General features: G+C 46.9%; 5 protein-coding genes and 1 pseudogene across 10 annotated transcripts in view; 3 read left to right on the forward strand and 3 right to left on the reverse strand.

Moving 5' to 3' along the window:
• The first annotated feature begins 13,446 nt into the window (after positions 1-13,446).
• On the forward strand, positions 13,447-23,348 carry Capns1 (calpain small subunit 1). The gene is made up of 11 exons (XM_032893960.1): positions 13,447-13,557; positions 14,465-14,694; positions 15,778-15,811; positions 16,093-16,182; positions 16,314-16,371; positions 16,476-16,540; positions 19,222-19,290; positions 19,403-19,481; positions 19,598-19,714; positions 22,622-22,680; positions 22,813-23,348. The coding sequence occupies exons 2-11, from the start codon at positions 14,480-14,482 to the stop codon at positions 22,837-22,839; spliced, it is 813 nt and encodes a 270-aa protein (XP_032749851.1). The 5' UTR covers positions 13,447-13,557; positions 14,465-14,479; the 3' UTR covers positions 22,840-23,348.
• Positions 23,349-24,607: 1,259 nt separating this feature from the next.
• Positions 24,608-44,868, reverse strand: LOC116892333 (cytochrome c oxidase subunit 7A1, mitochondrial). Of its 4 annotated transcripts, none has more exons than XM_032893962.1 (5): positions 44,778-44,868; positions 41,840-41,907; positions 25,300-25,386; positions 25,118-25,202; positions 24,608-24,726 (listed from the first exon to the last, which is right to left on the reverse strand). In XM_032893962.1, exons 1-5 carry the CDS (start codon positions 44,851-44,853, stop codon positions 24,671-24,673), a joined length of 372 nt encoding a protein of 123 aa, XP_032749853.1. In that variant the 5' UTR covers positions 44,854-44,868; the 3' UTR covers positions 24,608-24,670. The 4 variants fall into 4 exon arrangements, with proteins under 4 accessions (XP_032749853.1, XP_032749854.1, XP_032749855.1 ...); XM_032893963.1 differs by lacking the exon at positions 44,778-44,868 and adding an exon at positions 44,632-44,717; XM_032893964.1 differs by lacking the exon at positions 44,778-44,868 and adding an exon at positions 44,554-44,626.
• Positions 32,055-32,670, forward strand: LOC116894754 (annotated as a pseudogene).
• A 4,889-nt stretch (positions 44,869-49,757) lies between the features above and the next one.
• On the forward strand, positions 49,758-56,667 carry Znf146 (zinc finger protein 146). Its single transcript, XM_032893987.1, has 3 exons — positions 49,758-49,767; positions 53,012-53,014; positions 54,189-56,667. The coding sequence occupies exon 3, from the start codon at positions 54,564-54,566 to the stop codon at positions 55,440-55,442; it is 879 nt and encodes a 292-aa protein (XP_032749878.1). The 5' UTR covers positions 49,758-49,767; positions 53,012-53,014; positions 54,189-54,563; the 3' UTR covers positions 55,443-56,667.
• On the reverse strand, positions 51,588-51,854 carry LOC116892346 (prothymosin alpha-like). Its single transcript, XM_032893988.1, has one exon. The coding sequence runs from the start codon at positions 51,852-51,854 to the stop codon at positions 51,588-51,590; it is 267 nt and encodes an 88-aa protein (XP_032749879.1).
• Positions 56,668-64,867: 8,200 nt separating the features above from the next.
• Positions 64,868-69,861, reverse strand: part of LOC116892338 (zinc finger protein 382) — a 16,296-nt gene continuing 11,302 nt past the window's right edge. For all 3 annotated transcript variants that reach the window (XM_032893975.1, XM_032893978.1, XM_032893974.1), the window contains exon 4: positions 64,868-65,112. In XM_032893975.1, the coding sequence (XP_032749866.1) occupies positions 65,031-65,112 (82 nt within the window). In that variant the 3' untranslated portion in view covers positions 64,868-65,030. The remainder of the gene's footprint in view (positions 65,113-69,861) is intronic.

The raw sequence follows: 69,861 nt of genomic DNA on the forward strand, positions 1-69,861 counted from the left end.
CAGGCTAGCCTGAACTTCAACCAGTGTAGAATATTGTGACTACAGGCCTGCACCATCAAGCCACGCCTGATTCGGTTTCATTAATCATCATCATATGGCCATCTTGCTTTCTTTATTACACATCTCCTGTTGTCTTGGTTAATGAAGTCGTTTGTTTGGTGTCTTGGAAACGGTCTTGCTGTGTAGCTGTGGCTGGGATTACAGGCATGCGCGACCACGCCTGCCTCTCTTGGTGTAACTTCTCATTCAGAGATGAGATTCTTCAAAAGATAGAGGTTTCTATTAAATCTTTAAAGAAGATGCATTAATTTTAAGGTATGATTTAATATTCGGTCAGTATTCAAAAATTTCTGGTTGTTTATTTTATTTTTTTTTAAAGATTTATTTATTTACTTAATGTATATAAGCACACTGTAGCTGTCTTCAGACACACTCAACCCCATTACAGATGGTTGTAAGCCACCATGTGGTTGCTGGGATTTAAACTCAGGACCTCGGGAAGAGCAGTCGGTGCTCTTAACCACTGAGCCATCTCTCCAGCCCCCTGTTTTATTTTTTTTTTTAACCACTGATTTATACAAATCAAAATCTAGGACCCCACCTTTGAACGCTGCGTCTGGATAGCTTTCGTATTCTACAAGTCTGCCTCCCGCTCATTCTGGGATTTCCCAGTCTTATTTAGCCAGTTGCATCTTTTGATGCTGCCTTTCAATATGTCTTTTTTTTTTTTTCCGGAGCTGGGGACAGAACCCAGGGCCTTGCACTTGCTAGGCAAGCGCTCTACCACTGAGCCAAATCCCCAACCCTCAATATGTCTTTTTAAAAAACGTTTCTTTAACATTTATTTTGTGTGTGTGTGTGTGTGTGTGTGTGTGTGTGTGTTCCTGGGTGAGTCTATAGAGGTCAAAGGGCAACTAGCAGGAGGCAGTTCTCTCTTCCAGGCAGTGGGTGCCACCAATTATAGTCACCGGGGATGGAGCTCAGGTGATCAAGCCTTGGCCCCTGAGCGATCACACCGGCCCTGAGATGTTCTTCAATTTCCAGTTAGTCTTCTGTAAATAGATAGATTGAAAGGCTGTAACAGTATCCAATTTGGGAGTGAATAATACTATTCTGGAGTAATGGTATTTTAGAGTAAATACTATTTTATGGGTAGTGTTGAATTCTTCCAGAATTAGATTCCGGCCTTGCCTCCTTGTCCCTTCTTGGGAGGCAGGTTCTCCTGTAGGTTCTCCTTGGCCTTGCTGTAAGCACTGAAGTTAGAGATTTTGTAACTTCAGGCTTTGGAACTTTGTTTCTTTAAGGACAGAGGTACCACCCCTGGCTTTGGTGTCTTTGTGATGTTAAAATCCAGTACTGGCTGGGCCTTGAGAGATACCAGAATGGCAAAGTCTGCTCTTCCAGAGGACTGGGGTTCCCATGGCGGCTCACAATATCTCTAGTTACAGAGCGTCTAATGTCCTCTTCTGGCCTCAAGGCACCATGCACAAACATACAAAGGCACACATGTGGGCAAAACAACCATACACATAAAATAAAATAAAATTTAAAACAGTTTATTAAAAAGATCTGACCTCGGTGGCCGATGCCTGCAATCTCAGCTCTAGGGAGGCCGAGGCAGGAGAGTTGTAAGTTCGCAGTCCATCTGGGGTACATGTGGAGACTTGTCTTTAAAAGGAGGGTGAATTCCGCATGAGGTCCCTAGGTTTGATCTTCAGCAGAAAAGGAGACAGGGACAGACAGATGGAGAGAAAATACAAACCTGGCTGGTGAGAACACTTGGTAGTTAACAGAGCTTGCCGCTAAGCAGAAGGACCTAAGTTCGATCCCTGTGACCCACATAAAAGTAGAAGAAACTGATTCCACAGCCTTCTGACTTCCATATGTATATGCCCCAGTAATAACAACATTTATTTATATATTTAAGATGCATGTGAGTACACTGTCACTGTCTTCATTTGGCTCAGAAGAGGGCATCAGATCCCATTACAGATGGTTGTGGGCCACCATGTGGTTGCTGGGATTTGAACACAGGACCTCTGGAAGAGCAGTCAGTGCTCTTAACCACCGAGCCATCTCTCCCGCCCATAAATAGTTTTTAAAGAGAAGAAATGCAGGCCAAGCACTCAGAGGCTGTCCACAGTCCTGTGAACAACCTTACCTAACTACTTGCTCAGAGGAGTTAGACTTGAGTGGAATTGTTACTTTAATGTGCTGGCAACGCCCTATTTGGAGTGAACAGTCATTGTTTGTTTACCCCGGGTAAAAATGCCCACAGCTCAGGTTTGCACCACCACACCCAGCATCTTGTTTGGTTTTTGTCCTTTTTGAGACACGGTCTCACTATGTAACCTTGCCTTGACCTCAAACCCACAGAGATCCACTCTCCCTGTCTGTCTGGTGGGTTTTTTGTTTTTTGTTTTTTTTTTGGAGCTGGGGACCGAACCCAGGGCCTTGCGCTTGCTAGGCAAGTGCTCTACCACTGAGAGCTAAATCTCCAGCCCCTGTCTGGTGTTTTGTTTGTTTGTTTGTTTGTTTGTTTGTTTGAGACAGGATCTAGGTAGCCCTGTAGTCTGGACTAGAACTAATGTCACAACCCTTCTGCCTCAGCTTCCTGAGTGCCACACAAAGCCCCAATCCTGATACATATTCCATATCTGAGTATTTCAGAGTTAGAATTTGGATCTGTTTGTAAGACTTGTGTGTGTGTGTGTGTGTGTGTGTGTGTGTGTGTGTGTGTGTGTGTGTATGAATGCACGTAGGCGAGTGCGCACATGTATTTAAATTACATTCAAGGAAGGCTGGAGTGTAGCCCAGTTGGTGAAAGGCTTGACTGGCATACACAAGCTCTGTGTTTCATCCCTAGCACCCAGGGAACAGTATTTGGAAGCAGTCATAGGAGAATCTGGAGGTCACCACCACCCTCAGCTACAGAGAGAGTTCAGGGCCAGTGTGGGACACAGAAGACCCTGTATCAAAAAGAACAAAAGGCAAGTGAAGTCATTGAGCAAAGATGCTTGTTCTAAGGACCCACATCTTAGCGAGCAATGACTCTTGCAAGCCGCTCTATGACCTCCAACTTCCACACATGCATTTGGCACTCTAGCCCCAAACACACACACACACACACACACACACACACACACACACACACACACACACACGCAAAATAAATATAATTAAAGATGAAATGTCCAAAGGCTGGGGCAGTAGAAAACATTCATTTAGCATGTCCAAGGCCCTGGGCCCCAACCCCGTCACAGCAATGGAAATGTCCGACTATTCCACCAGTGCTTTGGTTCTTCCTTCTCTCAGAGCCTTCTCTCTGACTGTCATCATGACAAGGTTGGATGTCCAAGTGACTCACCAACTTGGCTGAGGTTATGCTGGCTCTTGGCCTGACCCTGGGGACGGAGACCTCACATGGCCTTTCCAGAGAGGCAGCCTCTGTGCAGATGGCCTTTTGATCTGAAATCCCCCTTCTCTGCAGCTGTGCTCTGAGCCAGAAACATGGCTTTTAATTATTTTGACCTAGCTCCAGAAGTCACACACTGTCACCTCCACCCACTGTCACCTCCACACTGTCACCTCCACACACTGTCACCTCCACCCTGTCACCTCCACACTGTCACCTCCACACTGTCACCTCCACACTGTCACCTCCGCACTGTCACCTCCACATAGAGTCACCTCCGCACTGTCACCTCCACACACAGTCACCTCCACACACTGTCACCTCCACACTGCCACCTTCATACTGTCACCTCCACACTGTCACCTTCATACTGTCACCTCCACACTGCCACCTTCATACTGTCACCTCCACACTGTCACCTCCACACACAGTCACCTTCCACACACACAGTCACCTTCCACACACACTGTCACCTCCACACTGTTATCTCCACACAGACACCTCCACACTGTCAACTACACACATTATCACCTTCACACACAGTCACCTCCACACTGTCACCTTCACACACTGTCACCTCCACACTGTCACCTCCACACACAGTCACCTCCATACACAGTCACCTCCACACTGTCACCTTCACACACAGTCACCTACATACAAAGTCACCTCCACACACAGTCACCTCTACATTTTGTCACCTATGTGCCATTGATTAAAGAGCTCATGTGAAAACTCAGATACAAGAGGGGACACAGAGACCCCCCCACTTTTTTCTTTCTTTTCTTTTTGTTTTTGCTTATTTTGCACAGATCTTTTTTTTTTTTTTTTCTTTTTTTCTTTTTTTCGGAGCTGGGGATCGAACCCAGGGCCTTGCAAGCAAGCGCTCTACCACTGAGCTAAATCCCCAACCCCTTGTTTTTGCTTATTTTGAGACAGGATCTTACTATGTAGCTCTGGCTGGCCTTGAACTCACAAAGACTCACCCCTCTGCCTCTAGAGTACTGGAAATAAAAGCATATACCACTACACCGGGCTCTTCTTTATTACTTGAAACAGTCCATACTGGAACTTGTGATCTTCCTGCTTCTGTCTCCCAGCTACTGGCATCTACTGTACCACCAAACCAGCTACGGTCAAGTTATTAAAACAGCCCCACTTCTACACCGAGAACATAGCTCCCCGCACACAGGAGCAGAGGCAACAGGGTGTTGGGGGTTGGCCTGGCGCTGCTATGTATTCAAATGCTAAATACTGGCCCCCAAGAGCTGGTTGCCCACAAAGAGCAAAATGTTGTTGTATAAACTTTGCTTGTCAATCTTCTCTGACTGATTAAATAAAAGTGGCTACAGCCAATTACTGGGGAGAACAGAGGTTAGATGGAGTTTTGGTTACTGGACTTGTGGTCACAAGTAGGGACCACAAGAGGAGAAGGAGAAGGGAGACAGAGAGGAGCAGGCTGCCATGAGACCAAGTGGATCATGAGCATGTGGCCAGAAGTGGACCCTAGAGACAGGCTGGTGGAAGGAAAGCAGCCCAAGGGGGACTCAAGCAGCAAGAAATGGGGGTGGGGTGGGTAGGAGGGGGGTGGGGGGGAGGGGGTGGGGCACACACACACACTGGGAGTAGAACATAGTTTAGGGCTGATCATCCAATAAGGTTGCTAAAGCTGACTAAATCAATAAAACTCTGACTCGATTATTAGGGGACTGGTTGGATAACATTAAGAATTAATAGAGTTAATAAATGTTAATAAATTTACAGCAACAATAGGGTGGTTCATGTTCTTAGCTACCCTGGGCTACAGAGAACAGTTTAGGTGAGCCAGGTCTAAAGTGAGACCCTGTCTCAAACCACACACACACACACACACACACACACACACACACACACACACACACACCGAGACAGAGAGAGAGAGACAGAGAGAGACACACAGAGAGACAGAGACAGAGACACACAGAGACAGAAAGACAGAGACAGAGAAAGAGGAAACAAAACCACAGTACAACCCAATATAAAACGACAAAAAGCAACCACTTTTTTTTCTTTTTTCCTCCTATTTTTCTTTATTTTCCTTTTTTTTTTTTTAAATAAATGGTGCTTGTCTCTAACCCAGACCCTCATACTTGCAAAAGAAGCAGTCTATCCTTGAACTATCTCCCCAGGACCAAGGGAGATAGTTCTTTCTTTCTTTTTGTCTTTCTTTCTTTCTTTCTTTTTTTAAAAGATTATAAGGGAGATAGTTCTTTCTTTCTTTCTTTCTTTCTTTTTTTTTCTTTAAAGATTATTTATTCTATGTATGTGAGTACACTGTAGCTGTCTTCAGACACACAGAAGGGGGTATCAGATCCCATTACAGATGGTTGTGAGACACCATGGTGTTGCTGGAAATTGAACTCAGGACCTCTGGAAGAGCAGTCAGTGCTCTTAACCACTGAGCCATCTCTCCAGCCCCCTCTTTCTGTCTTCCTTAATTTTTTTTTCTTTTTTTTTTTTTTTTTCGGAGCTGGGGACCGAACCCAGGGCCTTCCGCTTGCTAGGCAAGTGCTCTACCACTGAGCTAAATCCCCAACCCTGTCTTCCTTAATTTTAAGAAAAGTAACCCTCCCCCTTTTTTTTCAAATTAGGCTGGCTGAGTTGGTTGTTTCAATAATTATTCTTCAAAGAAGGCCTCCGGTGAGAAAAACCACAAAAGTTTAAAGCATCATTTTCTGTTGTTGTTCTTTTGGGGGCAGGGTCTCACTGCGTAGCTCCAGCTGTCACATAACTTTCTATGTAGACCAGACTGGCCTCAAACTCACAGAGATCTTCCTATCTTCTCTGCCTCCCAAGTGCTAGGATTAAAGGTGTACACTCAGCATTTTAAAACTTTTTAAAAAAAACATTTATTTTATTCATATGAGTACACTGTAGCTGCCTTCAGACACACCAGAAGAGGGCATCAGATCCCATGACAGATGGTTGTGAGCCACCATGTGGTTGCTGGGAATTGAACTCAGGACCTCTGGAAGAGCAGTCAGTGCTCTTAACTGCCGAGCCACCTCTCAGCATTTTAAAAGACTTATATTTTCATTTGCGTGTCATGTAAGTGCAGGAGCCCTTGGAGGCCAGAAGAGAGGGTCAGACCCGGAGGAGGTTCAGCCTTATGATGTGGTCGCTGTGAAAGAACTCAGAAGCACTATAAACGCTCTTAAGCCACCTTCAGACCTCAAATGTATTAAGGCGCAAATATGAGTCTTTTCTATGCTTCAGTTGTGTTCGCCCTCCTCTTATTTATCCTGGAAATCTCATTTATACCACATGTTGATCTTAGTATCTGTGGATCAACCCAGTAGATCAGAGTCGTAGGTTGGACACAAAGTATCTGCTCCTAAGAAACAGGTCATGGTTCCTAGGTTATACGCAGCTGCAAAGGAGGATGGGAAATGTAGTCTAACTCTGGAAACCCAAAGAGAATCAGTTCTAGTGAATCATTAGTGTAGGGAGCCAGAGACCCAAGACTTTCTCAGAGGCCCTGATGGAAAGATAAAAACAACTTTAGTTGCGTGTTCTTGTCCAGGAGGGGGCTTGGCGAGGCTGATCCAGGGCTGGGGCCAAGGCCTTCAGGACATTTTCCCCTGGGCTGTGGTTATCCACTTAGGCTGCTGTGTCTGAGGTACCCTGTGTTCTCTCTGCCAACATCATCTGACTTGGCTCTCTGCTGACCTTGGCTGTTTTCTCCTTGCAAATACTAGATACTCTACCTCTTAGTAAGCTTGCTTAATAAACAGCAGCTCATACAAGGCCTCCTGGTCCCAGCTACTGCTTTTGTCTTTTAGTTCTCATCCCCCGGCCTCCCACCCGACACCTCGCTGTTTGGAAATCCTGTTCCTACCGGTTCCGGTCACATTAGCCAATCTCTACTGTGCGTTTGGAACATACTAGCTCTGAAGATAGGGACGGTCTGCAACGCTAGTTGTCTTTTACATCTACTTACCCAGAGGGTGTAACCTCCAAGGGTGTGCTGGCTAGCTTTTCTTGTCACCTTGACACAAGCTAGGGACATCTGGGAAGAGGGACCCTCAATTGAGGACGTGCTTCCGTCAGATTGGCCTTTCCGCAGGTCTGTGGGGGTGGGTGCATCTAATTAATTAAAGAATGATTCCGGAGGGTCCAGTGCACTGTGATCGGTGCTCCCGGCCTGGGAGGTAGGTGGTTCTGAATTGTATAGAAAAGTCACGCTAAACTTGATCTTAGCCAAAAGGCCGAGAATCGATGAGAAAGCACGCTAGTAAGCAGTGTTCCACCAGGGCTCTGCTTCAGTTCTTGCCTCCAGGTTTCTGCCTTGGATTCCCAAAATGAGCTCTAACCTGTAGGCCAAACCAATGAGCTTCCCTTCCTACATAGCTTTGGTCACCGCCTTTACCGCAGCTGCAGAAAGCAAGCTAGAGCAATGGGCTCTGCTCATCCCTGCATCTCTGTTATCTATCCCTGTGTCTACTCCGGACTCAATACATACAAGTTCAAGGCATGAAGGAAGGAAAAAAACTTCTGCTAGTTTTTAGATGATGGAATATTATATACACCATGAAAATGATGCTTTTAGGACTGTGGGAAATTGTTCATGGTATACAATGAACAATATTATAATAATATATTATAGGGTAGATAAGATTTAAAATAAATCCTAGGGGCTGGAGAAAAGGCTTGGCAGTTAGGAGCACTGGCTGCTATTCCAAATGACCCAGGTTCAATTCCCAGCAAAACATGACAGATCACAACTGTCTGTAACTCCAGTTCCAGGGGATCTGACACCCTGGACATACATGCAGGCAAAACACGGAAGCATATTAATAATAATAATAATAATAATAATACCCTAAAACAGAACTCAGATTGATAGCCGAGTCACTACAATAGAATTCTACTCCTTCCTTCCACAGTAGTTGAAAGACCTCTGAAGTGGGGAGACCCTCACTCAAGTCTCGGGATGACGAGACCCCCCCAAGAACTCATGAGAGACCGATCTTGATGCAATCAACAAGAGGTTTATTGATAGGGACAACAGAAACCAGCGCGCTGGGGTTGAGACTCGTATCCCATGCAGGGGTAGAGGAGTTCGACCTCGAATGGCTGGGAGAAGGGGTATTTAAAGGAAAAACCATACCAAATCACAAGGAAGAACCTCTTGTTTCTCATGATTGTCAGCTGCTATTATGGTTAGCTAGTTCCTGGAACAAAGTGGCTGAACCAGCTGGTGCAATTACTCTTTCTGTGATCAGCTAGTTCCTGGAACAGGCAGTTCCAGGGCCCGACTATTTTTCTTTCTTTTGGCTTCAACTTTTGTCTAGGGGGCAATTTTAAACTTTTACCTTTCATAGTCAAAGCTTAAGCACTCCAGGATGATGTAAGCCACCAGGTACTCACGTAGATTCCACTTATGTTCCTGCTGCTCCTAAGGAAGGCAGCAGTTAGGAGGGGGAGAAAGAGGGCAGAGACCCTGCAAGCTGAGAGAGCTGAAGTCAGCCTTGCCGTCTGGTTTGTTACATGTGAAGGACTGTGAGAGTCATTGGAAACATTCTAGGAGAAAAGTGGGTGAGGAACGGCAGGCGAATGCAGCAGCTCCTTCCAGGTCAGTGCTACCTGCAGAAAATGGGCAGAATACAAACTTGCACTTGGAAGGGACCAGCCAGATGGCTCAGGGCTGCCAGGCTGACAAGGTGAGTGGAATCCCCAGATCTGCAAAGGAGGTGGCAGAGAACTGACTCCTGAGCTGTCCCCTGATCTCCACACAAGCAGTTGTGTCACATGCACACCTGTGCAAGCTCAATAAGTGATATTTTAATCTGCACATCCGAAATGGTCGGAAATGTGTGAAAATGAGGAAAAACTCCCAAGGGAAACGAAATAAGCAGAGGTTGGGGCTGGGGAGGGAGTTCTTTCAATGCCTGAATGCTAACATTTCCCAACTGCACCGAGGAGGCCAGAAGAGGGGGTTGGATGCCTTGGAACTAGGTTTAGAGGTTATGACCACCCAGCAGGGGTGCTGGGAATCGAACTCTGGGCCTCTGAAAGAGCAGAGTCCAGCCAGAGCTACACAATGAGACTTTGTGGTTTTTTTTTTATAATTTTTTTTAAGATTATTTATTATATATAAGTACACTGTAGCTGTCTTCAGATACACCAGAAGAGGGCATCGGATCTCTTTACAGATGGTTGTGAGCCACCATGTGGTTGCTGGGAATTGAACTCAGGACCTCTGGAAGGGCAGTCAGGTGCTCTTAACCGCTGAGCCATCTCTCCAGCCCGAGATTTTGTTTTATAAAAGAAAAAAAAAAGTGGTGTGTGACAGACGTTAATTAGAGATCTGAGAAGACCCTCCTCCTTCACTGCCAGGCAGCTCTAAGAACCAGAAGAGGCCTTGGAATGGAGCTTCAAGTCCCGACACAGCTCGCTGGCAGAACTTCCTGTGGAGTTTTGTCCACAAGGCTTCAGCCCGCAATATCCAGGTCCCGGAACTCACTATATATTTGTTGCTATACAGACCAGGCTGGCCTCGAGCTCAGAGATCCGCCTGCCTCTGCCTCCTGGGACAAAAGGAGTGCGCCATGATGCCTGGGTGCCTTGTGCTGACTTAGAGGGAAATGGAGGTGAAAGGACTGATCAGTAAGGACTTTGCGGCTTGAGTGAAAAACTTTTCTTTTTGTTTTTAAGTTTTGGGGCTTCACGCACGCTGGCTTGTGCTCTACCACTGAGCGGCCCTCCCTGGAGAGGGAGTTTTGACTCTTCTGGAATGAGGTGTAGCAGGAACAGAGCTCTGAGTCAGGGTACCTGGCCTGAGCCACCACCGGAACAGGTTTCCTGTTTGCTGGTGGTAGGGCGGAGCGAAGGCAGGAAGCTTTGGAGATGGCTGGAGGTGGGGCGGGATTAAGGCTGGCAGGGGGCGGGGCTGGAGTGGGAGTGGGGGATGTAAGGGGGGTAGGAGATGGGGGATGAGCCGGGAGGGAGGTAGCATTGAGAGTCCGCAGACGGAGACAGTTAGATTTGCTGATAAGATGGAGACAGACAGTTGGGACCAGTGAAGTGTGGTTGTAATGTGACGGGAGCATCAGGGAGGCTAAACAGAAATTGCCACGAGTTCAACGCCAGCCTGGGGCACACAGAAAGACCTTGCTTGTCTCAGACAAAAACAAACAGCAGGTACCTGGCGAGAGGGCTCAGTGCTTAGAGCACTTGCTGCTCCTGCAGAGGACCCAGGTTTGAATCCCAGAACACACATGGTAGGCACAGACATACACGCGTAAACATAGAATAGATTTAAAAAAAAAAAATCTAAAAAAACTAAACCAAAAGCAAAAACAAGTGAACGAAAAAGGAGCGGGTGGGGGCGAAAGCTCAAGAAGGGACTACTTGCAATGGCTCAGGGGCCTGTACCCCATCCCTAAAGAAAGTGTAAACAGGAAGCAAAAGCAAGACAGAGAAGCCTTGTGCCCTGGCCTTGCCCAGGTTGAAGACAGGGGTAGGGGGTTGGCGACCTGGAGATGAAATGTTAGTCGCGTGGGACCAGGCACACTCCTGTAACACCAAGGACTCAGCGGATGGAGGCAGGAAGATCAGTTCAAAACATTCTCTGTTAAACAATGAGATTGAGGCTAGCCTGGGCTATTTGATACCACCTCACAAAATATACACAGGGGCTCAAAAATCATTGAAAAGTACTTCAGGGAGTTACCGGATGGTAAGTTGGATTGACAGAGGAACGATAGGAGAGCTCACAGATGTCGGGAATTGGGAGTCAGGGAGACAGAATTAGAGGGCAATATGGGTAGTGAGTGCGGTGAAAAATGGGTTTTATTTTTGTTTGTGTGTGTGCTTTGCTTGCATGCATGTCTTTGTACCACATTTGTGGTGGTGCCTTTAGAGCCAGAAGAGGGTGCTAGAACTCCTAGAACTGGACTTCAGCTATGAGCTGCCTATGGGTGCTCAGAATTGAACCCAGGTCCTCTGGAAGAGCAATCCGTACTCTTAACTCCTGAGCCATCCCCTAGCAAAGCACCCATGAACCTTTCTTTGTTTGAGTCAAGGTCTCACTATGTAGCCCCATCTGTTCTCTGGAACTCACTGTGTAGACCAGGCTGGCCTCAGACTCAAGAGTTCAGCCTGCCTCAGCCCCCAGACTGCTGGTATCAAAGGCAGTCTGCCCCCACGATAGGCTCCCTGAAGCATTTTTAAATTGTTTTGAGATAGGGCCCTGTGGTGTAGCTCACCTGCCGTAGTCTTCTGAGCCCTGGGCAAGTGTCGTCCCGTTTACTGATGTTCTGAGGGCACCAAGCTGGTAGCCTCACCGAGTCCTGGGTGAAGGTGAGGACAAAGAGGACTTCCCAAGTGAGAGACGCCTGAGCTCCCATTCCAAAGCGGAGGACACAGACAGTCAGATCCAAACACAGGAGTATTTGTAGGCAGAGGGCAGGGCTTGTGCCAGTGAGTTGAGCCTGAGGTCAGCCTGCTCAGTGTGGCAGAGGGGTGTGGCAGAGGGGTGTGGCAGAGAGGGAATCCACATTAGTCATCACCAAATCATTTATCGCTCTGGCTTAGATCTGGGTCGCCACCCTCTGGGATCCCGCCTTTCAGAGCTTCCTGTTTCGCTCAGGTTAAGTCTTGCTTCCCACACACACACAGGCTTGAGCAACAATTAACCTGGCTTGCTCCCAGCGAGCCCTTAGGTGGTGTTAGTGCCATTGCAGTTTCGCCCGTTGAGATCTTGTTATTTGACTGATGATCACATTAAATTATTGGAGATTCTTTGAACAGGTAAGGCAGACTGGTTGTTTAACCTCAGTTTACCTATATATAGAATGGGGACAATAACAGTGTCTGTCCCACAGGCCTGCCGCGAGGGCACACAACCTGGTGAGCGCAGAGCACAGAGGAACTGGCAGTTACTTGTCGATATTGCTTAAGGATGGGCAAGAGTAAATGAGCTGAGGGATCGGGGTGAGCTCCTAGCTGAGGGAACAATATGGTGACCTGGGGACTAACAGGAGAGCTGCCATTTTCCATGTATTTATCACTTAATTCTGATAGGGGCTCACCCAGGGGAACCTGTGTCTAACGTCCTCGAGGGTCTCTTTTTTTTTTTTTTTTTTTTGGAGCTGGGGACCGAACCCAGGGCCTTGCGCTTCCCTAGGTAAGCGCTCTACCACTGAGCTAAATCCCCAGCCCCAAGATTTATTTATTATATATAAGTACACTGTAGCTGTCTTCAGATACACCAGAAGAGGGCATCAGATCTCTCTACAGATGGTTGTGAGCCACCATGTGGTTGCTGGGAACTGAACTCATGACCTCTGGAAGAGCAGTCAGGTGCTCTTAACCGCTGAGCCATCTCTCCAGCACGTCCTCGAGGGTCTCATGTAGCCGCCCCCACCTCCAAGGGCTGGTGTTACAGGTGTGCGTCATCACGCCTGGCTGTGTTCCTTCCTTACAGATGAGGAAATCACTACTCAGAGACACCAGGTCACTGTTTTAGGGATGAACAATACAGGCTCAAACCAAGGTTTACATAGTCCCAACGGAGCGGCCAGACAGCCAGACTAGAAGCCAAAAGGCGACCTGGGTGGGAGGCACAAACTGATGGTAAACTAAAGATTTAGAGTCCTAGCATTGGAGAAGCAGAAGCAGGAGGATTGCTTTGAGTTCGAGGTGAGCCAGGGCTTTAGATCAGCTTAGGGAGTTGAACAAAACTCTATCTCAAAGTGCACGATGAATGAATGAATGACAATAACTGAAGTCCTTTTTTGCAACTATATACTGCAAAGGTGACCAGGTAGCCTGGATCTAGTTCCTGGAGGCTCCAGTGCCTGGGCGTTAGAATGGTCTACTCGTACTCTTAGCTATTAAATCTGGAGAGCGTTGAATTACCAGCAGTGTGTGTACGGGGAGGGATGAGCTAGGTAGAGACACAATCATAGCCCGCTACGTAGGGCGGGGCCTCCTGCGCAGGCGCAGTCTGCAATGGCGGCTCTAGGACCGCGCGGACCGCGGCTGGGTGGCGAGCCGGCTTCAACCCGGAGCTGCCTGAGTCACCGGCCCCGCCCTCCCGAGCCGGACACAGCGGGAGGCCCAGCGGCAGGCGAGCAAGACCGCGGACCGCCGGATCCGTAAGTGAGACGGGGCGCTTCAGTCTAGCAGCCCTGCACCCCGCTGACCCGGGATCCGCTGTCCTCAGATCTGGCGAGACCCTAAAGTCGTGGCCTTCGGGGTCTTAGGACCCGTGTTCTCAGATTCGAACAACCGGGCCTGTCAGACGCTAGTCATTCCCTCCAGAGCACTCCTTGCCATCCCGGAACTCAGGATCAAAAATATAACCCCAAAGATCAGAGAGGCACCCATAAATTATCTGGGGCGTCTAGAACCACGATCCGAGATCCTGGTTCCAATTTGCGGTGGGTAGAACTCCGTTATCCGGGATCCTCTGGGCGCACAGCCATAATTTTAGGCCGGAGTCCCACAGATCCCTAATGACAGTGTAGTTCCTCTGTCGAAACTACCTGAATGTCCTAATCCACATTAGGGACTTCCTGGACTCAGCCCTGGGTCACCCCTACCCTGAGCTCAATTCTGGAAGGCCTGGATCTGAGACACGTCCGGTATACCTTACCCTACTGGGGTGGGGGGTGGGGGGGTCCTTACATGGGGAATCCCCTGTTTCCCGCTGCCTCAAGACAAGGGTAATCCAGGCTGGCGCTGTAGCCGGGGTAGGTTGGCCTTGAACTGATCCTCCAGCCTCAGCCTCCCAATTTCTGGGATTACAGTTGAGCGCCACCAGGCTCGTCCAGCTCTACCCCTGTCCTCATTGACCACATTTGCAGTCAAGCCTGGGCCAGGGTACCTGCTAGACCCTAGGTTTCACACCTTCCTGTCACCTGTCCAGATTCTGCCCCCATCCCGAGGCCTCTGTTCTGTCCCCAATCTAATTGCCGGAAATGCTTTCTTTTTTTTTCTTTTTGCGGGAAGGGCTGGGTTCTTGGCAAGACGACTACCTGACCCACCCCCTTTTCTTTACAGGACTCTGCTGCAATCATGTTCTTGGTGAATTCGTTCTTGAAGGGCGGCGGTGGCGGTGGGGGAGGCGGGGGTCTGGGCGGGGGTCTGGGCAATGTGCTCGGAGGCCTGATCAGCGGAGCTGCTGGAGGCGGCGGCGGTGGAGGCGGCGGTGGCGGCATGGGACTGGGAGGAGGTGGCGGAGGCGGTGGAACAGCCATGCGTATCCTGGGCGGAGTCATTAGCGCCATCAGGTAAGGCGGAGCCTAAAGGGGCGGGGTGGGACAAATAAAGAAGCTCACTTAGAGGTCCGACATGGGAATCCTAATTAGGTTGGGCTGGTCCAGACTGGAAAAGTGGCCCTAAGGGGATCCCAACGACACTGGTGTCACTTTTTAGAAACTGGGTTAGCGGGGTTGGGGATTTAGCTCAGTGGTAGAGCGCTTGCCTAGCAACCGCAAGGCCCTGGGTTCGGTCCCCAGCTCCGAAAAAAAGAAAAAGAAAAAAAAAAAAAAGAAATAGAAACTGGGTTAGTAAACCTGCTTCTGTGGGTCAATAAATAGGATGCAGTTTCTTGGGGGTGGGGAGGAGGTACTCTTCTGTGTTTGGGGAAGGTATGTATCCAGTCTTCACTGGGGGCGGAGCCAGTGGATCTGAGGTTGCTCCATGATTTAAGATTTGACCTAAGTGGAGCTTGCTGTTATAGGAGAGATCAGAACCCCCGAAAGAAGAAATGGTCCAGAGAAGGTTGTGTGGGGTCGGGAGCTGATTGGGTTGGTGGATAAAAATCCTAGCTGGGGTAAGAGCAGGTGACTGACACCTGATTATCTTTGGCGATCCAAGCAGTGATTCCTGGGAGGAGTAGGTGTTGATGGGAGAGAGGTTAGGAAGCTAGATAATCTGCAAAAGGAGCGATGGAGTCAGGCTCTGGACAAAGACCTGACCTGAGGAAGATGAGGCATAGGGGAAGCTGGTGCAGACCGACCCCTTAAGAAGTGAGTTCTTCAAGGGGCGGGCCCTGTTAAGTTTGGTGGGTTTTCGGGATTTTGATTGGGGCTAAGATGCTTCTGACCTTGTGATTGGTGGGTGTTCCTGGGGCAAGGTAAGGATTCTTCCGTGGGGTGGGCCCTTGGGAGGTGGGAGGGGTTGGCCTGATGGAGGAAAAGGAGGAGCCGCAGAAAGCTGTTGATTGGGCCAGGTGAGAACGACGAGATAGACGAGGGGAGGAGGGACCCATTAAGGAAGAGGAGGGCTGGAGTTTGAGGGGTTGACTGACCGTTCTGCCGCCCGTTGGAGGCTCTGCCCCCATGCGCTAACTCACCCTTGTCTCCCCTCAGCGAGGCTGCTGCGCAGTACAACCCGGAGCCCCCGGTAAGCGGCCCTAGAGACCCTTCCTCCCCAGGCCTGTTGCCCGCATTATCTTACCCATTCCTATGTATAAGGCTCCCCTAACTTCCTTGGGAAATTCCCCTGCCGGCAAGAATGTCCTTTTTGAGGGCCCCTAGGGTCTCAGCCACGCTACTTGCTACACTCACTTCAGGTTCCCTGATCCTCAAACTGCCCAGCCCTCTCTGACTTTTCCCTGGGATGCTTGAGTATGAGGAGAGAGACGTGTTTCTCCACGTCTTTTCTGAAATCGTTTCTCTCTGCAGCCCCCACGTAGCCATTTCTCTAATATTGAGGCCAACGAGAGTGAAGAGGAACGTCAGTTCAGGAAACTTTTTGTCCAGCTTGCTGGAGACGTAAGTATCCTGCGTGGCTGCTTCACGGTGTTACTTGACTGTGAAAAACCGGAAGTTCCCACCCCGTTTTGTTTTATGGTATCCAGACCTCTTTCCATCTCCCTTGAACCATACTTAACTTCTGCCATCAGGACATGGAGGTCAGCGCTACAGAACTCATGAATATCCTCAACAAGGTCGTGACCCGACGTAAGTGACCAGGGTCAGGGAGTGATGAAGGTGTAGAGGCGTATGGGCTGGGATGATCTTTGACCTCTGACCTTCAACCTGTCCACCCATCTAACCCCCCTCAGACCCAGATCTGAAAACTGATGGGTTCGGCATTGACACTTGTCGGAGCATGGTGGCTGTTATGGATGTATCCTTTTGGGGCCAGTCTGGAGGATGTCTTGGGTGAAGAGGGTGTTTTCTGGCAGTATGTTGAGGACAGACAAGGTGAAGCCTTCATACCTGAGGACACAGGCCTACCTACATGACACCACCAGAACTTTACCTGGATTAGGAGACCCAACCTTTACAGCTACCTTGTTAGATAAGGACGATGTAATAGGAAAGGAAACAGGGTCAGAGAGACACAGTGGTTTTGTCTCTGGCCAACCCACCCAGAACTCACTGGACTTGAATATCTGATCTTGGAAGCTAATCTTGGGGCTACTCGAGACTTGGATAACAGAACCAATCATTTGGAGAATACATGGCAGGTTAGGAATTTGGACTTGGGAGTTTCGATTTGAGAATCTAAGCTGCTTTTATTTCTCTATTTACTTTTAAATGATATTGATTGATTGATTGGTTTTTGAGACCGGGTTTCTCTGCCTTGGCCGGCCTGGAATTCACTCTGTAGACCTGGCTGGCCTCAAACTCCGAGATCTGCCCACCTTTGCCTCCCAAGTTACAGGATTAAAGGAGTGTGCCACCACCATGAGATTATCAGTTTTAGGTGTACTTATTTTTATTTTATGTGTCTGAGTGTTTTGTCTGAATGTAATTATGTGCACCTGATACATGTCTAGTGTTGGAAGAGGACAAAAGAGGGTATCAGACCTCTCAAGAGTGTGTTACAGGGGTTGGGGATTTGGCTCAGTGGTAGGCGCTTGCCTAGGAAGCGCAAGGTCCTGGGTTAGGTCCCCAGCCCCTAAAAAAAAAAAAAAAAAAAAAGAGTGTGTTACAGACAGTTGTGAGCTGCCATGTGGGTGCTAGGAATTGAACCCAGGTCCTTTCTTCAAGAGCAACCTATTCTGTTAATCTCTTCAGTCTATATATCTATATCCATATCCATATCTATATCTATCTCAAGGGGCATAACTACATGCATGGTACATATGTTCACATATATACATCCCAAGAACATACCTACATGTGTAGGATATGGAGGAATGTGTACAGAAACTCACATAAACATTTGCACACGGGCCAGGCAGTATTGAATCCTGAGTGTGTACACATACATCTAGCACACTTTACTCACTATCTCCTTAGCTCCTACGCCCCACCCCCCACCCCAAGGCTCTGTGGGATCAAAGATGAGTGCCACCACTGCCCAGCTAAAACTTCTTTTATTTTTAATTTATTTTTATTTTGTGTGTATTGGTGCTTTGCCTGTATGTATGTCTGTGTGAGGGTGTCAGATCTTGGAGTTATAGACAGTTGTAAGCTGCCATGTAGGTGCTGGGATTTGAACCCAGGTCCTCTGGAAGACCAGCAAGTACAATTAACCACTGGGCCAGCTCTCTAGCCCCCAAGCTGTCTTTCAAAGCACAAGAGTTCTGCCTGCTTTTACTTGCTATGGGCTGAAGGCCTGCACCACCAGACCCAGCCCAACCTTGTTTTGTCTTTTGGGGTAAGATCTTTCTGTATACTCTGTATATTCAAGTTACCATGAAACTCCCAATGCTTCTTTCTCTGTCTCCTCAGTGCTGGGATTACCACATAAGACCCTATCCAAGAAAGGGGGGGGTCTTATTGTGTAACTCTAGCTGGCCTGGAATTCACTGTGTGGGCCAAGCTGGTTTCAAACTCACAGGTATCTGCTTGCCTTTGCCTACTGGGTGTTGGGATGAAAGGTGTGTGACAACATATCCAGCCCAAACTTTGTGCTAAACAAATGAAAAACCCCAAATAATTAAAAGCATACCTCTGGTGACATGCTCTAGTGTTGAATGGGAGCTGTTAGGCCAGATCCCCGGGTTTATTGTCATGTACCCAGTCTGGGTTTAGTTATCGTGTGTGTGTGTGTGTGTGTGTGTGTGCCTGTGTGTGTGAATGTGTATGAGACTTGGTATTAAACCAGGCCTCGTATGTGGTAGGCAGGGACTGTACCTCAAGCTTGTTGCTTTACCTACATGTAGAGAGGCTCTTGCTATATAGCCCAGACTGACCTTGAACTGGGTCTAGCCTCCTGCCTCTCCGCTTTCTGAGTGCTAGGTCAGAGTACATCCTACCTCATCCAGTTTCTTTTATTTCGTGCTACTGTAATTTTTGGATCCTCTGAGGTGGGTCTCAGGAGGCCGAGGCTGGTCTTGGAGTCGGGGTGTAGCCAAACTCCTGATGGTGCTAGAGTTGTAGGCTTGTGCTGCCATGCCTGGCTTGGCTTGTTTTACTTTTTTCCGAGGGCATGTGTGTGTGTGTGCATGCATGCACATGCTCTCCGGGGCCCAAGGACATTGGTTCCCCTGGAGATGGAATTCCAGGTGGTTGTGGCTGCATGATTTGGGTTGTGGAAACCAAACCTGAGTCCCTTGGCAAGAACAGGAAATGCTCCTAACTGGAGAGTTGTGATAGTCAACCTTCCAAGGTTAGCATTAGGGTTAAACCCAGCACTCAGGAGGCAGAGGCAGGCAGATCTCTGAGTTGGAGGCCAGCTTGGTCTACAGAGCAAGTTCCAGGACAGCCAGAGCTGTGTAGAGAAACCTTGTCTTGAAATTCAAAAAAAAAAAAAAAAAAAAAAAGAAAAAAAAAGAAAGAAAGGTTAGCATTATGGCATTAACACATACACACACACTGCATTTTGTCACATTGTTCTTAACAACCTCTTGCTAGAGTGACACCACAGGCAAGCTGGGCTTTGAGGAGTTCAAGTACCTCTGGAACAACATTAAAAAGTGGCAGGTAAGTGGCAGCCTCTGAAACCCCCAGGATCTGGACACCCCGCCCCCTTCCAAACCACAGGGACCCCATGCTCCGTGATGTTTGGTCTGACTGTTGTTTTCTCTGTCCTTAGGGTATATACAAACGCTTTGATACTGACCGATCAGGGACCATTGGTAGCAATGAACTCCCAGGGGCCTTTGAGGCAGCAGGTGGGCTGGCCGGCGATGATGGGCAGGGGTTGGGGCAAGCAAATTCGCACCACGTTATTGGGGATCGAGAAGGCCTGTGTGCGGGTGCCGAGACTGAACCGGTTTGTGTTTTTCAGGATTCCACCTGAATCAGCATATCTACAGCATGATCATCCGCCGCTACTCGGACGAGACCGGGAACATGGATTTCGATAACTTCATCAGCTGCTTGGTCAGGCTGGATGCCATGTTCCGTGAGTGACACAGTCAATCTCCCGTGAGGGTGGGGATTTGTTAACCTTCATTGGCGAAGGCTCCTCTAAGTCAGAGCTTAACATGAGCAATGCTGGACTCCCCAGGCAGTAACAACGGACTTGAATGGCTCAAACACTTGTACAGTCATGTGGATACTGGGAATTGAACCCAGGATCCTCAGCTAGGGCAGTAGGTGCTCTTAACCTCCGATAGGGTAGTAAGAGCCACCTAGGCTTTGAAGGGAAGCCCAGGAGGAGGTGTAGACCAAGCAGGGATCTGAAGTAGCCCAGGGACTGAGGGAGGGCTGCTTGGAGGAAGGCACGTGTGAACTGGGACACGGTGGAGGAGGAATGAACAGAGAGAGATCGAGGAAGAGAGGAAAGAGATAGCGCTTCTGTTGCCGTTTTTAGGTTTATTTATTTATTAATGAAAGTTGTGGAGCTCAGAGGATAACTTGCAGGAGTAATTATTCTCTCTCTCTCTTATGCTAAAGGCATATACTATTACGCCTAGGCTAGCTTCCTATTTATTTATGATATATATTTTATGTATATGAAGTTTTGCCTGTGTGGCATGGATGCCCGTGCAACAGATGCTTGCCTGATGCCAACGAGTGTCAGAACCCCTGGAACTGGAGCTACAGACGGTTGTGAGCCGCCATGTGGAAACTGGGAATTGAACTCAGGACCTCTGCAAGAGCAGTAGGCGCTCTTAACCGCTGAGCCATCTCTCCAGCCCCATCTTATCTGTTTTGTTTTGTTTTGTTTAATTTATTATTTCAAGTATGTGAGTACACTGTCAGCTGTCTTCAGACACCAGAAGAGGGCATCGGATCCCATTACAGACGGTTGTGAGCCACCATGTGGTTGCTGGGATTTGAACTCAGGACCTCAGGAAGAGCAGTCAGTGCTCTTAACCACTGAGCCATCTCTCCAGCCCCCTGTTTTTTTGTTTTTGTTTTTGTTTTTGAGACTGGTTTTCACGTAGTTCAGGCTGCCTTGAGACTTGATTTGTAGCTGAGGGTAGCCTTAAACTTTTGACTCTGAGGTGAGAGCTTTTATTAGGATTGACGTAAGAGCCCTAAGACTACCTCCAAAATGGCAACTATCGTCCTGTCATGGTGGAACCCAGCACTCGGGAGAGCAAAGCACTTACTCCTAGCCACTACTCAGCCAGGAAGATGGAAAGTCAGAATTTTTGACTCTGTGTTTGCCTGAGAACTTAACTGAGCAATGAGAAGAAGCAGGAGTGATGTGTGCTGTGCAGCTGTGGATACCAAGGTCAGGGGTGCTCCGACAATCGTGGCATTGTGGAGCCACGGCAAGGGAGGGGCGGAGTCAGCCGTGGCTTACAAAGCTCCTTTCATCTGGCAGCTGAGGGAAGATGATGCATTAAGAGTGAAAACAGGGGCTGGAGAGATGGCTCAGTGGTTAAGAGCACCGATTGCTCTTCCAGAGGTCCTGAGTTCAATTCCCAGCAACCACGTGGTGGCTCACAACCATCTGCAATGGGATCCGATGCCCTCTTCTGGTGTCTGAAGACAGCTGACAGTGGACTCAAACTTTTGAAGGGGGAGGGGGGTAAGAGTGAAAACAGAAGTTGGATGTGATGGTGTGTGGACACAGGATGATCAGGACTTCAAGGTCATCCTTGACTACATGGCAAGTTTCAGTCAAGCCTGGGTTTTGTTAGACCCATCTCAAAGCAAGGTTAGTTCATCAGTTACTTAGTGAAAAGGGCTAGAATCCAGCTTAGTTGGGAGAGGGCTTGCCTCCCATACATGAAGCCCTGGGTTTGAGAGCAGGCACTCATTAACCTGAATACCCACACCCATAATCCAGCACCCAGGCGATGAAGCAGAAGGATAAGGAATGTAAGGAGAAATGTCCTCTCAGCTGTGGTAGCCAGGGCACCAGTGGCACCAAGGACACTGTATTTGGCCACCTGAAGGTGGAGACTCAGCCTTGGTATGGGAAGGAACAGACATAGTAGTGTGGGCAACTCTGGCTCGGTTTGGCTGTGGGCGGAAGGCATGGATTCAGGTTCCAGGACAGGAGTGGCCTAAATCTAAGGCCAAGATTGGCAGGTCACCTCCTTCAGGGCCGGTTTTGGTTACAGCTGGAGAGGGTGTAGCACGGGTGTCAGGAAGGATGCGCCTGGGCTCCAGTCAGTTTTCTGTCCTGTCTTGTCGAGTGACCTGCAACAAGACAGGACATATCACTCTGCCTGTTTACTTATTGAGGCGCCAGGGATTAAATCCCCTGCCTCAAGCTTAAAGAGTAAATACTTTATCATTGTGTTTTAATACCTGAATTCTGACATTTAAGTGATTTAACTTTCTTCCTCTTCTTCTTTTTTTCTTTCTTTTTTTTGGAGATGGGGACCGAACCCAGGGCCTTGTGCTTGCTAGGCAAGCGCTCTACCACTGAGCTAAATCCCCAACCCCTCTCTTCTTCTTTTCTATTACTACTATTCCTACTACTATTACTACTACTACCACCGCCGCCGCCACCACCACCACCACCACCACCAGAGTCTCATGACTAACCTTGAACTCCCACATGTAGCTAAGAGTAATATTGAACTCAAGAACGTCCTACCATAACCCACCTAGTGCTAAGATTTCAAGCGTGTATCACCACCACGTGCTTTCAACGTTCTGGAGAGCGCTGTCATCATCGACAACATCGTTATCCTATAGCCAGTCAGGGTGGCCCGTGCCTTTGATCCCAGAACTCTGGAGGCAGAAGCAGGGAGCTCTCCGTGAGTCTGAGGCCAACCAAAGGGTACTTAGTGAGACCCTGCCTAAAAACAGAGTGGAATAAAACAACAACAAAGGGTGTGTGTGTGTGAGAGAGAGATTATATTTCCGTTCTAGAAGTTTCCAACCTTCTTTTCTCCTCCAGGTGCTTTCAGATCTCTTGACAAAAATGGCACTGGACAGATCCAAGTGAACATCCAGGAGGTGAGACGGCTTCTCTTGGGGGTGGTGCTCAGCGGTGAGGTCTATCCCCTACCATCCGGTTTGCCCAGCAGGCCCTGGGTGAGGTGTCTGGTTCTCCAGGGTCCTTTGCTCACCTGTGCTCCCCTCCTTTAGTGGTTGCAGCTGACTATGTATTCCTGAGTGGGAGTCACAGACCTGCCGCCTCACTGCTCACTGTGGAGCCTTGAACCTGATCCTGTCTGCAGCCACGTTTTTACGGTCATGTCCTGCTACCCGGAGGCCTTCCTTTTCCCTATGCTGGTACCCAGCTTCCCAGTCGGCAGCCAGAGCTCAACGTGCCCCAGCTTGCTGCACCCTGAGTTCCCCTGGCTCTGAGACAAGCTAGCTTGCTCTGCCGAAGGGTCACCCCACCCCAGCACACCCAGTCCGCACCCTCTGTGACCTCCATCCTGTCTGTGTGCCAAGCCTAGCACTCCTATTGCTTCCATGTCCCAAGGGCCCTGTCTCAGTTCTGGGAGGATCACGCCTGTCCCTACACACCTCGTTACACACTCACACAGTTACCTCCCAGGCAGCCAAATAAACTCCAGGCCATCCAGTGCCGCACACCCTAGTGCCTATGCCTGCACTGTGTTCCCCCTGCACAGCTGTCGGGCCCAGGAGGAAATAAACTCTCCATTTGCTGCTTCCTTCAGACTCTGAGTGCGGAGAGGGGGCGCTGAGTGCAGGGAGGAGAGCTCTGTAGAGTGACTTGGTTATTTATTTAATGCGTATGTGTATAATGTGCATGTATATATGTGCAGTCTGTGTGTGCCACCCTCTGGAGGTAGAGCCACCACTGGGGTCCTGGGGTGAACCCGGTCCTCTGCACAGCACCCTCTCTCCAGCCCCACAGGTGGTCTGGGGCGTCAGTCACTGCGGCTGGATCCGTGTGTTTTCTGCTCTGCGTCTTTGCTCAACTTCCAAGTTGGGGCTTGGCCTGGTTTTGCTGCTTCACCTGGGTCCCACGCAGGCTGAGAATGGGACTCTGAACCCCCAGAGAAACTGTGATCTTCTCGCAGTTTCCCAAGCGGTTAGGAGAGCTCAGCGACCCTCTGTCTCTTGGGGTCATGTTTGTAGCTCTCCGAGCTTCGTTCTTTTAGGTCTTCCGACTGATTGATTGGTGCTGAGGATGGAACCCAGGGCTTTTACACATGTACGTGCTCTAACACCACCCCACACATATATACACCACACATTCTCCCTCTTACACATACACACACACCATACCCCCAATACTTATAACACACACGTATCATACATTCTCATACATACACACACCACACTTCCTCATACACACACACACACCATACCCCCCACACACAAACACTTAAGCTACATACCTCACACACTCACACAAACATACCACACACATTTACCACACTCACACATGACATACACACTCACACTCAGACATCACACATACCCTACACTCTCACAGATATATACACACACCACACCCACACATGCTCACACCCTCCCACACCCTTATTTGCTGGTGGATTCTGTGCCCTTGCACTCAGCCATATCACCATTGAGTTTCAGTTGGCACCAACCTTTGTCCTCCCTGGGTTCATAGATCACGGTCAGCCATCTCCTTTTTGCCACAGGCTCTGTCTGTAATATAGCCCTGACTTCCCTGGAACTGGCCCCTCGCCGTTCCTCCCCTTTGGCCTCTGCAGGGGAGGGGATTCCATTCCAGTTTATAACACCACTGCTGCTGCTCCATTCCCATCACCACTTGAGGTCCTCCGCCCCGCCGCCCAGCAGGCATCCACAAAGCACACTGTCCTAGGTACAGTGCTGGTCCGGCATCGGGACCGAGATCAGGGGTAACTTGCTTTCCACTGAGTAGACAGCCCAGATTGTGGGAAGGTGGGTTAGGACACACACACAGGCTGGAGTTGGGTTGGGTTCTCAAGAGGTTAGCATATTTATTGATGTTTGCCCAAGTCCTCTGAGCTTCTTGGAGTCACTTCTTGTGGGGGAAGGAGGCCCAGCCCAAGCAGTATAAACAGTAGGCAGTGCCTAGGAGGGAGGAGTTGGATATCAAATGAGACCCTACCTCCCCCTGGACATCTCGCGCGAGGCCTCTGAAAGCCCCCGGGTTCCCTCAGTCCCACGGATCACACAGCTCTGATTCAGCTGGCATCTTCCTCCCAAACCGGATTCCTCATGGGGAACCCCCACCTCCACCCATTTGGATTTGAACCATCCCAGGAGCTTGTTTTGGGCTGGGGTGGGCATTACCGATTGCTAGCCCAGCTTCCTCAGGGCTATAGGTAACCCATTGCTCCCTTCCTAAGCACTGTGGGTCCTCAGGCCTTGTCAACTCAGGACCAACCCCTTCTGAAGCACCAGCTGACCCAGACCCTGGCTATTCCTACAACGGGAGCAAGCCAGTGGGCCCCGCACTCACCCCCGAGCGTCAGCGTCATGGTCAGTCTGTACAGGATGTTGTCCATTCCCCAGCCCTTCAAGTGCACCGGGAGGTCGTTGTCTGCCTGAGTTTGAGGGACGAGAACAGGGTTGCTGGTCCCTGCACAGACCTGCCCAGCTACACCCACCCCTCATTGGGTCCAGAGACTTTGTCCCGCCTACCTGGAAGAGCTTCTGCTTCTGTGCCACTCGGTTTTCTAAGTGGCTCCTGGTAGATGAGGTAAAAGACCGGAGCAGAGCCTGGGAGACCTGGAGGGATAGGAGATGGGTAGATCAGCAGCACCTGGAGAACTGCCCTCACGGGGATCTGGCAGGAAGGGGCTGCTTTGCCACCAGGATATGGGAATTATGTTTCTGGGAAACAGCTAGGCAAGATATCTTAAGGCAAGATAGTCGCCAGTGAGAGCGGGGAAGGGACTCCTGTCAAGAACAGATTGGTAGGAAGCCTATTATCCCAGCATTCAAGAGGAAAGCAGGAGTTCGGGGTCAGCCTGAGTCACTTGATTTAATGCACTAGGGTAAGCATTTAGAAAATGAGGGGAGGTGTCACACATATGTTATTACAGCTGGGAGGTGGAGGCAGGAGGATCGGGAGGTCAAAGACATATTCAGCTGCACAATAAGTTAGAGGCCAGCCTAGGCTACATGAGACCCCGTGTCAAACAAACAAAAATGGGGAATCCGGGCCTAGATTCAGGGTCCCGGAGACTCCAGTGTTGGGAATGTGAAATAGGTGCTTCGGGATTGAGGGAGGGGGCTGGATTAACACGAGAAAATCAGGTTCCAGGGATGTCAAGACTGGCTTGGAAGTTCCATGAGAGTTGGTATTGGGACTCTGGGATGTTAAGAGGGACTCGGGTAAACGGAGGTTTAAACCCAGGGTCCTGGACCTTCTTAAGGATAGTGCTATCTGGAAGCTCAGGCTGTCAGGGAGGAAATCCCAGACTCTGAAGGGTGCACCTGATCCAAGACTCCGGATCCTGGATGTTTAGGGTAGGCATCTGGGTTGTGGGGTTCCCCTCCACCCCAACACAGCCCATGGGGGGCCTCACCCGTAAGGCCCTCATTTTGCGTCCTCAGCTGCTCGAGTCACCTCCCCTCTTTGCCCAAGGACGAGCAGCAAGTTACCCTAAGGGAATCCCAACCACGCCCACTGACTCCCAAGCCTGATGGGGGCGTGGCCAGATAAGATTTGTCCAATAGGGTTAGAGAGAAAGTGTTCCAATTTGTCAGTCATCATTTCCTCATTTGAGTTGACTCCAGCAGAATGTGTGTTGGCTGCGACGTTGACTCAGGAGACGTGCCACTCCCTGGTTTTTATCTAGGGTTACCCTGCTAGTTAGTATCTGGGAGCCAGTGAGGACAAAGATAAACTTGTTCTGTCTACAGAATGAGAGATCGTTGCACCTGGGAGTCTTGGTTTCCATATTTGTTTCCTGAGGGCCAAGTCAGGTTCTTCCCCAGTGTTCTCGAGGAAACAAGGAGGCACCCCGATACAGATAAAGATATTTACCAGGCCAGAACTGATTTAAGGAAAAAAAAAAAAAAAAAGCGAGCCGTGGTGACTCAGACCTTTAATTCCAGCGCTTCTGAGGCACACTGGTCTACACGTTAGTTCCAGCGTAGAGACCCTGTCCGGGGGCAAAAAAAAAGTTTAAGGACTAACCTTGAGGGCCTGGAGAGATAGCCTGACAGTTAAGAGCACTGACTGCTAGTCTAGAGGACCCTGGTTAAATTCCCAGCATCTACATGGATGCTCATCGCTGTCTGTAACTGCAGTTCCAGGGGATCCAACATCCTCACAGAGACATACACGCCGGCAAAGCACCAATGCATGCAACAAAATAAAAAAGAATAGACAGTGGACGGATGGAGGAGAGGAGGGAAGGAGGGAAGGAGGGAGGGGGGAAGAAGGGGGAGAGGGAGGAGGGAGGTGGAAAGAGCAGAGGAGAAAGAGGTGTTCTCTTAGAGAAAAAGTGTGGGGGTTTTGTTTTGCTTTTTGTTCGTTTGTTTTTAGCTGAAGTTAAGCTTCCTAGATCTTTTCTTTGCGATCAAGCCTGAACAGAGGTGAAGGTGCCAACCCACCATTTTTTTTTTCTCTGTGAAACCAGCCATTTGGGTGGGGCCTTAGGAGTTAGGAGTCAGACTTAATTGTAGATGGACCCCCATAAGTCACGAGGTCTGACTGCTAGTGAGTGGGTCATTTCGCTTTTAATTTGTCTCTATAATGAGAAGTTTATTGAGGCAATAAAGTGAGCTCACGACATAATTCAGTTAGCACAGTTGAGTCAAAACACAGGCTAGTGAGCCAGCTCTGTGGTCAAGCCTCTTGCCGCTCCATCCTGTGGCACAGGTGGACCCTCCCGCCATAAGCAAATAGTAAAATTAATAAAATACAGCAAAAAGAAAGACACTTGGCGGGGAGGAGTGGAGGTTCCAGGAGCAGGAGTTCAAGGCTAGCCTTGACTACAGAAAGTTCCAGGCTAGCTAAAGCTACCTGAGACCTTGTCTGTACAGGAAAGCCTGGGGGCGGAGGGGGGGGGGAGGAAGAAAAGAAAAAAGAAGAAATAAACTAGTGTGAATTTCGAGAAAAATCAAACAAAAGCCACTGTTTCTAGTGGGAACATCTGCATATCTATTTTTTGCGCAGGATCAAACCTAACCTCAACTTATGTTAGGCAAGCAGGCCGCCCTGAAGCCACGCCCCAGTCCGCAACGGGAAAGCTATGGCTTGAGAGTCACAGATTTTTGCATTAAGTTTACTTTCACTCGTATGAAGTGGAGACTTAAGGGTTCTTAGGAAAGTCAGTTGTGTTGTGTTTTGCTGGGGCAAACAGGCGAAGGAACATTTCGCTGAAGCAGACACAGGAGAGAGGATGTTTTACTAAAGCAAGCGGGTGAAAGGACACGCGGTGAAGGATTCTTTGCTAAGACGCACATGTATCGGTCCGCCTTACATTGCGTAGTTGAGCTCAATTTGTTGGGACTCCATAGAGAGAAACACACCAAACACTTCTGGTGGTGTGCCGCGGCTTCCTGCCACTCCTGTGGACTCTGGCTGATTGGTAGAGTGATGTCCGCTGAGACAGACACGCATACTGAGGGAAGACACACGCGGAGGACACCGATGTTTGGAGGGATATAAATAGGACTTGCCGGATAGTGATGGGAGCAAAGCTAGGCTTGGCTTACTTGCTTGTTGGTCTCTCATCTTCACTGATCTTCCCTTCACTGCTGACTTGTGTCTGCTATCCCATTCTACTGCACTGGACTGCTGGTGCATCTGTTTGCAAGGGGATGGAGCTGCTGCTGCTGACCTGTGAACGGAACTGCCGATTTCCTGACAACACAGAGGGGAGCTGCTCCAAAGAACCATTTCTAAACAGGTCCACTCCCCCCCCCACACACACCCTCCCCATCTCCTTTCTTTTCCACTACCTCTGGTGGGTGTTAGCTAAGAGGGAGGTTAAAGCGCTTGAGAACCATCATTAAAAAATAGGTTTTGAGGGGTTGGGGATTTAGCTCCGGTCCTCAGCTCCGGGGGGAGGGGGGGGAAGAAAGAAATACTCAAGTATTTTGGGCTGGAGAGATGGCTCAGTGGTTAAGAGCACTGACTGCTCTTTCAGAGGTCCTGAGTTCAAATCCCAGCAACCGCATGGTGGCTCACAACCATCTGTAATGGGATGCTCTCTTCTGAAGTGTCTGAAGAGAACTACAATGTACTAACATATAGATAAAATAAATAAATCTTAAAAAAATAGGTTTTGAAAAAATGAAGTTACATCTATGTGCAGTCACACATATTACACCATATGCACAACACAAATATGTGCCTACACACATACACACACACACACATACACTCATACACACACACACATACACACACACACCCATACACACACACTCATACACACACACACACACACACACACACACACACACACACACAGACACCCATCCTTGCGTACGTAAAACATTAAGTACTGAAGAACAAGGATGCAGCTTAGTGGCAGACAGTAGGCCCTGCTGCCTAGGGGACAAGCCCGGGGCTCAGGGGGTGTCGATCTCTTGCTTAGCTTATGCAAAGCCCTGGATACAGTCTCTAGTCCGAAGTGGGAACCATCAGAAAAGCAACCCGTGGCTTCTGCTTCTAATTCTGAACTCAGGCCTAGACAGGAGAATTTCACATTTGAGGCACCTGTGGGCTCCATAGGCCTGCAAGGTGTACTAAATGTGAAGTTCCTCCTTTCTCCCATGGCTGCCCTCAGCTCCTTGCAACAGGCATGCAAGAAAAAAAAAAAAGTCTGTACGAATAAAGCTAAAAACCGAAAAAGGTGAGAGAATGCCTATTAGCCATTCTCGATGATGATGTGTACAGTTTGGTGCTTTATGTGTAAGGGTGTTTTACCTACATGTAGGTGCACCATGCCTGCCTTGTGTCATAGAAGCCAGAAGAGGTGTCAGAGCTCTTCTGCAAGAGTAGCCAGTGTTCTTAACCTGAGTCATATCTTTAGTCCCAAGTGTAAAAAAAAAATTTTTTTTTTTTTTTGGGATACAGGGTTTCTCTGTACAGTCCTGGCTGTCCTGGAACTCATTCTGCAGAGATCTGCCTGCCTTTGCCTCCTGAGTGCTGGGATCATAGGTGTGCACCTCCACTGCCCTACAGCAGCTGCTGCTGCTGCTTCTTCTTCTTCTTCTTCTTCTTCTTCTTCTTCTTCTTCTTCTTCTTCTTCTTCTTCTTCTTCTTCTTCTTCTTCTTCCTCTTCCTCTTCCTCCTCCTCCTCCTCTTCCTCCTCCTCCTCCTCTTCCTCCTCCTCCTCCTCCTTCTTCTCCTTCTCCTTCTTCTTTTTCTTCACACATGGGTGTTTTGTCTGTAAGTGTTTTCATACCAGGAAGGGGCATTAAATCCTGTGGGACTACAGTTAGAGATGATTGTGAGCCACCATGTGGTTCTGGGAATTAAAGTCAGAACCTCTGAAAGAGCAGCCAGTACTCTTAACCATTGAGCTATCCCTCTAGCTCCTATGTGAAGGGTTTTCAAAAATTTACATTATTATTTATGGGTCACTGTGCGTGTGTATGTGCACATGTAATTGGGTGCCTATGGACACCAGAAGGGGTGACAGAACCCTTGGATCTGGAATTAATGTGATTATGAATGCCCAGTGTAGGTGCTGGGAACTGAACCCAGGTCCCTTGCAAGAGCAGCCAGTACTCTCAACCATGAAGCCATCTCCTTAGTCTCATTGCTTTTTGAGGCAAAGTCTTTCTCTTCTCTTCTCTTCTCTTCTCTCTCTCTTCTCTTCTCTCTTCTTTCTTTTCTTTCTCTTCTTTCTTTCTTTTTTTCTTTTTTTTCTTTTTTGAGACAGGGTTTCTCTGTAGAGATCTGGCTCTCCTGGAACTTGATCTGTAGATCAGGCTGGCCTCGAACTCAGGGAGATGCATGCCATCATGCACAACCTGAGACAGGCTTTCAAGTGGCCCAGGCCAGCCTCAAGCTTGCTATGTAACTAAGGAAGGCCTTGAGTTCCTTATCCAACTGCTTTAGCCACCTGAGCCCTCCCCTCAACCTCCCCTCACCCCCATGCTTCCACCACCATAATTTACTATAATTAACTAATTAATTAATTAGAGACAGAGCCTCATAATGTATCCATGCCTGGTCTGAAACTTGCTCTGTGGACCAGGCTGGCCTCAGACTCACAGCTACCTCTGCCTCCCAAGTGCTGGGATTAAAGCCACCACACTTAGCTTTCTATGCGGACCTTGAAATGAAATATTTTAAAAAAAATACTTTTAAAACAACTGTAAATTTGACCAGTGGTTGGCTTCTCAATATTTTATCATGAAAATTTTCAATAACAATAAAAAGTAAAGGTTTTCAGCAATCACCCGCTTCCCTACACATGATTTATCATCTCTGCTCTGCCCACCCACCAGTCCCTGTTATTTCTAGTTGTATTTCAAAGCAGATCACAGGCCAGCAGTCTTTCCTTTAAGTAATCCACCATGTGCCACTAACTAGGCTGCCTGGCCATTGGTTTATACCACATAATGGGACACTACAATCTTAACTGCTGTCCAGCTACACTCTCTGGAATCGAAGAGCCCTGCATTTAGAGAGCCTCACTAAATAAATAGTAACCAAGAAAGACCCTGTGCCCTGGCTGGTTTTGTGTGTCAACTTGACACAAGCTGGAGTTATCACAGAAAAAGGAGTCTCAGTTGAGGAAATGTCTTCATGAGACCCAGCTGTAAGGCATTTTCTCAATTAGTGATCAAGGAGGGAGGACCCATGGTGGGTGGTGCTGTCCCCAGGCTGGTAGTCTTGGGTTCTATAAGAAAGCAAACTGAAGGGGTTGGGGATTTAGCTCAGTGGTAGAGCGTTTGCCTAGCAAGCGCAAGGCCCTGGGTTCGGTCCCCAGCTCCGAAAAAAAGAGAAAAAAAAAGAGAAAAGAAAAAAGAAAGCAAACTGAGCAAGGCAGGGGAAGCAAGGCAGTAAGTAACATTCCTCTATGACCTCTGCATCAGCTCCTGCTTCCTGACCTGCTTGAGTTCCAGTCCTGACTTCCTTTGGTGATGAACAGCAATGTGGAAGTGTAAGCTGAATAAACCCTTTCCTCCCCAACTTGCTTCTTGGTCATGGTGTTTGTGCAGGAATCGAAACCCTGACTGAGACACCCTGTCATCAGCTTTTGGCCTCCACATACACGGAGCCCTGTGCACATTTGCATGCAACCCCCCTCCTACTTCCCCCCTCCCCACATGGCAGCCCATACCTATAATCCCAGGATTTAGGATATAGAGACAAGAAAAATTATGAGTACAAGGCTAACCTTGGTTACTGTGGAGTTCAAGGCCATTATGTGAGCTCTTTTATTAAAAAAGCAAGCAAGCCCCTGGAGTGGTAGTGCATGGCTCTCATTCCAGGACTCAGGACGCAGAGGCAGACAGATCTGTGAGTCTAAGGAGTCTACCTAGTCCACAGAGTGAGTTCCAGGGCAGCCAGGGCTGCATATTGATGCCCTGCCTCAAACAAAGCAAAACAAAACAGCAAGCAAAGGAACGGAAAGTTGCTTGTGGTGAAAGGCAGGCGTAGGACCTGGCTGGCGCCCTTTTCCTCCTCTACAGCTCTGGCACCGTAGCCATCACGAATGACACGGTAACCATCCGGACCAGGAAGTTCAGAGGAAACAGATGGTCACTGATGTCCTTCATCCTGGAAAGGTAATAGTACCAAAGATAGAAATTCGGGGGAAAGCTGGCCAAGATGCACACCAGATGTCGTCTTTGTATTTGGATTCAGAACCCACTTCGGTCGGTGGTGGCAAGACAACTGGCCTCAGCGTGATCTATGGTTCTTTAGATGATGCAAAGAAGAATGAGCCTCAACACAGACTTGCAAGACATGGCCTTTGTGAGAAGGAAAAGACCTCCCGCAAACAGCGAAAGGAACGCAAGAGCAGAATGAAGACGGTCAGGGGGACTGCGAAGGCCAATGCTGGTGCTGGCAAAAAGACAAAGGAGTAGCTCGGCGGTGACCTGATGTTCTGCTGTGACATGCAGATTTCTGACAGGATAAATAAAGGAACTGGCTGGCTAGAGTGTCCCCGATTGCGAAACCTGTTTGGTAGCACTGTGCTGCCATCTTGTGGCGAAAACGTTCAACTGCCTCTCCAACCTGACTCCTTCCATGTCTCTGACAATTTAGGACTTACTTTTTTTTTTCTCCTCTTTTTTTTTTTTTTTTTTCGGAGCTAAGGACCGAACCCAGGGCCTTGTGCTTGCTAGGCAAGTGCTCTACCACTGAGCTAAATCCCCAACCCCTAGGACTTACTTTTGAACCTCATTCTGCCACACACCCCTCTTTGTTCCCCAGGCAGGGTCTTGCCACATAATTCAGGTCTTTCTGGAACCTGGGATCCTCACACTTCACTCTGCTGGCTATTACAATCTGAGGCAAGTACCACAAAACCAGGCTTACAATCGTCATTTTAAAAGTCAACGTTGGAGGGGTTGGGGATTTAGCTCAGTGGTAGAGCGCTTACCTAGCAAGCACAAGGCCCTGTGTTCGGTCCCCAGCTCCGGAAAAAAAAAAAAAAAAAATCAATGTTGGAAAGCGAACGGCCCCAAAGTGCTTTAAGGTATGCCATAAGTTCACACCTATAAACCTTGTGGGAGGCTGAGGCTGGATAATTTTGAGTTCTAGGGTAGCCGAGGCTATATAGAGGAACTCTGCCACAAAACAAAACCCATTAGTATTTCTGTTTGAATGAAGGTACCAGTCGCATAACAGAAAATGCATCTCTGGTCTTGACTCCAGTTCTAGTTTGCAGCTCCTGAAATTCTTTGAAACATTCGAATGATTGACGGTGTCACTTATGTGCTAACATGGCGGCCTCCAAAACGGTAAGGATGAGGCTGGTCACCAGAAAGACCAAGGCAGAAAGGAAGAGTTGACATCCAGCTCTCAACATCCTTGGGTCTTTAGGGAAGGGGTGGGGGGCTATTTGGAGATGATGGAATCACTTATTGTCAATAATTAAACACCTCAATTTGTAGTTAAATTGCCCTTTGGCGGGCTCCAGGACTGTGACTTTATTAAAGGATTAGGAGGAAGGTGATGCCTGGGCAGTGGTTGCACATGACTTCAACCCTAGCACTCAGGAGGCAGAGGCAGGCAGATCCTTGAGTTCGAGGCCAGCCTGGTCTACAGAGTGAGTGCCAGGACAGACAGGGTTACATAGAGAACCTGCGGTGTTGAAAAACAAAAAGGGGCCTGGCAGACCTGAGAGCACAGAGCTCCAGTCCCCATCCCCCCTATGCATCCCTTCTCTCTCTCTCTCTGAGTCCCTGAGTTTTGGCCTTATAAGTAAATATTTAAAACTGTGGCACTTGGGAGCCGGAGTCAGGAGGACTAGTTCAACTTTATCCTTGGCTGTGGAGGAACTCTGACGCCAGCCTGGGCTGCAGGAGAATCTGACTAGTTCCATTTCCCAACTCCCACAGTAAGCAGAAAGTACCTTCCATATTCATTTTGGATTTAATTTTTTTGAAAAAGAAAACCCTATAAAATTTATGTGCACCATGTACATGCTGGTGCCTGCAGAGGCCAGAAGTGGGTCCTGGATCCCCTGAAACTGGAATTATGAATGGTTGTGAGCCACAAGGCTGGAAACCAAACTCGGGTCTTCTGTAAGAAGCAACAAGGGTTCTTAATGGGCGCCCCTCCCCTTCTGAGGCAGGGTCTCGCTTCGCAGCCTTGGCTGGTCTGGACCACTTGCTTCTGCCTCCAGAGTGCTAGGACTAAGGGACCTGTGCAACCACTAAATCTCTAACTCTTTACTACCGACTGCAGGAAATGCCACAGAGAGAGATGCATGCTAAATTATAACATGGAGGTTTTCTACAAGTTAGGACAGTTCCTTTAAACAAAGCCCCAACCCCCAAAACTAAAAGAAACAAAATGAAAAACCTAAGACGTTTGCTGGGTGTGGTCGTGCGAGCCTGTAATTCCAGAATTTGGGAGGCACAGGCAGGAGGATCAGAGTTCGAAGTCATCTTCAGCTACAATTTTGAGACCAGCTGAGGTTACATGAGATTGTCTCTTAAAAACAAAATAAATACCAACCAACAAGTAAAAAGAAGTAGAGGACGAAGAAGGACAAAATTGCACAATATATTCTGTGACATCAGTAACCAGAGTGGGGTTGAGAACGAAATCAGTTCTAAGCCACACCCACCCAAAGGCACACTCATCCCTCAAAACACACCGAACCAATGTTTTAACCAGGATCACCACCCATGCGGGATTCTCAGAAACTGAAAGTATTATGACAGATAATAAATGCCTTTCCTACATTCATATCAAGTTACTTTCAGCATAGGTTCGATGCTGCTTAGTAACCAGTGGGAGAAAAAAGGCGTTTCCGCAATAATGAGTCTTTCTCCTGGTATTGCATTTTCTGATAACAGACGAGACGAGGGGGCTGGAGAGATGGCTCCGTGGTTAAGAGCACTGACTGCTCTTCCAGAGGTCCTGAGTTCAATTCCCAGCAACCACATGGTGGCTCACAACCATCTGTAATGAGATCTGATGCCCTCTTCTGTTGTGTCTGAAGATAGCTACAGTGTACTTATATATAATAAATAAAATCTTAAAAAAAAAAAAAGATGTCTCAAATACTGAGCAATTTGTAGAAAGCACAAATTTGGTAGAAGTGCCCATGATGCTAGAATTGGCAAAAAAACAAACAAACAAAAAACAAACAAACAAACAAACAAAACAAAAGAATTAAGCCTGAGGTTCTCAATCTTGAAATTGATCAGTTACCCAGAAAATGAATTATTAATACAAATGTCCAAGTGTCCTCCTGGTGTGTGTATATGTGTGTGTATGTCTGTGTATGTGTGTGTGTGTGTGTGTGTGTGTGTGTGTGTGTGTGTGTGTGTGTGTTTAGAAGCAAAGCAGGAACAGCCGGAAATGAGGGTGATGAGAGGACAGACATACTAACTGTAAAATTGTGTAAGAGCTGGTTGGAGTACGACACCTTTAATCCCAGCACTCAAGAGCCAGAGGCAGGAGGATCTCTGAGTTCCTGGTCTACACAGCAAGTTCCAGGACAGCCAGGGCAACACAGAAAAACCCTGTCTCAAAAAATCAAAAACCAACCAAACAAACAAAAACCAAACTACAAAACCAAACAAATAAAGCTCTCTCTCTCTTTAGTATATGACTTCATTGTTGTCGCTGTCCTCAGTCACACCAGAAGAGGGCATCGGATCTCATTACAGATGGTTGTGAGCCACCATGTGGTTGGTGGGAATTGAACTCAGGACCTCTGAAAGAGCAGTTAGTGCTCTTAACCACTGAGCCATCTCTCCAGCCCCCAGTTTTTCTTATTCTCATGGCCTGTGTTCTTACATCCATATATAAGCAACCTTTGTGAATAAATGCATACATCCTGGAGGTGGGGGGTGGGAAAGAGGAGGGGTTGGAGAGGTGGCTCACTGGTTAGGAGCACTGGCTGCTCTTCCAAAGGACCCGGGTTCAGTTCCCGGTACCCACATGGAGGCTCAACCATCTGCAACTCCAGTTCCAAGGGATCAGATGCTCTCTTCTGGCCTCCTTGGGGAGCCACACATGTATATATGGTGCAGACACACATGTAGGCAAAACACCCACACACTTAAAGTAAAATAAAACAATAAATGTGCATGGAATATTTTCCAAAATTATAGCTGCCCGATTCAGAAGATAGAAGGCAGTGGAAGAAATACCATCTAATAGAGAATGTTTTGACTTATTTTTATTTTGTGTGCTTGGCCAGTGCTGACAGAGTCCTTGCTCTTCTCCGTAACTCCGGCCTTTATTCTGCAGCAGGCTTTGAGGGCGTCCTGACAAGCACTCAGGTTACAGCTGTGAGCTGTAGTTACCACACTATCCTGTTAGCCCCAACAAGACCAGGTCCTACTTACCAGAGTGCCAAGAACCTGTCATATAATTTGTAACCATCCATGGCTCTCTCCCTTGCTCCAGTAAGAAGATGACATCAGGCCTAGAAATGACAAGCCCTGTTTATGGGAAAAGAAATGAAGCATGAACAGACTGTTTAAATGCCAAACTCCGGGGACTACAGAGATGGCTCCTCCGTGATTTAAAGCACTGGCTGCTATTCCAGAGTACCCAGGTTCAATTCCCAGCACCCACATGGCAGCTCACAACAGTAACTCCAGCTGCAGGAGATCCAACAGCCTCATAAAGACACACCATACAGGCGAAACAACAACAAACATTAAATTTCAAACTCTGGCCAGTCATGGTGGCACATGTCTTTAATCACAGCACTCGGGAGGCAGAGGCAGGAAAATCTCTGTGAGTTCAATGCCAGCCTGGTCTACAGAGTGAGTTCCAGGACAGCCAGGGATATAGAGAGACCCTGTCTCAAAACAAACAAACAAGTCCAAAAAATAAGATTAAAATGAAATTCAAACTCTGGGGCTGGTAGGACAGCGGAGCAGGGTAAAGCACTGCCAAGCCTGACAACCCGTTTGATTCCCAGGATCCACATGGTGCAAAGAGAGAACCAAATCCTGACAGATGTCCCCTCACCTCAAGACGCATTCAGTAGGGCGCCTATGCCATCACCTCCAACACCAAGGAATCAAAACAATGCTTATTATTATTAATATTAATTGCATATGTCTGGCCAGGCGTGTGGTGGACCAGCCTGCCTTCATCTTACGATGGACAGATGGTTCAGCAAACTTTCATTTGCTTTGGCCCCAGGGCGTCCCGTTTCCTATGTGGCCCTGGGTGCTACAGGCCTTACCTAGTGAGACCAGGTGACTGAAATTCTCTAAAGTCATATTTCTGTACAAGTCCCTCTGGGCAGGCTCCATGAGCTTCCACTCTTTCTCAGAGAGCTCTACAGCCACATCCCCGAAGGCCACTGTTCCTTGAAACAATGCGCTTACACAGTATTAGTGAATCAATTGTTTCTTTTCTTTAGTTTTCGACACAGGGTCTCACTGTATAGCCATGGCTGTACTGGGGCTCACTCCTTAGGCCAGGCTGGACTTGAACTCACAGAGATCTGCCTGCCTCTCTCTTTGAGTTCTGGGATTGAAGATGTGTGCCACCATGTCTGATTCTCTTCCTCTCTTTCTTTCGTTCTTTTTTTTTTCTTTTCTTTTTTTCAGAGTGGGGACCGAACCCAGGGCCTTGCGTTTGCTAGGCAAGCGCCCTACCACTGAGCTAAATCCCCAACCCTTCATTCCTTTTTTTAACTGATAATTTCCTAAATATGTGAAAGTAGCAATATCTCCAGTAGCACTGGAGAGATGGTTCAGTGGTTAGTTAAGAGCACTTGCTGGTCTTCCAGAAGATCCAAGTTTGGTTCCCAGCACCCCTATTGGCAGTTCAGGACCACATGTAACTCCAGCTCCAGGGTATTGGATGCCCTCTTCTGACCTCCAAAAGCCACTGTATACATATACACATAAACATACAAATAAACAATCAATCTTGTAAAATGCTTGAATGTACATAGTGGCTGGGCACGGTGGCTCATGCCTTTGATCCCAGCACTAGGGAGGCAGAGGCAGTCAGATCTCTGTGATCAGCCTGGCCTACGGAGTGGGTTCTAGGATAGTCAGGGCTGCACAGAGAAACTATATCTTATAAAACAAAACAACAAAAAAAGAAAGGAGTGTAATAATGCCAGTGGCCTAGCACTCTGCTTGCATAATCATGAGATTAATCTCCTGTTTGGATCTGTTCTTTCCCATTCTCTTTCTTTTTGAGTGCTGGCGACCCAAGCCGGTACCTCACACATGCTAGGCGAGCCCCACTACACCAGCCCTCTCTTCCCTCTTTCATCTACAACCTAATTCCGCATCTACAGCACTCGACATCTTTAGTACCTAACGGGTTATATGCTTTTATTTTCCTTTTGTTGTTGCTTTTTGAGGGTTTTAGGAGCTCAGGGCTATTTCACACTCTACAGCTGAGAATGACCTTGTACTCCTGGTCCTCCTGCCTCTACCTTCCAAGAACTAAGAGTAAGGGATGATAAAAATGTGTCTCGGGCTGGAGCAATGGCTTAGCAGTTAGGAGTACTGACTGCTCTTCCAGAGGTCCTGAGTTCAATTCCTAGGAACACATGGTGGGGTCTGATGCCTTCTTCTGGTGTGTCTGATGACAGAGACAGTGTGCTCATAGAAATAAAATAAATAAATCTAAAAAAAACCCCAACAAAACAAACAATATGTGTCTCCTTCCTTTTCTTTCTTTTTTTTTTCTTGGAGCTGGGGACCGAACCCAGGGCCTTGCGCTCGCTAGGCAAGCGCTCTACCACTGAGCTAAATCCCCAACCCCATCTTTCTTTTTTCTTTGAGATAGTGTTACACTGTGTTACTCTGACCGAACCAGAACTCACTATGAAGACACAGAGATCCTCCTGCCTCTGCCTCTGGAGGTGGGCCGGTTGTTGCATCTCCATTGAGACTATAACTGGGGGTTGGGGATTTAGCTCAGTGGTAGAGCGCTTGCCTAGCAAGCGCAAGGCCCTGGGTTCGGTCCCCAGCTCCAAAAAATAGAAAAGAAAAAGAAAAAAAAAAAAAAAGAGAGAGAGACTATAACTGATGAAAGGTTCAGGTTTCCCCAAGCCGATCCATTCAGGAAAATGACTTCCAGATGTGGAGGTGAGGGGGCTGGAGAGATGGCTTAGTGGTTAAGAGCACTGACTGCTCTTCCAGAGGTCCTGAGTTCAATTCCCAGCAACCACATGGTGGCTCACAACCATCTGCAATGGGATCCGATGCCCTCTTCTGGTGTGTCTGAAGACAGCAACAGTGTACTTGAAAGAGCGTACCCCTAAACGGGGGACGTGCCTCTCGCTCCGATCGCGGGGTGGGGTGCCCCCAGGAATCACGAGTAGCCATTCTTGATGTAAAAGCATGACGTAGCTTTATTAACGAGATCCCGGTCTTAGCGGGATCCCGGCCGAACACGTATCTCACACAGGAGACAGAGGAATGACCCCGAGCCTCCAAACTCGGGGTTTATATAGGGAGGTTAGGGGTTTGGCGCGGTTACACACAATTGGCTAATTTCTGGCGCGGCTATAAGTGATTGGCTCATTTAAACATGGCAGTGAGATTACAGCACAGCAGGAGAGTACGTATTGACTGGAGGGTACAGGATTCTAGGAGCTAGGGGCGTATCAGGGTTTGAAGGACATCTGGTTAAGGTGTGACTCTGAGTAAGCTGGGGGAGGTGCCTTCCTGCCAGATGGTTTGGGTCAGTCCTGATAACTCGGGCTGGTTCCTGCATTCCTTTTCTTTATCTTTATGGTCTGTTAGTCCTAGCGGCAGGGCGGGGCTGCCTGGACTTGCTTTTCACAGTGTTTAGTCCTGAGTCTGAATTTTCTTTTAACTTCATATTTTTAAACCTTAAATCTGTATAATTTTCCTTTCATTCTCACATACATAAAATAAATTTTAAAAAGTGTGCTAAAAAAAGATGTGGAGGTGAAGAAAAGCACTATGGGATGTGGGACACTATAGTTTTCAGTCTGCGTCACAGAGTACATGAGTCGAGATTGGTCAATATCCTCTTCTGAGGAGCAGGACTCTCCTGTCTCTCAATCAGACTGGAAAATAAACAAGATCTAGCTGAGCAGGGTCTCATAAATTATCGAGACCATGACTGGGTGTGGTGAAGTAGGCCTATTATTCTAGGGCAGAGTAGGGTGTAGGCCGGAGGCTAAGGAGTTCAAAGTCATCTTTCCTTACAAACAAGCTGGTTTTGTGACCAGCCTCAGTTACCAATCTTAAAACAACACCCTCCCCCCCAAAAAAAAGGTATCAAAGGCTGCGTGCAAATGAAAAGCAGTCACTCCACTCATAAGGACATTTGGACGGCACATTTGGGTAACGGATACATTGGTTTTTTTTTTTTTTTTTTTTCTTTTTTTGGAGCTGGGGACCGAACCAGGGCCTTGCGCTTCCTAGGTTAGCGCTCTACCACTGAGCTAAATCCCCAGCCCCTATTTTTTCATACCATATGCATGTGATAGACATGTGGGGTTTTTGTTGGTTTAGTTTCTGTGCGGGGAGGGAGGGGCATTTCGAGACAGGGTTTCCCTGTGAAGCCCTGGCTGTGCTGGAACTCTATAGATCAGGCTGGCCTTGAATGAACTCGGAGATCTGCCTGCCTCTGCCTTCCAAGTGCTGGGATCAATGGAGTACGCATGACGACCAGCTTATGGGAGACATGGTTTTATATGTGTGACGGACATGTTTTCTATCCAGTTTCCAATGGCATGAAATATGGGTTGTAGTTTATGTGTCTGGTGATCTGCATGTATGTCTGTGCACCATGTATGGACCTGATACCTGTGGAAGTCAGAACAGGGCTTCTGATCCCCTGGGCCTGCAGTTAGACGGTTGCAAGCCATGTGGGTGTGGGAAATGAATCCAGATCCTCTGGAAGTGCAACCAGTTCTCAAGCATGGAGTCATCTCTCCAGCACCATGAAATAGGCTCCTTTTTTTTAAAAAACAAAACAAAACAAGAGGGAGTGACATATATCAGTATAGGAAAGTCACTGGAAAAGACCATCTCCTCTTCAGTCCCAATAATGGGTATGAGTAAGTAAGCTACCATCTTTTTCAAGAAAAGGTATTCCTTTCCTCTGCTCCTCTGTGAGGGCACTGTATATGGTACCGAGAAGAAGGAGCTACTGAGGGAGGTAGGGCCCCATCACTTGCTCCCTGGGAGCAGGCATTTTGACATAAAGAACACAGGTGTTCCTATGTTCTGAAGGGTTAGAAGGAATTACAGGGCTGAGGGGATGGCTCGGCAGGCAAGGCACCTGCTGCAAAATCTGATCCTGGAGCCCGCATGATGTAAGGAGAGAGCTGACTCCTACTATGGTTCTCCGACCTACACACAGTACAGCAGCTTGCATAACACACCACCACTAACTAACTAACTAACTAACTAGCTGTAAACAAAGTCCAGGCAGTGGTGCACCACCCCTCTAATCCCAACACTTGGGAGGCAGAGGCAGGTGGATCTCTGTGAGTTCCAGGACAGTCTGGTCTACAGAGGGAGTTCCAGGACAGCAGTCTCTACACAGAGAAACCCTGTCTCAAAAGCCAAAACAAACACATAAACGAAACTTTCAACCTACCTGAAGGACCATGGCATTCAGGACAACCTGACCTACTCTGATTTCTCCTTCCGGATACATGAAGAGTCCTGAGAAGAGAGAACGCAGAGGAGTAAAGCCCCCCATACTCTGACAGACAAGTTCAGGCCCAGAGCTCTGAAGGCTGAGGCCTGTAAAACAGGAGGAGTCCTGTGCTCGCCTCCCCCACCCCAACCCCCATGCAAAGAAAATGAAAGAACAAGAGATACAGGTGGAAATGGGTCCAGACGGAGTATTTAAATCCATGGAATAAATAATGATCTTCCGTAACAGAGGGAACGCTAGGACTGTATTACAGAGGCTCAAAGATAGCCACACACACGCACGCACCTATTCACGCACACGCACACAGAGGCAGTTAGTTCTGTCAGTTCGAGGCCAGCCTGTTCTACAGAGCTAGTTCCAGGACAGCCAGGGCTACACAGAGAGATCCTGGGTGGTAGTTTAAATATGTTGGGCCCAGGGAGTGACATTTGGAGGTGTGGCCTTGTTGGAGTAGGTGTGTTGCTGTGCTGTGGGTGTGGGCTTTAAGACCCTCATCCTAGCTGCCTGGAAGCCAGTCTTCTGCTAGCAGCCTTCAGATGAAGATGTAGAACTCTTAGCTCCTCCTGGCCATGCCTGCCTGGATGCTCCCATGCCTTCCGCCTTGGTGATAACGGACTGAACCTCTGAACCTCTAAGCCAGCCCCAATTAAATGGTGTCCTTATAAGAGTTGTATTGGTCATGGTGTCTGTTCACAGCAGAAAAACACTAAGACACCGTGTCATGAAAAACCCTCCAAAAAGGGGGGCGGGGGGTTCAGGGAAAGGAGACTAAAACCTGATGCTTTTTGAACTTGGCTTTGGAGATGCTCAATAGCTAACCACTGAGCTATAGTCTCAGCTCAGCATCACCTTCTTTGAAAATGGTTAGAAGAAAGGAATCATGAGTGATCAGGGCACTTTTGGATAGCTGTCCTTCTGTCCTATGTACAGGGGATGGAGGTCAGAGAGGGCTGGGCATTCAGTCCAAGCTCAGGGTCACCTTGTAAAGGTGACGTCACTACAGTCCAGGGTCACAATCTGCCATTCACAGCATCTGCTGGGGCCAGAACAGTAGTCATAGACGTATCTCATTGATACACTTGGCTGCTGCAAGATATGTCACACGAAAATATCCACACTCTTCACTCTTTAGAAATAACTTTTTAAAGATTTATTTATTTTATTTATATGAGATCACTGTAGCTGTCATCAGACACACCAGAAGAGGGCATCAGATCCCATTACAGATGGTTGTGAGCCACCATGTGGTTGCTGGGATTTGAACTCAGAACCCCTGGAAGAGCAGTCAGTGCTCTAAACCACTGAGGCATCTCCCCAGCCCCTAGAGATAATTTTTTTTTAAAGATTTATTTATTTATTTTATGTACAGCATTCTGCCTGCATATGTGACTGCAGGCCAGAAGAAGGCACCAGATCTCATTACAGATGGTTGTGAGCCACCATGTGGTTGCTGGGAATTGAACTCATGACCTCTGGAAGAGCAGTCAGTGCTCTTAACCACTGAGCCATCTCTCCAGCCCGAGATAATTTTTTAATAACTTATTTTATTTTATATGCATTGGTGTTTTGCCTGCATGTATGTCTGCGTGAGAGAGTCCGATCCCCTGGAACAAGAGTTACAGACAGTTGTGAGCTGCCATGTGGGTGCTAGAAATTGAACCTGGTCCTCTGGAAGAGCAGCCAGTCCTCTTAATCACTGAGCCATCTCTCCAGCCCTAGAAATAATTTTTTATCTTTGCGTGTGTGCACATATTCAGGTATGCGTGTGCAATGCCATTTATGTGTAGGGCAGTGTAGAGTCTTGGGTGTTGGTTCTAGACTTCTACCTTGTGGTCTGATCACTGTTACATACTCCGGGCTAGATTATCTGAGAGCTTTTGGAAACTCTTGTCTCTGAATTCTGGAGGATCTCGGATTACTGAATACAAACACATTATGGCAACTGATTTGTGCCACAAGAACTTTACCCACTTAGGCATCTCTCGAACACCCTCTACAGGATTATATACCACAGTGATTAGCATCACTGAGACACACGAAGACACAGTTACAGGTAAATATCTCCATACACGCCAGTCAGTTTGCATGCCATTGTGATACTGTCACTTCCCTAACATCCCTAAAAGCCCTACCTACATAGTCACAACCACATATGGTGGCACGCAGAAGGCACAGTACTCTGCATCACCCACAGCCATAACTGAACATTCACTCGCGAGCTACTCACTCATTAGCAAAGATAGTCCACACCCGCATACACACAGCATTATACACTGTCACAAAGTCCTTTCACCTCCCTCCCTCTTCTCTCCACGAACACAAGGATACCTATGCAGTGCCGACGCAGAGCCACGGACACGGAACACAGCACACAGTACTACACAAGGTCACTTAACCCAGGGATACAAACACAGTCACAGTTACAACTGTATTCACAGCCCCCCAAAATAAAGGTTATTGGGCGTATAACACACTACAGGACGACGGGATACCACTTCCACAATCACAAGATCCCAGAATACATAACATCACATGTGTTTGCACAGCAACTGTCAGATATACACCTTGGCGACAGGTGATTACAACAGCACACTTATAAGTATTCACAACCAGTCACCACCACAATCAAAACCACAATTAGAATCCTGCACCCCGGTCCTTCTCCCGCGTGCACAGACCCAAGGTTCGGGACACGCCTGGTCCCCGCCCAGAACTACCAGACCATTCACCTTCGGTCTCCGTAGAAGGGGCGCGCGTCGGAGTCAGCCAAAGCTAAAGATTTCACCAAGTTGAGGTGCAATGTCAGCTCGCTATGGACTCTGGGAAACGTAGTCCACAGTCACATCAGCCATTGACAAAGATGGTGTCCTCTCACCTTGGTGTCTGGGGCTCAGTGTATTTTTGAGACGCCGCCCGTGAAGTATCAAAGAGGAAGCCCCCACTCCAAACATCCTACCAGGCGTGAGCTTATTTGGATCCAAGTGGCAACAATCTACTCTAAGAAACCCCAAATCAGAAGAAAAGGCGGCCAGGTTTGAGCGTGGGAAGATAAGCGACCCACAATGCCTTGTGGGAAGTGTAGTCCGAAGTCGGAAAAGCAGTATTGCTGATAATAGACAACAGCCAGGCTGGGCTTTAGTGAACAAGCCCGGAGGTGTCGCGGAGACTTCTGGGAGTGCTCGCTCGCTCCCTGAGTGCGCAGACGCAGGGGCAGCGAGTGGACATTTTGGTCTTTGTCCGCGGGTCAGCACGGTGGTCGGGTCCACGTGGCGCCAAAATAGGAGGTGGGATCTGGACGTCCTGGGTCGGTGGGGCCGGGGAGGTTGGAGGGGAGTGTTTACGATCCTTGGTGGTGTAGCGCGGGGGGTCAAGGAGTGAGCTGAAGAGCATCGGGCCTTGGTGAGGGGAGGAGGTGGGGGCCTCTAAGGAACGCTTGAGCGTTTGAGACCGAATTTGACTGCAAAGTTTGACTCACTATTTGGAATTATTGAGTGGATGGGGAGCTGGGTGGAGGATTGTGGGTGGCTGTGCTTCATGAGGCAGTCTGGAGACCCATGTTGAAATATCACGTCTGCGCCGTAGTTCCCGTGTCCAAAGTGCTGATAATTACAACGGGGCCATCTTCCCGAAGAGCATCCGTTTTATTTTAATACTTGAAAGGTGGGGCGAAGCTAAGGAGTAAATAATTTTAAAACTGTATTTATTGATGGTGAGTTTTATTTGCCAGGCAGTTGGATTTTGTGATATGATGCAGTAAGCCTTAATAGACATGTTTAGATTTTAAAAGACGATCTTTATACTAAAACGTGGTTGCTTATGAGTGGAAGTAGAATACAGGTTACTCTGACATGCTTAGGTAAAAAACATTTGGTTTGGAATTGTTGGTCTCGGGGGTGCCAGTCTTAGGCTCCATTTCTGATTTTTGAGGTACTTTAATAGAGCTGTTAGGCAAATTCGGGTTTCATTTTGAAGAGCGTCATTTCACTGAAAACCCATGATTAAGGAGTCTAATTTAGATTTAGGTTAAGCACAGTTCCTCATTTAAAATAATTTTATTTACATTTATTTGTGTGAGCATGCTTGGCACAGCGCACACAATAAGGCCTTTGGAATCCGTTCTGTCTTCCACCCTGTGGGTTTTGGGGCGAGTTCAGGTTGTCAGCCTTGGAAGCAAGTACCTTTGCACCCTGAGCTATCTTGCTGGCTCATGTTCCTCGTTTTTTGAAGAAAACATAGTGACTGCTGTGCTAAATCATAGATGGCATAACTCCTTCATGAGTCTGTGTGAATTGTGTGGCATATGTAAAACATTACTTCTCCCTGCTGTTGCAGTCATTAAAGACATGGTCAGCTTTGTCCTTCTTTTAATGGGAAAAGTTAAGCAATCCAGTACCTAATTAAGATTTGCAAATCAGTAGCCTTCAAATTTATGAATAGGTGCCACTGGTTGATTGTAAAAAAAATCGTAAAAACAAAACTAGTATTTTAAATAGCACTGAAGTTGGACACACACACACACACACACACACACACACACACACACACACACACTCCTTTAATCCCAGCATTTGGGAGCTGAGGCTGTCTTGAAAAACGGAAACAAAACAAAGAAAAACCCCACCTCCCCCCAAAAAAAACCAACCAGGAAGTAGAATGAGAGTTTGTTGTTTAAAAGTGCTGTGTATTGGCTCTCCACTAAGCTGTATCCCTAGCCCACAGTTCCGGAAATTAATGCTACAAATGTGTATTTGAGTTAAACAGTATAGGCAGAAGTTTGCTTATGACAGCAAAGTTTAGCCTAGAAAAATATTAGAAGCAGTTCATGCTCATCCATTTAGAGGATGGTTCAGTTGATCCATGATAGTAAACTTATCCAGTAAAACGCACAGTTGTGCAAAAGATTGAGGAGGGAGCTTTATGTAGACACTGAAAGGATTCAGACTTATTAGAACGAGGTTCAGAATATAGACTCTTGTCAGGAATAAGCTATCTTTGTATTCTCTTGGGGGGAACCCCTCAAAAGATACATAAACTTTTCAAAATAACTATTACTGTGGGAGTGGGAATACTAGAACAGATAGGCCAAAGGCAAGTAGCTCTATTTACATCATAATGTAGACATAGGAGGGTAGTATATATTGTAAGGTCAGTGTCTTAATTATTTATGTTTGAGTCTGTGGAAGTTTGGGCACTAGCAGTGTCTTGAAACCTCAAAACCCTCCCGTAGTGGCACAACTCCTCTAACAAGACCACGCTGTAAATGGTAAATTCCTCCCATTTACTTCTACCAACAGGGGACCAGTTACTCAAATAGCCCAGGAAGGCTATTCTCCGTCCACCAACTACAGGATGCTCTAGTCAGCTATGCTGCCGGTTTTGTACTCCTCCATTACACTTAGCTGCTGAGTGTGGATTCACCATATTTTCACTTGCACTAGTTTATCTTGTTTTGAGATCAGCTGACTCTCTGATCCTGGTTACCCTGTATGGCTTTCCTTTGCACACAGATTGGCCTTGAACTTGTTGCAATCCTTGCACTCTGCGTCCTGGGTGCTTAGATGACAGGTTGTGCCACCAGGCTCAGCCGTCCTCGCCGGTTTCCTGGGCTGTTTTCTTAAAAGGAAGCATAACTGGTTCACCGTGTCAGCTGATGCAGGTATAGAGGCGGAGCCCCACAGTCCCCTGCAGCAGCCTGAGGAGTTTCTTAACGGTTTAGGAGCCATGACTCAACTTAAAAATATTCTGCTGTCTTTGAGATTGTATTTTAATTACATTTCTCCCTTCCCTTTCATGTGTGCTCTCTTGAGTGCCTTATTGTGTGCGTTGTGCCATGCACCTGCATATGGCAGTCAGGACAAGTAGAAGGGGCGGGTTCTCTGTCCTCTATGATGGAAGAAAAGATTAAACTCAGTGTTCCAGTACTCACCTCTACCAGAGGAGCCATCTTGCCTTGGAGTTTATTAAACATTTTAGGGACAGGGTATTATTTAATGACTTTGAACTGGGTATGTAGTAGCTGGGGCTGATCTGTCTCTACCCCCAGAGCTGCAGAATTACAGGGGTGGCTGCCACAACCAATTTCTGTGGTGCTAGGGACTGAACCAGATCTCCCTGAACGATAGGCAAGCAGTCTTCTGGCTGAGGCACACGTCCTCATCCTCAGGCACACAGATTTAAAGCCATAAGGGTTAAGAGGACTGAGGGCACACAGGAAGGAGGCACATCCCAGAGCACGCGCGCGCGTGCGTGGACTTGTCAGAGAAGAGTGACACTACTGTCCCTGCAGGAGTCACGTGGACGACCTCGGTAGATTTGGGGCTAGTGTCTTCAGAGGGCCGCTGAGGAGTGTACAGTCGATAAAATAAAATCCCCTCACAGGGCCGCAGGAACTTAGGATAGCTTCTCCGTAAACAAGTTAACAGTCTGATTTAAGAGTCCCAGGGAATGTTATGTATATTCAGGCCTTAAGGTTGGCTCGTTATTAGCATAGAACTATGGGTGGGGGGGTCTGGATAGCTGGTTCACTTCAGTAAAGTGCCTGCCATGCTGGCATGAGGGCCTTCAGATCTCCAGCATTCAGGTAATAATCACGGCGTGCTGACACTCTCAGGCTCTTCCTGCTTTGGACCATGAGTAGCTAGGATTATAGACTTAGCTTTTCTCTCTCTCTCTCTCTCTCTCTCTCTTTCTCTCTCTCTCTCTCTCTTTTTTTTTTTTTTTTCATATAAATTGTAGGATTGGCTTGTCGGGTTTTATGGGAGGGAGAATGTTCCCCTAATGCTTTCTATTGCAATGGTATTAAATTTATAAAATTATTTAGAGGAAAGCAGCATCTTTATAATGTCAACAACATCTGTCCATGAGCACATGCTTTGTTCAGATAGTGTTTGGAGCCTTAAGAGCTTACATCAAAAAACCCTAACATTGGGGTTGGGGATTTGGCTCAGTGGTAGAGCGCTTACCTAGGAAGCGCAAGGTCCTGGGTTCGGTCCCCAGCCCTGGAAAAAAAAAAAAAAAACAAAACCTAACATTATTGTGAGTGCAGGGTGCATAGGTGGGCGCCAAGGTGCGCAGGTGCATGTGTGAGGAGTGTCAGAAGACAGCTCTGTAAGATTGGGCCTCTCCTTACATTCTGACCTTACGTTGTGCGGCTTGCACAGCGGGCCATCTCAGCAGCTCTCAAATGTTTTCATAGAGGTTTTATTCTATTATTGTTATTATTGTTATTTGAGACAGTCTCAATAAATATATCCCAGGCGACTTTGAACTTACCCTCTTCCTGCTTCAGGCTCTAGATCATACAAGTTTTAAGTATTCAATAAACATCTTGCAATATTTATCTCATTTTTCCTTCTGAGTGCTACAGTGAATGTAGTTATAGTTATTAGAATGTATAAAGCTTTTCAGTTTTTTTTACTTTTTTAGCATAGATTACTGTGTCATAATATTGATATGGGGACACCCTTGTATTTATTTAGAATTTAATATAAATAGCTCCTATATGCCATTGATGGTGGTGATGATGGTGGTGGTGATGATGATGGTGATGATGGTAGTGGTGGTGATGATGGTGATGGTGGTGATGATGATGGTAGTGGTGGTATAATGGTGGTGGTGATGGTGGTGGTGGTGGTGATGATGATGGTAGTGGTGGTGGTGATGATGGTGATGATGGTGGGGATTGACTGTATAGAGCCGCTAGGCCACACACTATTATTGAGCCACATCAGTAGCCACCTGTGCTTTTATATTAGGCAAGATACAGGCTTTTCTTATCCTGTGTGGATTATGATGTGTGTCGTAGTTACATTTCTATTGCTTCGAAGAGATGCCATGACCAAGGCAGCTCACTAAAGAAGCATTTAGTTAGAGGCTTGCTCATAGTTTCACAGTGTGAGTCTATGACCACCATGGTGAGGAGTGTGTCCACAGGCAGGCCCGGTGCTGGAGCTGAAGCTCAGAGCTATATCTTATTCACAAGATGTAGGCAGGGGCGGGGGACACACACGTGTACACACACACACACACACACACACACACACACACACAGGGCCTCAGTCCACCCCCAGTTACACACCTCCTCCAGCATTTGCAAGAGCAACAATTGCTCTCAACTGCTGAGCTGTCACTTCAGCCCTTTAGTATGTGTTCTGCTGTTCTGTGTGTGATTGTGCAATTGTGTGCACCACAGCATGCATATGGAGGTCAGCGGACAATTTGATGGAGCTGGTTCTCTCCCACTACAGTGTGGGTCCATGGGAACAAACTCAGGTCATCAGGCTTGGCTGCAGGTCCCTTTACCCACTGACCCATCTCACCAGCCTGCATCCTTTCTTGGTTATTTCATGTCATTCTGAGTTCCAGTTTATTCAGTGATCGCATGTTACATGATTGTGAAAAATGTCATAGGATCCGGAGGATCAGGAGTTCAAGTCCAGCCCATGAGACACTTTGTCAACAGATCCCAAGCCATAACTCTTTTAAAAAGAGCACAGTCACAAGCTATATGTGTTGAGCTCACTGATTGATCAGTTGACAAATAGACCCTTTCAAGCTAGATACAGTGTTGGGCACCTGTATTGGGAAGGCAAGGGCAGAGGGACCCAGAGGTCAGGGTCAGCCCCAGCTACATAGAACGGTTGAGGTCAAGCCTGGCTACTGAGGACCTGCTTCCTCTCCCCTTCCAAAAAATGCCGGTTGTGATGACACATCCTATATGCCAGAATGTGAGGCAAAGGCAAGAGTATCCTTGTAACTTCAAGACCACTGTGGTCTACACAGAGAGTCCTGTATCAGTCATAACTACATAGCCAAGACCATGTCTCAGAATAAAAAAATAAAAAGCGAAAAATATAGTTTTTGTTCTTTGAGTATTTCCTTTAATCAGTTTTATATCCCACCCCCATTTTTATTATTTTGAGAATTTTTTTTGTTAGAATAACTCAGCAAAATAAAATTCCGGTTTATTGTTGGACATTGGTTTCACACATACATCAAACTGGCCAAAAAAAAAACAAAAAAAACCAAACAAACAAAACAGCAATTTAATGCACAAAAAAAGGAAAAAAAATCTTTTTATCTTTGGCCTTTTTAACCATCGCATACAAACCAACTAATAGTACAGCTAGGTACATACCCAAAAAAAGTTACTGGAATAAGATTGTTTTTTGTTGTTTTTGTTTTGTTTTTTTACAAGGTTTTTCTCCTCCTTTGAGAGTATAATGAACATGGTCACACCACAAGTAAAGTCTGAAGTAGGACAGAAAACGTTCTGAAGGCTGGTTCGGTCACCCATTATCATTAAAAATGGCTGACCCCTAACAGTATGTACAAAAACAAAATGTAAATACAAAATACAAACACATTTTCCCTTTTAAAGTATTTTTAAGAAAAAAAAGCAGGGAAAAACCTGGGAAGTTCTAGTTCTTTTCTCCTCCCATGTTGCCAATTCATGTTGTGGTTTTGGTGGGGTGTGGAGAGCGCACGTCATCTGTGGGTGGCACTGCCTGCTGCGGGTGGGCGGGGCCTGCTTCTCTGCTGGAAGGTGACCATGTTTAAACTCTGAGACGGGAAGTGGAGGGTGAATAGGTCCCGGTGCGTAAGGTTAGCTTTTCCTTTTGCTGTCTGGTCATCCTCATCAGTCTTCTGCGCCTTGTTGTCAACATCATCGTTCTCATCATCTCAGCTACCTGCTTGCCGTAGGAGCCTCAGCTTCCTCATCCTCATCTCCGTCCTCTTCCTCACCATCACCTTCTTCCCCTTCCGCCTCCTCCCCACTTTCTTCCTCTTCTTCATCTACCTCACTGTCAGCCTCCTGCACCCCATTTTCCTCATTTCGAGCCTCCCCATGGGCAGGTGCGTCTCTTCCACTCTCTGCATCCACCTCAGCTTCCTTCTCCTCCTTCAAGTCCTTGGTGATCTTGGAGCTGGCGTCCACTGCCGCGTCTGACATGGTGGGGCAGGCTGGTGGTCCGATGCTGTGAGTAAGGAGTTGGTCGAGTTTCGAGGACTGGTGAGAAAGCTGCCGGAGTCCGCGTTGGAGGAGGTGGTGGGCGGCAAAGGTGGCTGCAGTGAGCGCGGAGCTCGACCCGGGAACAAAGCAAAGATGGCTTTTCAGGGCAGCCAATTTGAGATTTTTTTTTTAAAACTCCACTGCTGTATTTCCTTGGTATATACTATGATTTTGTTATTAAACTTCTACCAGCAAATGGCAAGTGCCAGGTAAAATCCATTTTGAATAAAGAGATCCTGTTCTTGAGCACTTATAATATAATCTATGTCATCTGCCTTTTATCAGTTCAGTTCTCTCCCCTGCCCCCAACACACACACGGGGTTTCTCTGTGGAGCTGGCTGTTCTGGAACTCTGTAGAACAGGCTGGCCCTGAACTCCACTTACCTGTGTCCCCCACCGTGCTGGGGCTAAAGGTGTGCGTCACGGCTCAACTCTAGTCCTCACCCTCTCCATTGCCTATTTTGGAAACAGTTTCATATAGCCCTGCTGACCTGGACATCTAAATCTGACACACACATGCACATATATGTATATATGTATGTATACATATATATGTAAAGGCACTTGCCACCAAGCTTAAGAACACGAGTTGTTAGATGTATATTCATACATACACACACATTCCTCATAGTGGGATATATATATATGAATGATATATATATATATGAATGATATGCTGTATAATACATATATTTGGAATTAAAGTGTAATTGCATAGTTCTCCCTTTCCTTGAGCCCTTTCTTTTTTTTTTTAAAAAAGATTTATTTCTTATATATAAGTACACTGTAGCTATCTTCAGACACACCAGAAGAGGGCATCAGATCTCATTATAGATGGCTGTGAGCCACCATGTGGTTGCTGGGATTTGAACTCAGAACCTCTGGAAGAGCAGTCAGTGCTCTTAACCACTAAGCCATCTCTCCAGCCCCCTTGAGCCCTTTCATTTCCTCTCCTCTGCTCTCTTTCAGATTCATGGCCTCTCTTATATATATATATGTATGTGCTCAGTTCATTTAGTATTACTGGTATGTATATGATTTCAGACATGACTAATTGGAACTGGATAACCAATGAGAGGGCTTATCTCTGGGGAAGCCTGTTCTTTCTCTTAGCATTCATTAGTTGCTGCTGGTAGTTCTTTGTTTCAGTGTGGGGCCTGAAGATGTCGCCCTTTGATGTTGTGTCTGTTGGTGTTGGACCTGCTCAGGTCCTGTTTAGGCAGCCCTGCTGTTGAGTATCAAAGGCAAAGCTTCCCTGTTAGTTCGAGAAGACACAGTCTCCTCTAGCTCTTACTGTCTTCCCACCCTGTCTTCCCTGACATTCCTGAAGCCTTAGGTGCATGTGCTGTGCTTGTCAGGGCTGGGCACCCCAGTCAGTTGTGCTCTGCATTTTGACCAGTTGTGCCTGGTCAAAATGTGATGGCCTCCGTCTATTGTAAAGAGAAGCTTTTTCGATGAGGGGTGAGAGCCACAATTAACTGGATATAAGGATATATACACGTATGTAAAGTGTAGTTAGAAATTGGGCTGGTTTAGTAAGGTGGCAGTGGTATGGATTCCTTTTAGGTCCATAACCTCACTAGCCCCAGGTAGTGGCCTAGGTTTCCCGGACCAGACATGATTTCCCTCCTGTTGTGCATGCCTTAAGTGCAGTTAGACAGCTGATGGTCACCACCAAGGTATGCGTGCACCCTCAGAGCTCGCATGTGCTGCTGCTATGCTCCATGGGTGTCACGCTGGTTGCTTCCCTCTCTGGGAAACTTGCACAACACATTCTAGTACTAGGAAAGCGAGTCCTCAGGTTGCAGGGAATATTTAAGTAATATTAATGGTAGTATTTGTTGAGTGCTTACTGTATTTCAGCCATGTTCCTTTAAATGGTTCTTCGTGATCTGTTGTAGAAGCGGCTGAGGAATGCCAAGCACAGAGCAACGCCGACACTGGGACATCAGTTGAATCCACCAAGGAGAGTGGGGAAGGCAAGAATTGGAACACTCCTTCCTGTGCTCACAGACTCCATTTCTTTCCTTTCGGAACAGACATCAATTTTTAAAAGGCGAAACATTTTTTAAAGCTTAAAGCTTTGAGCTTGAAACATAATTTAGATTTAAACAGAGAGTTGTATGGGATGAATCCTCTGCTTCATACAGTTTGGGAATCCTCTATGATGGCCTCCTGCTGGTAAGAGTGTCTTATAAGAGAGCAGTGTGGAGATGCCTGCAGTTTGTTAGTGGAGTGCACAGACCAGAGGAAAGCCTCTGAGTTTCCTGAAGGCGGGAAGCATTTGCCTAAGTGTCCTCCGCCCTGGACAGAGAAGTCATGCTGAGAGGAAGCCCTGTGTCTCTAAGAAATATTGAAAAGCCTTTAGCTAGATGACGGCTTTCTCAGCATTGCTGGAGGAAAACAAGTGAACTTTGCAAAAACAACATTGACTATTAGTAAAACTTACCCTTGGAAGAAAGGTTTATACCGATAAAGTTCTCTTAAACTTTCTCCCCTGCTCTGCATTTGAATGAATAGTCAGACCCAGAGAGAAGCCTTAGAACCGTAAGAAATGTGGAGACATCCTCAGTCAGGAGCAAACCCTCCTTCATCCAAACTTTCGTATTGGAGATAAACGCTGTGAATGTGATAAAGCTTCTATTCAGATGTCACACCTCAGTCAGCAGAGGATTTTAAGTGGGGGAAGCCCCTTTGCCTGTAAGGTATGTGGAAAACTCTTTAGCCACAAGTCGAATCTTACAGAGCACGAGCATTTTCATAATAGAGAGAAGCCTTTCGAATGTAACGAGTGTGGGAAAGCCTTTAGCCAGAAGCAGTATGTCATTAAGCATCAGAACACTCACACCGGAGAGAAGCTGTTCGAGTGTAATGATTGCGGAAAATCCTTTAGCCAGAAGGAAAACTTGCTTACCCATCAGAAGATTCACACTGGAGAGAAGCCTTTTGAGTGCAAAGACTGTGGGAAAGCCTTCATTCAGAAGTCAAACCTTATCAGACATCAGAGAACTCACACGGGAGAGAAGCCCTTCATATGTAAGGAGTGTGGGAAAACCTTTAGCGGCAAATCAAATCTTACTGAGCACGAGAAGATTCATATAGGTGAGAAACCCTTTAAGTGTAATGAGTGTGGAACAGCGTTCGGCCAGAAGAAGTACCTGATAAAGCATCAGAACATCCACACCGGAGAGAAACCGTATGAGTGCAATGAGTGCGGAAAGGCCTTCTCTCAGCGAACGTCACTCATTGTGCACGTGAGAATTCATTCAGGCGATAAGCCGTATGAATGCAATGTATGTGGGAAAGCCTTCTCTCAGAGTTCGTCTCTAACCGTGCATGTGAGGAGTCACACAGGTGAGAAACCCTATGGCTGCAATGAATGTGGGAAGGCCTTTTCTCAGTTCTCAACCCTGGCCCTGCATCTGAGAATCCACACAGGTAAGAAGCCTTATCAGTGCAGTGAGTGTGGGAAGGCCTTCAGCCAGAAGTCCCATCACATCAGACACCAGAAAATCCATACTCACTAAACGCTCTGTGAATGTCTTCAGTACGGGGAAGTATTCATTAGCAGTCTACACCTCGTGGTACATCATTTGGTCATTCTGAGGCTGAGCACCATAAATTAGCCAAACATTTAATGTACGATGCTGTGAACACTGGAGAACTCCTACTGAAGGGAAAGAAGTGTGTGTGATCAAAAGCCTGCACTCGGCAAAGCAGCAGGAAAGAAAAGCAGTGCTGAACCGTGAACACGGTCGTCTACAATGGAGACTGGCAAACAGGTCCTGCCGACGGCTGTCAGCGTAGATCTGCAGGTCTTCACAGTTAGTGAGGACAGACATTAGAGAATGCTAACTACATTTACCAGGACTTAGAATATGAAAATAATTGCTTCAGCTGAACACCAAGACTATGTTTGGAGGTAAATTATTCTCTGAGGAGCAAACCTGCACACCACAAACTATAACCTGATAGTAAAAGTAAAATATATGGATATTGAAAGTAGAAATATAGAAATGCTGTACATCATACAAGGTTGACTTTGGAGAGGGAAAACATTCCTTGTAACATTTGAAAATACTTGGGAAGTCTCATGAGTATTTATGCTCCGGAGGCGAGGCACCAGGAAATTTACCATGACTTTAGTTTAGAGCAGCCCAGAGTTAGCACTGAACTGCCGGTTGGGACTGGATGAGGAAGCACTCGGACTCCTTCGCAGACATTGGCAGGTGCGGCAGCTGGGGTGTGAGTGACTGGAGGACGGAAAGTGCTGTGGGGAGACTCAGTTTACAGGAGGATGCGTACAGTACAGTGACTCTCAAGTTAAACCTCCTCCGAGCTCCTGTCACGGCACATGTGCACATGTATGTAAATGAGATGCATCGGAAGGATGCGGACCAACTGCTGAGAGTGAGGAAGGGAGGCGGGAGGGGGAGGGCGGGCTTCAGCTTTCATACAAGCATTCGTTCTCTTAAAGACGCAGGTAAATATATGAAGATATTGGCTAATTTTCAGTTGTGTTATATGAATATCATGTCTTATTTTTTGTACTTTTCTGTATTTTTCAAAATAAGAACGGAGGTAATGGCGGGAACTCTGCACCTGTAGAGCTGTTATAGTTGTTTAATTCCCAATCAAATACTGAGCTTTTATAGAGATATTTCTAAAACTTTAACATGACAGTGAGTGGATGGACTTGGCACTCTATGTAATGAAATTATCTATTTTATTAAAATTTAAAATGACAGCATATTCTTAAATCTTTCAACTTTATTTTACACTATGTTGCATATGGTCTCGTTCTTATAGTTCTAATATTTTGCAAGATCGTGTAAGTGTAGGAACTTTAAAGAGCTTAAAGTTTAGTTGCATGGGGATCAGTTAACATGCAGTGTTTCACTCTTCCCCCGTTTTTTACAGACACCATTTCCTTTTCCCAAGGCAGGCCTTCCTGAAGATTTTTAAAATTAGTATTTCATTATGATGTGATTTGTTACAGAATATTAAGTCGTGTGTGTGTGTGTGTGTGTGTGTGTGTGATTACATGCAGATGTATGTATTATGGAAGCCAGAACACAACCTCATATAGTGTTGCTTGGGCTCTGCACATCTCACCGACCTGGAACTATGCCTGACTGACAGCAGGCCCTAGGGGTCTTCCTGTCTCAGCCTCCTCAGCCAGGCATAGCTGTTGTAGCTTTTTACATTTTGTGGTGCGAGTGGGTGTGGTGGGTGTCGGGTGAGGAGGAGCCTTGTGGAATTCAGCTCTCCGCCTCTACCTGCAGTGAGTGTAGTACTGTGGAAGTGAGTGTAGGACTGAGGAAGTGAGTGTAGTACTGAGGAAGTGAGTGTGGGACTGTGGAAGTGAGTGTGGGACTGAGGAAGTGGTGTGGGACTGTGGAAGTGAGTGTGGGACTGAGGAAGTGAGTGTGGGACTGAGGAAGTGGTGTGGGACTGTGGAAGTGAGTGTGGGACTGAGGAAGTGAGTGTGGGACTGAGGAAGTGAGTGTGGGACTGAGGAAGTGGTGTGGGACTGAGGAAGTGAGTGTGGGACTGAGGAAGTGGAGTGTGGGACTGAGGAAGTGAGTGTGGGACTGAGGAAGTGGTGGGACTGAGGAAGTGAGTGTGGGACTGTGGAAGTGAGTGTGGGACTGGGGGAAGTGAGTGTGGGACTGAGGAAGTGAGTGTGGGACTGAGGAAGTGAGTGTGGACTGTGGAAGTGAGTGTGGGACTGAGGAAGTGAGTGTAGGACTGAGGAAGTGAGTGTAGGACTGAGGAAGTGAGTGTAGGACTGAGGAAGTGACTGAGGAAGTGAGTGTAGGACTGAGGAAGTGAGTGTAGGACTGAGGAAGTGAGTGTAGGACTGAGGAAGTGAGTGTAGGACTGAGGAAGTGAGTGTAGGACTGAGGAAGTGAGTGTAGGACTGAGGAACTGCAGCAGAGTCCCTGACCAGCACACGAGGTCTTAGGTGGAGCTGACCTTGTCAGAGGACAACTTGTGCGGATTGGTTCTACTCCACCACGGGAGATCCTAGAGATCCAATTTAAGCCACTAAGCCTCGTGGCAAAGGCCTTTACCTGCTGAGCTACCTCACTTGTCCAGTTTCTAAATAATTTTATCAACAAAACTGAGAATCCAAAAGGAATCATTGCCCTGGTAAGAACTTTGAGGCTCTCGTCTGAGATTAAGTTGAAACTAGAGGCCGGAAAGAGGTTTGGGCAAGCATATTGTAAAAAAGGTGGTCCACTGTGCTGTGTGAGTGTGTGAGGAAGAAGCGGGTATCTCCAGTGTTAAAGAGGCCAGGGATTTATAGTTTGCAGAGAAACCAAGAGGACAAAAATGTGTAATCATAGCTGTATGATTACACTGTCGAGCTGAAAAGTGTGCTCAAGGTCATCGTGGTCTACATAGCAAGTTCCAGGATAACCAGTGCTACTTAGATGCACTCAAAAGAGAAGAAGATGAGTGCCCAGTGTCACCTTTTGTGCTGTAGTTCTGTCTCCGGTGCCTCAGTCCAAAGGCCTGGTTAACTATGTAAGTCTTAAGCAGTGTTTGGCTGTATATTACACAGTCACTGTTCAGGAAACATTTGCTGCTGTTGATAAAGTGAACTCAAGATGGGAAGGCTCTGGCCTAGTTAAGGCTCGTGAAGAGGACTTGAATCCGGCTACTCACAATATTGTAATGAAAGATTAATTTTAAAACCTTCAGGAAGACCCAGAAGGTCTGAGCCGCTGACCCTACCAAGACTTGGCAAAAGAAAGTGTCTGTTAAAATAGAAGGATGAAACACTGCATATCAGCTGATCAGCACGCGACTAAATGTTAATGCGGCCTCCAATGCCCTCTTCTGGTGTCTATACCCAAGCTGCAAATGCCCACACACAGACACACATACTTTTCAAAAATATAAATTGATATTAAAGATAAGAAATTTTTTGCTAGAAGCCTAGAGGTGACCCAGCATGGAGTTTGGACTTAAATGTTTGGCTAAGACATGATCTACTGGACATGAATCAAGAAGACAGCCAGGGAACAGGGTTGTGATAGGGTTTGGAGGACATTTATGTAATGTGCCACCTGTGTGGCACGGGGTTACTATGAAAGGTCATGTGATCTCACACCTGCCACTGTGAGTTTGCATGGCTGTGATTCTACCGGCCACTACAATTTAATTCTTTTTGAAATTTCCTAATTACAGGGTTGGGGATTTAGCTCAGTGGTAGAGCGCTGGCTCTGGGTTCGGTCCCCAGCTCCAAAAAAAAAAGAAAAAAGAAAAAAAATTTCCTAATTACACATGTATTGTGTATATATCTATGTAGAAATGTGCCTGTGTGTGCATGTGCTCAGAGTTGGGAAGACATTGAGCTGGAGTTTTCGGCAGCTGGGAACAATCCACAAGAGCATTGGCACTTTGACTGCTTAGCTGTCTCTAGCCTCCCCAAAATTGAAAAAACAAAACACGTTTAAAAGCACATTTACCGGGGTTGGGGATTTAGCTCAGCGGTAGAGCGCTTGCCTATTGAGCGCAAGGCCCTGGGTTCGGGCCCCAGCTCCAAAAAAAAAAAAAGCACATTTACCATTCGTGTGCATGTGTATGGACACATGGCCCTTGTAGAGATTAGAGGACAACTTGGAGGAGTGGGGTCTTACCTGCCACCGTATGGGTCTCTGGGAATTAATTGAGAGCTTCCTGCTTAGCACCCAGAACTGGTGCTTGCTAAGCCATCTTGCTGGTTCTCTGACCAGCAGTTGATTCTGTGTAGACGAGGTGGGCCGAGTATAGAATTACACAACACTCCCTGAATCTTGCATTCAGCATTTGGTCTAAGATTTTCGAGTAGTTATTAAGTCTCTGAAGTCAGCACTATTGTAGAAAGAGGCTTCTCAGACCACAGATGATAGCGGTATGGGTATTTGACGGACACATGTCCATCAACAAAACAACAGTGGCTTTCCTGTCAGGGCCTGTGATCTCCCAACAGTGGCTTGTCACTGGGTCTAGAGTAACAGAATCTTTAAATTGTTGGACAGGGTCCTTGTGTGCAGTTGCTGGTAGAGAAAGCAGTGGTAGGATTGCTCGGTGGTTAAGAGTGCTTTGCTTGGGGTTGGGGATTTAGCTCAGTGGTAGAGCGCTTGCCTAGCAAGCACAAGGTCCTGGGTTGGGTCCCCAGCTCTGAAAAAAAAAAAAAAAAAAAAAAAAAAAAAAAAAAAGAGTGCTTTGCTCTTCCAGAAGTCGGGATGGAGGTTGGTTACCTACCTCCATATTGGGCACCCACATTGGGAGCTTACAGCCTCCTCTAACTATAGCTCTAGGGAAGTCAGAGGCCTTTGACCTTTGCAGACACTGGCACATGTATATGTACATACATACGGATACCCATATAATTGGAGAAAGTATTTGTAAGAGAACGTAACTTTAGTGGGCTCTTTGATATCATTTGGGAGTGTAATGTATCACTTCTGGTTTGGCCTGGAGAGTAAAGGTTAGCTGTGCGAGCCTGGCGACCAGATCCCCAGAACTCACAGAAAAACCTGCTTGTGGTAGAACACACTTCTGATCCCAACACTGGGAGGTCAAGGTGGCAGGATTTCAGTGCTCACTGGCCAGCCCAGGCTCTGGGAACAATCCTGATAAAACTAAGTATATAGCATTCACGGCTATCAGGCCTCTATATACACTCAGGAAAGAATGGGCACACACATACACATTTCCTTCCATTCAGGTAAGGAGGGAAGAGATACAAAATATTTTAAGGAGAATTGTCAGGTTGCGGCTGTCACACTTGAAAACTGGCAGGTAACATAAATGTCAACTGCAAATGGAGTTCCAAATATACCTAAGTATGGCTTTCCCAGAAATCTTACAATGTTTTCACATTCTCCTCTTGAATTTAAAAGCTCAAGGAGGGGGGCTGGGGATTTAGCTCAGTGGCAGAGCGCTTACCTAGGAAGCGCAAGGCCTGGGTTCGGTCCCCAGCTCCGAGAAAAAAAAAAAAAAAAAAAAAAAAAAAAAAAAAAAAAAAAGCTCAGGGAGGGGTTGGGGATTTAGTTCAGTGGTAGAGCGCTTGCCTAGCAAACGCATAAGGCCCTGGGTTGGTCCCCAGCTCTGAAAAAAAAAAAAAAAAAAAAAAAAAGCTCAAGGATATGTATTTCCACTGTCCCCAGGACCGTTTAGCCAAGTGTGTTGAATTGCATAGAGGGTTTGCTTTGGTGTAGCCTGCTATAACTGCAGTCTCATGGGCAAAGCTGTTATGATTTGTAACTTTGTATTCATAAACTGTCTTTCACCTAGAAGACCTGCGTTTAATTCAATTATATAAACAGTTAAATTCACTAGAAAGTATAAATCTGCAAGGCAGTTTTCATTGTTAGGTTCTGACACAGATTTTGTTTTTGAAATTGTAAGCAACTAGACAATACTGTAAATCTTTTCATCTTTTTGTTTTTTACTTTTTCTTGTTTTGTTTGAGACAGGGTTTTCTTGAATAGCCCTGAGTGTTCTAGAACTCACTCTGAAGACCATGCTGGTCTTGAACAAAACTATGCATTTACATAGACCAAAAATAGCCTCTGAGCTGGGCCTCAAACCCAAGATACTATGTAACTGGCCAGCTCAGGGCAGTCTTTTGCATCAACTTCTCAACTTTTGGAACCTCAGGCTTGTGCCACCATGACTCGCCTGTAAAGTTTATTTTCAGCAAATATTAGCTCTACAAGAAGGCATGGTGAAGCCACTCATGCATCACTCCATGGATATAAAGAAGGAAAGTTTACTGAAAATATGAAACTGTCACGTCTCTCAGGGCAGAGCGAGAGCAGCCAGATAAGATTGGGAATGCCCAAAGATGCTGGAGCAGAGAGAGACACGGAAGGGGTGGGGTCGGGCTGCTCTTAAGAAAACGAAGTAGCTACAGAGTTGGAGGGAGGCAGCTGTGCTGGAACAGTCTGGAAATTTTGGGCCAGAAGAGCCCAGTGCTTTGATACATAGCACAGCTACGTGCTAAAAGGGACTGAAGAAGCCCGGAAGACAGCACAGGGCTGTGATGTGTAGTCAGATGCCTCACTTGCCTAAGGTAGCAAGAAATAAGGGATGTGGCTTTTTTATACCCCAGCTCAATAAATCTGCGGTACAGCCGAAGCTGAACACATGTCGTTTTGGACAGTGTCAGTGGCACTACTATTTTCTGAGGGGAAGTGGGGGGTGGGGGAAGGGATGGAGGGGAGGGAGCTGGGATGGAACATTTTCCAGTTTGAATGGATGTTGATGAATTTTGTTTGGAGCTAGGCATAGGGGTACACTCTTTTTTTTTTTTTTTTTGTAAAGATTTATTATGTATTTAGAGTTCTGCCTGCATGTGTGCCTACAGGCCAGAAGACAGCACCAAACATGACAGGTGGTTATAAGCCACAATGCAGTTGCTGGGAATTGAAGACTTCTGAAGAGCAGCCCAGTGCTCTTAACCTGTGATCTATATACTCTTAATCCCGGCACTCGGGAGGCAGAGACAGGCAGATCTGAGTTTGAGGCCAGCCTGATCTACAGAGCTCCAGGGCAGCCAGCACCATGTAATAAGGTTTTTTTATTGTCTCAAAAATATTTTTTTCTGTTTGGATTTGCTTTGATTCACATTGATTTATATTTAACTCTCTTAAGAATGAAATCATTAAAAAAAAAATGAAATCATTTTGGGAAAGGTCTGATATACATTGCAGAATGTCCCATAACTAAAAAGGCCTATATATTGGGAAGAAAAATTCCAGTGTTTGGTATTAAATAATCAGAAATGCATACATATATACAAACACCAAAAGGCACATACCAGAGCAGAGTGGTATTTTTATGACAATATCATTAAACATATCCACCATTAGAGAAGATTGAAACATATTCTTAAAATGGAATGTTAAAAAGAATGCCCTGACACATCTTTAAAATGTGAAACAATGTTAAAAACCAGGATGTGGGGGTTGGGGATTTAGCTCAGTGGTAGAGCGCTTGCCTAGCAAGCACAAGGCCCTGAGTTCGGTCCTCAGCTCCGAAGGGGGGGGGGAACCAGGATGTATGATAAAACATGCTTACAATATAAGAGTATGCAAAAGTACTTAGGAGAAAAGTAACAACTTTCTCTTACTAATATAGACTGCAATGAGCCTCAAGGTTCTCTTTTATTCTCTTATGGAAAGTAATGCTGATAATAATTTTGTAGCTTGTTCCTACATGTATTATATCATTTTTTTGTTGTTCTGAGTACGTCTCGCTCATGTATGAAGTTTGAACTGGCCTGAAAGCTGGTATGTAGGTCAGCTGCTCTGTAACTGTGACCCTCCTGACTTTGCCGTACAAGTGCTGGTGTACTGGCGTTACGTCTGCTCTACCCTGCCCAGTTGGAAGCATTTTTAAATAAAGTATGCAGAGCTGGCAGAAGAGTCAAAAACAGCAATGACCATGACTATTTCAGATACTAGGAAGCAGTGGCATGGGGCTTTAATAACTTATGACGTGTGGCAGCATGTTCTTATGATACTAAAGATTTACAGTAATTGTAAAGACTTCACAAAGACACCACTTTTCTCTTTTATTGTATTTCCATATTTTCTCTATGAATCCTTTCAGGATAATGAGGTTCCTCTTATAACTAAAGGGCTTGCCATAGTCGTTACATGCATAGGGCTTCTCTCCAGTGTGAGTTCTCGGATGAGCAATGAGACTTGTCCTCTGGCGGAAGCACTTTGCACTCTGACTGCATTTACAGGGTTTCTCTCCTGTGTGAGTTCTCTGATGACAGATGATGTAGGACTTCCTCCTGAGAGCTTTCCCACACTGAGGACACTCGTAGGACTTCTACCCTGTGTGGATTTTCTGATGGACAGTGAGGGTTGCCTTTTGGCGAAAGGACTTCCCACACTTGATACACACAGGGTTTCTCCCCAGTATGAATCCTCTGGTGTAGACTGAGAGGTGTTTGTTTGTTTGTTTGTTTGTTTGTTTGTTTTTCTTTCCTGGCTGAATGATTTCCCACACTTACTACATTCATATGGTTTCTTTCCTGTGTGGGTTCTGTGGTGATCAGCGAGGTAGGATTTGTTCCTAAAGGCCTTCCCACAATGAGGACATTTGTAAGACTTCTCCCCTGTATGTGTCCTCTGATGTGCCACAAGAGTTGTTTTCTGGCAGAAGGATGTCCCACATTAATTACACACATAGGGCTTCTCCCCTGTATGAGTCCTCTGGTGGACACTGAGGTTCGCTTTTTGGTGGAAAGATTTCCCACATGCTTTACAAATGTAGGGTTTCTTCCCTGTATGAATTCTCTGGTAGAGGGAGACAATTGTCTTTTGGCAGAAAGGTTTGCCACAGTGATTATAGCCATCAGGTTGTTCTCCTGTGTGAGTTCTCTGATGACGAATAAGGTGTGATTTCGGTCGGAATGCATTCTGACACTGTGGACATTCATACGACTTTTCCCCTGTGTGTGTTCTCTGATGATCTGTGAGGGCTGTCATTAGGCAGAAGGACTTAACACACTCATTACAAACAAAGGGCTTTTCTCCCGTGTGAGTTTTCTGATAGCCATGAGATAGGACTTCCTTCTAAATGCGCTTCCACACTGATGACATTGGTAAGGCTTTTCCTCCGTGTACCTGCCACATGCAGAGTCAACACTGACTTCCTGCAGAAGGATTTCCTACATTCAGTGCATTATGTGTTTTTCAGTACTTGTCGCCATTTTCTCTTTGTTATATATAGATGGCTTTTCTTCTCTGTACAGTCTACTGAGTGTCACTGAGCTTCCCTGTCTATTTCTCGCAGACCTTATGCTCAGATGCCTGTGCTGCAGTCACAGGCTCCTTAGGCTGCACAAGTGCATCACTGTGACTGCAGCACTCGCCACCCGAGTGTGGGGTTTGATGTCAGGATGTCCCGCATCTTGCATGGAATTTGGGTGTGATTTCCCATAGTCGTCATACTCACTGAATCTCTTTCTTACAGGGTTTAGTTACAGTTGATTAATTCTGAGACATTTTCTACAACATTTCCATGAGTGTCATGTTTAGGGGGTAGATCTTTGGAATTAACAGGACTGTTCACTAGAGTAAATGTCTTGTCTGTGGTTAATGCATACAGATGATCTCGAATACCTTTCTTCCTGTTTCTTCAACTTCATTAACAGCTCTCTTGAGTTCCATTTTTCTTCTAGGAAAGAATAACAAAAATTATAAAACAGTGTGACACGCAGAAGACCGAGAGCCAACCACTTCCCAGTTACAAAGCAAAATAAAGAAAAAGAGAAAGCCTACAGCAGACGACAACAGGAAGCTACACATTCCTTTCCATCATTCTCTATCTAAAACCAGAATATAATGAGCAACTAGAGACAACCAGTCTGTCTTCAGCAAAGGGGGAGGGTGGTACCTACAACCACAAAGCCAAGAAGGGGCGAAGGCCAGTGTGTGAGAACTCACTCACTTTACGGCCAACTTCCACGGCTCACAGCTGAACTAAAGGCATCTCCATACCACAGTTCTTGTCTCCTTTTTTTTTTTTTTGGTTCTTTTTTTCAGAGCTGGGGACTGAACCCAGGGCCTTGCGCTTCCTAGGCAAGCGCTCTAACCACTGAGTAAATCCCCAACCCTCTTGTCTCCTTTTTACATCCCAAAGAAGTATAATAATGGGTGCTCATGAGCTATTTCATTCCCACATCCAAGGATGCAGGCTTTTAGAACCTGATGGATCTAGGGTAAGCTGCACCCCCTCCCCAAACAAACTGTGATTATGAAGCTGAAGTGAGAATTTCTGGTTTCACTGGAGACTCAAGTTGTGTCATGTGATGTTCTTCTGGAGCAGACACTTGAGAAGGACGTGATGTTTGGAGAGAGTATAACCCAACAGACAATGGTCAACGGTCTGGCATTGGTTCACCTTGCGACTCCGTGCTGGTCTTCACTGACACTGGTCTAATGTCACTGATGACACTGATGACGACAATGATATTACATTGGTTCACACTGCTTTCTTCACTGATCTTCACCTGTCGTGACTTCATAGAGAGAAACAAACCACAGAACTTCTGGTGGTGTTCCAGCTGGTTCTTGCCGCTTTGGCGGACTCATGCCAATTAGCTGAGCCTCATGCTGCTGGTGTTTTGCTTATAGACTCGACTGCAGGTGAAGAAAATTGGAATGGCCCCAAGGAACTACTTCTAAACAGGTCCACATCCCTCTTGCCCTTTTAGCCATTTTCCTTCTCTACCTTTGGCCAATGGTCTTTAAGGGAGGTTGAAGTGTTTAAGAACCCTTATTAAAGTAGGTTTTAAAAAAAACATAAGCCTCCAGACTGTTCCCTAATTAGACCACACCATATATGACAATATATGGGAACATCTGGTGATAATCTCTTAAGAGGCATCGATTCTGATTCTAGTTTTTAGTTCACTATGTCCCAGAGAAGATAATCTTAAAACAAAAACAAAAAACCTAGTTTCTTGTCTGTAAATAAGCTTTTATATTTATTATATTTGCCTACTGTAGGGGTTAATTTTATTTCCTAGATGGGTATTAGTTCTTTGCTTTTTGAGATATAGTTTTATACAGCCCAAGATAGCCTCAAAATTGTTATGTAGATGAGGATGACTTGCCCTGATCCAACTGCCTCCTTTTAAAATTTATTTACGTTATGCGCACGAGTGCTCTATGTACACAAGCCCTTTAGAGGACAGAAGATTAAAGACAGCTGTGACCTGCCATGTAGATTCCAGGAACAGAACCCAGGTCCTCTGCAAGAGCAACATGTATGTACCCTTAACAGTGGAGCCAACTCTCCAGATGCCAACTGCCGCGCCCCCCCCCAAAGATTTGTTTATTTTTATTTATATAAGTACACTGTAGCTATCTTCAGACACACCAGAAGAGGGCATCGGATTCCATTACAGATGGTTGTGAGCCACCATGTGGTAGCTGGGAATTGAACTCAGGATCTCTGGAAGAGCAGTCAGTGCTCTTCACTGCTGAGTCATTTCTCCAGCCCTCTTTTTCTTCAGAGCTCTACAACAGTCAAACAAATCGACTCACTTTAAAACGGAGGCGCACGCACTTCCCCCTTACCATTTTGGTTAACAATCGTTTTCTAAAACACTGTGCCTATAAAGGACAGGTTCAAAAAGACACACAGTGGAATCTCCTTGGGAAGAATCCAGAAAAAAAAACCAAAAACCTTAAGTCCAGCGCTCGCCGGAATCGCCTCCCTCCCTCCCGGAGATGCGCCCTTGTCTCCCGCCCTCGCTACATTCTCCTTGCTCGCTGTCTCTACGGCCTGGGCTCTCTCTCGCTATACTCCCGGGGTTTTCCTTCCTTGTCTGTCCTAACCCAGCCTTCCCCTTCAGCTTTCCCAGCCAGGCTCGTCCATCACCGACCTACTTCACAAGCACAAGACCAGCGGGTTCACCTTCGAAGCCTGATTTAATGTGCGCGCCTGCGCGTTGCGGCGCGTTCGATCTATCCCAGGGGGCTCTGCAGTGTCCCTGGGACCGCTGGCCACACGCGTCTTCCCGACATCCGGGTTTTGCGAACCTTGCACTACATTTCCCACAGACCACCGGGCCACGTTCAAACTGCTGATTTTGGGTCTGAGTCTGGCGTGAGTTCCCAGAGGTCTTACCAGAGTGGAACGCCATTCTGGAGTTCGCGTTTGTGTGTGCCTACTTGCGTGCGATTGTGTGGCGAGACCATGATTAAGTGCGTGGCTGGGCTTGGGTACCTGCTCTGATGAGGGGCCTTTGGAGTGACGCGATGACTTGTGAAGTGGGCTGTGATGGATTTGAGGTCCTCCGACATAGGCTGCTGCTGCCTTGACTTAGTATTTATACTGCCTGGGTTCATGGGGCAGAACTTCACTTCTGCACTTCCAGTTTGCTTGGAGTCTGTTGGGGAGTCAGCTTTTGCCTCTGAAGACTAAAAATGGTGCCTAAACAGTCAACTTCCAATGAGCACGGATTGCTTGTCTTCCTCGGGACTTCTGGTCTGCGGTGCCTGAGTAAATGCCGCCGGGTATCAGTAGAATGAATGCCAGGCTAGACTCTGATTCTTGATTTTTGTTTGGTTTTGAGACTGGGCTCTTAATTATGTAGTTCTGGTTGTCCTGGAACTCCCTATGGAGACCAAACAGGACTCAGACTCATAGAGATGCACACCCCTCTGCCTCCGAAGTACCGGGATTAAAAGAATCACCACACCTGGCCTTTTGTCTACCTGTGCATTTTTTAAAAGGCTGCCAGTAGGTCTGGCTTGGTCTACTGAGTTCGTAACAGGTCCCCAGGGCCACACAGAGACCTAGTCTTTTGCTGCCTTCCTTGTCCTGCAGTCTTGAGCCCTGGCTCTGTGAATGTTCCTTGGCTAGCTGCGACGGTAAGCTTTTGTAGAATGAGAGATGTGGTGGATCTGTTTGGTCTCACTCTTGCTGAGAAATGGTGGCATGCTCCCTGAAGACCGTTTCTCTCTTCTCCTTAGTTCCCTCTTCAGTGTTCCACAACCCCCTGCCCCAAATGCAGCAAATGGTGGAAACTTAGTGTGCAGACCCAGGGACCTGTCAGGACATTTATATTCAAACCATAACTTGAGACCCTGAGGCAAAAGGATAACTATTTTGAAGGCAGCCTGGGCTGCTGAGAGAGCCCTTGCCTCAAAGTACATTAAAAGACTCTCAGAAGATATGTGCTGCAGGAGAGAATATGATCCTCAAGAATGCAGAATACCCCTACACTTTTTCTTGTTGTTTCAAGATGGGGTTTCTCTGTCCTGGAACTCACTTTGTAGACCAGGCTGGCCTTGAATTGACTAAGATCCACCTGCCTCTGCTTCCTGAGTGCTGGAGCTAAAGGTGTGTGCCACCATGCCTGACTAACCAGACTTTTAAAAAAAAGAATTTTAACTATACTTGTGTATGTGGGTGCATGTGAGTGTGGGCGTGTTCCTGGAAGTCAAGAGGACAACATGCATGGATCAGCTCTCTCCATCTATCGTACAGTTCCCAGGAATCCAACTCAGGTCTTCAGGCTTGATAGTAAAACCATCTCCCTGTCCTCCAAATTCATTCATGTAACCTCATGTCACAAGTAATACTGCTCAAAACCAAGGGCAAAACCAGGTTGTCCCCCACGTAGTGTCATTCCCAATGATTGCATGTACACTAATGAGCACGCCTTTGGTCAACCACTGTGCTCTCTTTTAAAGACTGCCCCACGGAGCCTGGTAAATGACCTCATACAGGTGTGCTCTCTAAATCTCCCACCCCAGACATGAAGCCCACCATTCAAGGCTTATTAGATGGACAGGTGTTGCAACTAGGGCCAAATGCAATGTCTTCCTTGCAGTGTGATTGAATTGATTCAAAGAAAAATGTGGAGGTTTGAATAAGAATACTTGCATAGTTCATAATTTCTCTTGTCACCACATAGTGGTGCTATTTGAGGATTAGGAAGTATGGCCTTGTTGGAGAAAGTGTGTCATTGGTGGTGGGCTTTTGAAGCCAGGTGTCTGTCTGTCTCTCTCTCTTTCCCTCCCCTCCCCAACTCTTTCTGCTTGCAGATCCCAGATGTAGCTCTTTGCTAGTTCCACAGCATCATGGCCTGCTGCCACGCTCCCCACCATGATGAAAATGGACTCAACCTCTGAAACTGTAAGCCACCCCAATCCTTTCCAGGGTTTCTCAGGTCTGGTGTGTCTTCACAGCAACAGAATAGTGACGAAGACAAAAAGTGACTATCAGATCACATGGATAAGGCTAGTATGTGTTCATCCATGCACAGCATGTATAATTCACGAGTCCAAGGCCCATTGTGCCCATACCCATAATCCCAATCCTCCCAAGGCCATGACAGGAGGATCAATCACCACAAGTTCAAGTCTAGCTTGGGCTACATGGAAAATCCCAGGTCACCCAAGGCTTCAC

The sequence above is a fragment of the Rattus rattus genome, chromosome 2 (genome assembly GCF_011064425.1).
Source record: "Rattus rattus isolate New Zealand chromosome 2, Rrattus_CSIRO_v1, whole genome shotgun sequence".
NCBI classification, from domain to species: domain Eukaryota; kingdom Metazoa; phylum Chordata; class Mammalia; order Rodentia; family Muridae; genus Rattus; species Rattus rattus.

What these genes read in the sequence shown, in the direction of transcription:
- Capns1 (XM_032893960.1), top strand. Translation starts at nt 14,480, where the DNA reads ATGTTCTTGGTGAATTCGTTCTTGAAGGGCGGCGGTGGCGGTGGGGGA. An exon ending in GGAGTCATTAGCGCCATCAG is followed by an intron (nt 14,695 to 15,777) that starts GTAAGGCGGAGC and finishes GTCTCCCCTCAG; the next exon opens with CGAGGCTGCTGCGCAGTACA. An exon ending in ACAACATTAAAAAGTGGCAG is followed by an intron (nt 19,291 to 19,402) that starts GTAAGTGGCAGC and finishes CTCTGTCCTTAG; the next exon opens with GGTATATACAAACGCTTTGA.
- LOC116892346 (XM_032893988.1), bottom strand. Translation starts at nt 51,854, where the DNA reads ATGTCAGACGCGGCAGTGGACGCCAGCTCCAAGATCACCAAGGACTTG.
- Znf146 (XM_032893987.1), top strand. Translation starts at nt 54,564, where the DNA reads ATGTCACACCTCAGTCAGCAGAGGATTTTAAGTGGGGGAAGCCCCTTT.
- LOC116892333 (XM_032893962.1), bottom strand. Translation starts at nt 44,853, where the DNA reads ATGTTTGGAGTGGGGGCTTCCTCTTTGATACTTCACGGGCGGCGTCTC. An exon ending in ACTGAGCCCCAGACACCAAG is followed by an intron (nt 41,908 to 44,777) that starts GTGAGAGGACAC and finishes CTCTCTTCTCAG; the next exon opens with GACTCTTCATGTATCCGGAA. An exon ending in TGAATGCCATGGTCCTTCAG is followed by an intron (nt 25,387 to 41,839) that starts GTAGGTTGAAAG and finishes CTATCCCTCCAG; the next exon opens with GTCTCCCAGGCTCTGCTCCG.